Here is a 72,089-nt window from a genome sequence, read left to right as displayed (position 1 = left end):
GGACCGGGCCGGGTGTCGTGAGGAATCATGGGAGCATCCGCCCCAATAATATGTGGATGACCATAGGGTTAAGGAGTAGAGTCCAACAGAGGTAGCCAGTCCGTGAGGATTCTTACTCCTAGGTTGCGAAGGATACTGAACCGAGTTGGTTGGTGCCATAGGGGATGTATCTGGACTTCATGTAGACATGTAACCATTATGACCTTGCATTGGATTAGAAACCCCGACATGCGCCAGTACTCATTACCAATGGTCGTGGTGAGAGAGTGTGGACTTAACCCCTAACCATGGTTTGTGAGCCAGGTGTGGACTTTCCCTTTTTCCCTGGATCCCTACAGAGGTAACCAGTCCTTGCCGGATCAGAGTGATGAGACTTACCCAGAGGAGGGCTGGTGTTTATCTTAAAGCATGTCAGCTATTAGAGACTTGCATAGTTAGCAATCATAGCATCATTCATATTTTGCATTCATTCATATTACTGTTGTATCATGGCATTTTTGGATGATGGATGAGATATATGATTGTTTCTTACTAAGTTCTAAAGAACTCATTCCTTTATTCTTTGTATGTTTTTAGCCTATATAGAAGAAGGATTTATATCTGAAGATGGGCTAGTTTCCTATGAAGGAACCATCCCATTTGAAGAAGATGTGGCACCGCCAGTGGGAGATGGAAATAGCATGTGCGGGAGTTCCTGCGGGTGCATGGAGTGCGCTTATCGCACCGGTTGATGGTTAGAGGCGAAAGGTGGTCAGGCAGTTCGCACAGAGACTAGAGAAGAATTGGAGGATCCCTCACCTTATTAAACTGGAGTCTAAGTTCATTGACTTAGAATGGCAAACTCGAAAGAAACTGATATAAATACTTTTGAATTATTCCGCTGCCCTCATTTTTGTTTTATCCTTTATTCTTTATTTCTTTCCTTTGATATTGGAGCATTTTGGGCTCCTGTAATTCATTTAATTCAGTTATTGAATATTCTTTGCTCTTGATTATCTATATTGTCTTAAATATTGTTGATAGACTAAAACCTTGGATCTTGTGACGGATCGCACCCACGGGTTGTCGGGCGGGTAACCGAGACCGACGGGTGGGGTGTGACAGAGTGGTATCAGAGCCCAGGTTTTACGAAGTCAATAATAATTAATACAAGTGTTAGATGAGCAATCTAAGTCATAGATCCAGAAGTGACTCAAAAGAATTAGAATGAGTAATAGAACATCTTTCGTTAGAAACAAACTGATAAAGTAAGTGGATCTTATTTTGAATAACTTACAATAAGTCAAGTGAAATACATTCTCACATTGTAATTATCAAGAAAATGCATAAGAGACAATAATACAAGTGCAATAAACATAACTCTATTTCATTAATAAGATAAAGCTTTACATAACTTGGAGCGTACTCTATGCTTTACAAAATGTTAGGGAATGAACATGTGCTGAATAAAAACTACAATAAACATATCTAAACCCTAAGGTCAGTACTAAATCAAAGTGAATCAAAACCTAGACCTATCTACTGCTGTGATGGTGGTGGTGGAGCTAGTCTCATCTGGCGGAGTATGTCAAGGCACTCTGCTATCTGGCCCCTCATCTCTACCTGCCCCTGCTCGAACTGGTCCATCCGAGTGAACAGACCCCTAGCCCAAGATGGTGCAACCTCCAAAGTATCCTGAGTCCCGGATGTGCCTCCTGTCTCGAACTGGGAAGGTGGTGGTGAGTCCGCATGATCCTCATCATCAGCCTCTACATCCATGTCCTCCTGCTCGGCTGGCATCTCTGGTGAGTTTGGTCCACCCGTTAAGTGCATCTGAGTGACCAATCTGTGCCCTATCATACTGCCATGCCCAACTGGGACAGCCTCCTCTCCCTCGAAGTCGACCCCGAAGTGCTCAAAGATCCGTGTCAGAAGTCGCCCGTATCCAAGGTTTGCTCCCCCCGGATGTGTCATTCGATAGATCATGGCATTTTGGATTATGTAAGCCAAGTCTATTTGGTAGCGGGTGTACACTGAAAAGGTCATCATAGCCTGCATGAGTGAAATCTCACTCTGATGACCTGCCTTAGGCAGCAAGTTCCGTGCTATGATCCTGGAGATGATCCTGCATGAGGGATACAGCTCGGTCACTGACTCTACCCCGCTGCACTCCTGTGGGCAAATGCTCGAGAAGACGAGAGCTCTCTCCTCCCAGTGTATGACATCGTCTGACTCAGCCCCCGGCTCGAACCATCTCCTGTCACTGTGGATGTATGGCACGTCTAGGATGTGAGCCAACTCCTCTGTGGTGAAGCGTATGTCTGTGGTCTTCACCCGGCTCTCAATCACTAGCCTAGTGTCGTGCTCTCCATCCATCTCTCTGTGGAAGGTCAGGTTGCTGTAGAATAACCTGACTAGCTTGGGATAGGCATCCTCGTTCAAAAACAAGGTACTTCTCCAACCCACAGCCGCAAATCTACTCTCGATCTGAAACTGTGCTACCTCTGAAGTCACTACTGGTCGACCATACTCGATCGTACGATGACTGAAGTGGCCAAAGTATAGCTCTTGTGCCTCCAGTGATCTAAAGTAGTCTGGATGGACTGGGTCATGCGCGTCACCCTCTACCTCGACCACGACCTTGGCCGCGAATGGGTACTCTCCTACCTCCGCGGGCAGCCATCTAGTGAGAAAATCTGTTTTTAGGCGAAAAAAATGCAAAATGAGAAGCCATGAGATGTCTAATAATTACCTATTTGTGTAAAAATGCATAGTGAACAGTAGATCTATGCCTAGACATGTTATGAGATGTAAAAGAAACATTTTTGCACAAAAGAGAACCTAAAAACAGTTACACATTGTAGTTCTATCATGCAAACCATAAAAATGAAGGGTTTCATGAGAGGATTACCAATGTAGCGTGTATGCGTCGCGTGGGAAGTAGATCCGAAGCCAACGGAGTCTCCAAAATACCTTCCTAACCCTTTGCACGAAATCCCCAAAGCCCAAAATGCGTTTTGAGAAGTGTAGAAATGAAATGAGACCCAAAAACCGTATTTGAAACGTTGTTGTCGCGCGTATTTTGGGGCGGTCGCTACTGGCAGTCGATTGATTTAAGCGACCGACTCAAGCGACCGGTCCAGTTACTGTTGCACAGAATTTTGGATTTTGGCTTTGTTTTGTTGATGTTTGGAATTTGTGCTTGTTGCTTCTTCTGTTTGTAAATGTTGGCCATGTTGTGGAGTTATTTTGACTTGTGAAATCTTTTCCGGACTTAATCATTGAGTGTTGCTAATCTCTGGAATTCTTTCGCAGAATGGTTCAATTAAGGAATCGTGTTGTTAATGGTCAAGATGAAGATGAAGGTAGTGGGAATCAGAACCGTGTTGAGATACCTACAGTAAACACTGGAACTAAGCCTCCCCGAGTTGAAATTCCTTTCACTGGTGGAAATCCTCCACTGGCACCGCAAGTAGTCTCTATTCAGGATGTGATGAACATTCTGGGAAATATGATGCATCAGCAGCAGAATCAGTTTACTACTATGATGCAAGGTTTTGCGGCTACTCAGCAGAATGCCCAGGCAGCTCTTAATCCTAATGGAGCTGGTACTTCTGCAGCTAGTACTTTTGTGGACGGTTTTGCCCCTGGTCCGCATGCAAGGTTGATGGAGCATTTCTTGAAGCTTCAGATCCCTGCTTTTACTGGTATTTCATCGGATGCATTGTTCCCTAACAAGTGGATCCGAGAGATGGAGAAAGCTTTTCGCAACCTCCGTTGCAATGAAGCTCAGAAGATTCTTTGTGCAGAGCAGAGACTGCAGCATGAAGCTGATGCGTGGTGGAATGCTACCAGACCTATTTTGGAAGCTTTGCACCCGGTTCTTACTTGGGAAATTTTCAAGGATGCATTTTGCAAGAATTACTTTCCTAAGTCTGTGAGAGATGCTAAGGAAGCGGAGTTCATGGCACTCACGCAAGGACCTAGTACTGTTCTGGAATACCAGAAGAAGTTTGAAGAATTGTTCTACTTTGCCCCTGATGCTTTCAAAGGTGACCATGAGAAGGCAAAGAAGTTCTTCAAAGGTTTGAGGCCGTCACTGAAGACTTACCTGGCAATTCATCCTATTGTGGATTATGCTGAGATGGTACAGAATGTGAAGAAGGTAGAAGATAATGAGAGAGAGAATTATCTGCTCCAGCGTTCTGTTTCGAACAGGAATCATTTGGGTGACCGTAACTGGAGATTCTCTAGGCCAACTCCTTATACTGCCCCTTCGTTTCAGCCTAGAGGAGCTAGTTCCAGTTTCAGCTCTGCTTCGAGCTATGGTTCTAGTGGTGCACCGGTGCGTCCTGTTGCAGGTAGTCAGGGTACTGGACCGATCTATGCTAACCCTCGTCGAGTGGCTAATAACCAGAGGCTTGCATATCCTTCTTTAGCAGCTCTTGTGAGTGGTAGGGATTTGATCTGCTTTAACTGTGGGAAGTAGGGTCATTATTCTCGCAACTGCACTCAGAAGCCGAATTCTCAGGTGTCAGCTTTGAAGCCTGTTTCGAGTGTTCCCTCTGGTAAAGTGTTCAGTGTTGTTGGTTCTAAATCTGAGACAGATCACGATGTTGTGACAGGTATTATTTCAGTATCATCTACCTCTGCTTTCGTATTATTTGATACTGGTGCGTCGCATTCATTCATAGCATCTTCATTTGTGAGTCGTATTCCTGTTACACTTGCGAAGTTGGAAAGAGGACTAGTAATTAGTACTCCAACTAGATCTGTTGTTAGATTAGATGAAGTGGTTGAATCTTGTCCCGTGGTTATTGCTGGTAGAACCCTTGAAGCCCGTTTGATCAAGTTAGACATGTCTGATTTTGATGTGATATTTGGAATGGATTGGTTATCTAAGTATGGTGCAGTTATCCTTTATTCGAAAAGGAAGGTACTGTTTCATCCTATGAATGATAGTCCGTTTGAGTATCAAAGTAGTCAAGAGAAGTTGAGCAAGAAGATAGTGGCTGCGACTATGAAAGTCAAGCAGTGGACTAAGAACGTTGGACTTCTTTCCTCTTCTGTGGATGTTTCGGAAGGTGTGAAACGATTGTCTGATATCGAAGTTGTCAGGGACTTTCCTGATGTTTTCCCCAATGATTTGTCTGGTTGGCCTCCAGAGAGGGAGTTAGAATTTTCAATTGATCTAATTCCTGGAGCAGCTCATGTGTCGAAAGCTCCGTATCGGATGGCTCCGACTGAGTTGAAGGAACTTCAGACTCAGTTAAATGATTTGTCAAGCAAAGGGTTTATCCAACCCAGTGTTTCACCGTGGGGAGCCCCGGTGTTGTTTGTGAAGAAGAAGGACGGTGGTATGCGAATGTGCATAGACTATCGAGAATTGAACAAGTTGACGATTAAAAATAAATATCCTCTCCCTAGGATCGACGACTTGTTTGATCAGTTGAAAGGTGCCTCTGTGTTCTCGAAGATCGATCTAAGATCTAGGTATCATCAGTTAAAAGTAAAGTCCAGTGATGTGTGCAGGACTGCATTTAGGACTAGATATGGGCATTATGAATTCTGAGTTATGCCTTTTGGTCTTACTAATGCACCGGCAGCGTTCATGGATCTGATGAACCGAGTATTTCAGGATGTCTTAGATAAATTTATCATTGTATTTATTGATGACATTCTGATCTATTCAAAGGGCGAAGAAGAACATGTTGGGCATCTGAGTTTTGCCTTGCAGCGTTTGAGAGAGAAGAAGTTGTTTGCCAAGTTCAGCAAATGTGACTTTTGGTTACCTAAAGTTATGTTCCTAGGTCACATCGTTTCTGCTAACGGAATTAAAGTTGATCCTACAAAAGTTCAAGCTGTGACTAATTGTGACCAACCTAAGTCATTCACGGAGATTCGAAGTTTTCTTGGTATGGCGGGTTATTATAGGCGCTTCATTGAGAATTTCTCCAAAATCTCAGCACCTATGACAAAGCTTACCAGAAAAGGAGTCAAGTTTGAGTGGAAGGAAGCCTGTGAAGAGAGTTCTCAAGAACTCAAGAAAAGGTTAACTAACACTCCTGTGTTGACAATACCAGATGACTCTAGAGGTTTGACAGTGTATACCGATGCCTCTAAGGTTGGTTTGGGTTGCGTTTTGATGCAGCATGGGAAGGTAGTAGCTTATGCTTCTAGGCAGTTGAAGAACTACGAGCATAATTATCCTACTCATGACTTGGAGCTGGCAGCTGTGGTTTTTGCTCTGAAGATTTGGTGTCACTATCTTTATGGTGAAAAGATATCTATTTTCACTGACCACAAGAGTCTCAAGTATTTCTTTACTCAAAAGGAGTTGAATATGAGACAGAGAAGATGGCTAGAACTGGTGAAGGACTATGATTGTGATATTCAGTATCATCCAAGAAAAGCTAATGTGGTTGCTGATGCCTTAAGTAGAAAGAGTAATCGAGGAAGTGTGGTTCTGACGTGTCTCAGTAAGCCCTTATTGTTCTCCATTGTAAGATTTGGACTTGAGATTTTGTCAGAAAGTTCTGGTGCTATTTTGGCAGCTTTATCAATTCGACCAAGTTTGAGGGACCAAATTGTTGCTTTACAGTTCGATGATCCAGAATTGAAGAAGAAGATTGACTTGATCACTTCAAAGACTAAGGACGTGGAAGATTTCTCCCTAGCCTTTGATGGTGCTCTTGTTTTTAGAGGAAGAGTTTGTGTTCCTGCAGTGGAAGACCTCAGAAGCGAAATCTTGACTGATGCTCATCAGTCCATCTTTACTATTCATCCTGGAAGCGTGAAGATGTACCATGATATGAAAGGGTATTTTTGGTGGTCTGGCATGAAGAATGATGTGGAAGATTTCATTGCTAAATGTGGGACTTGTCAACGTGTGAAAGCTGTCCGGCAGCCTTCGTCTAGCCTTCTGCAACCTCTTCCAGTACCTAGTTGGAAGTGGGAAGACATTGCTATGGATTTTGTCACTGGTCTGCCCCGATCTGGAAAAGGGAATGACTCGATGTGGGTGGTAGTGGACTGATTAACCAAATCGGCACACTTCATTTCGATGAAGATCACCTATTCTATGGATAAGTTGGCCCAACTCTATGTTGATAATGTGGTGAGACTGCATGGTGTTTCGGTTAGCATTGTGTCAGATAGAGACCCGAGGTTTATGTCGCGTTTCTGGACTTGTCTGGAGAAAGCTCTGGGTACTCAGCTGAATTTGAGTACTGCTCATCATCCTCAGACCGATGGCCAGTCGAAAAGGACCATACAGATTTTGGAAGATATGCTTAGAGCGTGTGTCATAGATATGAGTGGCAACTGGGATGACCACCTAGCCTTGGTGGAGTTTGCTTATAACAACAGTTATCAGTCTACTATTGGAATGGCCCCGTTTAAAGCTCTGTATGGAAGACTTGTAGAACTCCTCTATATTGGGATGAAGTTGGGGAAAGGCGTGTTCTTGGCCCTGATCTAATCGAAACCACCGGCACTATGGTGGATATGATTAGAGAAAGGATCAAAACTGCTCAGTTTCGACAGAAGTCCTATGCGGATAAAAGAAGGTTTGACCTTGAGTTTCAAGTTGGTGAGCGTGGGTTTTTGAAAGTTTCGCCGATGAAAGGAATCATGCATTTCAATGTTAAAGGAAAGCTCAGCCCTAGGTATATTGGTCCCTTTGACATTATTGAGAAGGTTGGACCAGTAGCTTATCGATTGGCTCTGCCCCCTTCTCTTGCTGGTGTGCATGATGTATTCCATGTATCTATGCTAAGGCAATGCTTGACAAGTGCAGAGCAGTTGCTTCAGCATGAACCGGAAGGGTTGAGTGCGGATTTGACGTATGATGAAGAACCGGCTGAGATTTTGGATCGGAAGGACAAGCAGTTGAGGAATCGGACTATACCTTTGGTGAAGATCAGATGGAAGAATCACTCTTTTGAGGAAGCATCTTGGGAGAAAGAAGATGAGATGCGGTCCAAGTATCCTCACCTTTTTGGACCTTCAGGTACGTTGTAATTTCGGGGACGAAATTTCTTTTAAGGAGGAAGGAATGTCATACCCCCCGTATTTCTAACCCGAGATCCGTATTCCAGGTCCGAGAACTCGAAGGTCTAGTCGGGTGAACTTGTGGAGTATCCGGATTGAAGCCCATGATCCATACCCAGGACCCATGGATCTGGATCCTTTATCTGAAGAGTCTGCCTTGGCTGGAGCTGGGAATTCCGAAAGTCAGGTGTTGTTCAGAGATGTCTGGAATGAAGGTAAGATCTCCCCCATCTCTTATTTAGGGCTAGGTTGGCCTTGGGTATCAAGCCCCTAGTAAAAGCACCCTTGTATGGCAAATTACATGGGGGCGGTTACTAGTGGCGGTCGCTCAACCTAAGCGACCGGCCCAAGCGACCGCCTGGTCTGTTTTCGGGGATTTTGCCCTATTTTGCCCCCTGACTTCTATATAAGGTAACCTCCGTCTAATTAACGAATACTTTATCCGTGGTTGCTTATTTGGGTGGTTAGACGGCTGCGGGGAAGATCTGAAAGAGTCTCTAGAGTACTGACAGTGACTTGGAAGATCAATTCTTTTCTTCTCTGGCTTTCTGGTGTGAGGTATTGAACTAACCCTTCGTTCTTTACTCTCTTTTCTCCGTTAGATTGGTTTTACCCTTTTTCCCTCGTCTTTGTGATTACCCCTTGGATATTTTAACTCTCTTTTTAATTTACTTGAGAGTGAATAACCATAAACGGAACCCTGCTTCCGTGAGATGGTTAATCCAATCAAGGAGAGGGTTATGGGTAATCTATTGATGGTAATGGTTAATTTTCTCTCACCCTTTTGGCTTAGGGAGTGTTTAATTCAAGACTTAGGTCAAGATTATTCGAAATCCGGATTGAAATTGAGTAATCAGAAGCCTGAGTTTCGGATTGAAACTCACTGTTTTTGGGGCGGTCACTAGTGGCGGTTGCTTAACCTAAGCGACCGGCACAAGCGACCTGCTGGTAAACAGTGACCAATTGGATTTCGGTTCTGATTCAAATTGATTCATGTGACTTATATATTCTAATAACCCTGTGTTTAGGTGATTAGTGTTTAAAAGAAAAGTCTACTAATAGTTACTGGATTCCATTTTACGGACGTTTCAGTTATATGCAAGTAAGGACAGTCTATCTTATCTATCTACATATACTTGAACATGTTAATCTGATAGTTGTTAGTCTTAATTTCTATTGTTATATGCTGCTGTAGTTGTATTTATTTCTAATATACTACTACTGTTTGTTTTGATTTCATAATTATCTGGTGAATTGTGAATGTTATATGATTATGGTAATTGGTATATGGTGATGATAGTTGGGGTGTTCCTTTTGGGATATCTTGGCTGATGATATCAGAAGGATGTGGAATGGGACACATGCCTGTTGATACCTTCAGCACTATCATGATTAATTGATGACATTGTTAGGATGAGTCTAGATTGCATGGCTAGGTACCCCACATGCTACTACCCTTTCGGTAGGGGGATTGAAACCGAGTGACCCGTGATGACAGTGATGTGACTTGGTGGTCCACTGTTAGTCATGAAATGGTAGGGTTGCATATGTTAGGGTTGGGCTCATGGATGTCCAAGGACCGGACCGGGTGTCGTGAGGAATCATGAGAGCATCCGCCCCAATAATATGTGGATGACCATAGGGTTAAGGAGTAGAGTCCAACGAGAGGTAGCCAGTCCGTGAGGATTCTTACTCCTAGGTTGCGAAGGATACTGAACCGAGTTGGTTGGTGCCATAGGGGATGTATCTGGACTTCATGTAGACATGTAACCATTATGACCTTGCATTGGATTAGAAACCCCGACATGCGCCGGTACTCATTACCAATGGTCGTGGTGAGAGAGTGTGGACTTAACCCCTAACCATGGTTTGTGAGCCAGTGTGGACTTTCCCTTTTTCCCCGGATCCCTACAGAGGTAACCGATCCTTGCCGGATCGGAGTGATGAGACTTACCCGAGAGGAGGGCTGGTGTTTATCTTAAAGCATGTCAGCTATTAGAGACTTGCATAGTTAGCAATCATAGCATCATTCATATTTTGCATTCATTCATATTACTTGTTGTATCATGGCATTTTTGGATGATGGATGAGATATATGATTGTTTCTTCTTGAGTTCTAAAGAACTCATTCCTTTATTCTTTGTATGTTTTTAGCCTATACAGAAGAAGGATTTATATCTGAAGATGGGCTGGTTTCCTATGAAGGAACCATCCCGTTTGAAGAAGATGTGGCACCGCCAGTGGGAGATGGAAATAGCATGTGCGGGAGTTCCTGCGGGTGCATGGAGTGCGCTTATCGCACCGGTTGATGGTCAGAGGCGAAAGGTGGTCAGACAATTCGCACAGAGATTGGAGAAGAATTGGAGGATCCCTCACCTTATTAAACTGGAGTCTAAGTTCATTGACTTAGAAAGGCACTGGAAAGAAACTGATATAAATACTTTTGAATTATTCCGCTGCCCTCATTTTTGTTTTATCCTTTATTCTTTATTTCTTTCCTTTGATATTGGAGTATTTTGGGCTCCTGTAATTCATTTAATTCAGTTATTGAATATTCTTTGCTCTTGATTATCTATATTGTCTTAAATATTGTTGATAGACTAAAACCTTGGATCTTGTGACGGATCGCACCCACGGGTTGTTGGGCGGGTAACCGAGACCGACGGGTGGGGTGTGACAATACACCTCTAAATACCAAAAGTTCAGAAATCCTAATGCAAATTCGAGTCAAGGACCTCTTAAGGTGGCCGAGCAAACTTCGTTCCCCTCCGAAAGAGAGGAATATGACTAAGTATTGTCATTTTCACAAGGAGTACGACCACCACATGAATGAGTGTAGAAATCTCAAGATTGAGATCGAGAAACTCATCCAAGCAGATCATCTTGAGAAGTACATTCAAAGAGCGAAACAAGATCGAGAAAAGTCTCCAGCAAGAGCACACAAAAGACAAAGTTCGAAGAGCCCAGAGCGTCTGGAGAAGCTTCCCGAGAAGAAGCAAGATCATCGTGAAGGGTGTAATATCCAGCCCTATTCTAACCTTGACCCTGACTCGGATCCACTGTTGTATTCAGGTCCGAAGACCCGAAGCGGTGGAAGAAGAGATTTATGGACCATTCTGATTGATGATCATGATTCGGAGACCGAGCCCATGGACATTGACAATGATACCCCTTGCTTAAATGCATTGTCAGTGTTTAAGGAAAGTCTGCGCATCGGAGAAGATTAATATGATTGATGTACCAAATGACCTCCTGTGCACAATCCGAAGGTATTCCCTGAAATTAGACTTCTTGATTGAATTGTGGAAGAAAACCTCACTCAATTTGACCTTGTATAGCCTTTCAAATCCCTACTTGAAGTTGTTGTTCTAAACCTGAGTTTTCTACTGAAAATATATTGGTCGATCCTTTTGGTCGATACCATCGACCAAGGACCATCGACCAAAATATCCCAGTCTACCAAGTTAATGATTCCATGGAATATTCCTTTTCTATTTAATGTGACCTCGAGCCTTGAGCCTTTTGCAATCATTTTTCTCACCTGGGAACGTGGGGAGAGCTTCCCAAAGCAGCTCCTTGGTTAGTGTGAAGGGTATCCCATCAAAGACACTTAGTTTATCATTGATTCTTGTCTTCATCTTCCACACTAAGGTATGACTCCTCATTCCACTCTCTACCCTACCATTTTCTACTCTTTTCTATTGTCATCTTGCTGATGAGACATTTGGAATGGTGCTGCAACCTTGCAACCACCACTCCAAGTGCTTACTCATGCTCAATCCATGATTTCCTTAGCCATTCATTGATGCTATGCTTATATCTCATGCCTAGCATGTGTATTCCATGATTTACCTATTAACATCATACCGTTTGATATCAAACTGAGCTATAGAGTGTATTATGTTCATGTTTAACATTGCCATATGATTCCAATCGAATTTCTATTAGTTCCTCTAGCTATTGCATGCTATTCCTCATCAATGCAATCAATTCCAACTCATGCCATGATGTTTATCACTTGAACTTGATAGCTCAAATTGGGGCTTTTTAATTAGACCATTGGATTGGGTTAATTCCTTGATTTATAGTGTCCTACTACTGTTGTTAAGTATGCCTCCAAGTTTCGATTGATCCGAACACCGGAAGACTCATTTCGGACCAAAATCCCCAAAATCCACTATTCTCGCTTCGAGGACAATTTTGGTCGATCCTTTTGGTCGATACCATCGACCAAGACCATCGACCAAAGTTGTTGTTGACACAACAACCTTGGTCAATTTTGACCCAAATGACATCCGATCTTCCCGACTTCTTTTCTAACTTATTATTGATGTTTGTTTAGGGCCTTAACAATCCTATTGGACTATTCTTGGTATTCTCAATTCATCATCAACTCATCCAAGGTAAGGATGGTTATATCCATAAACATATAAGTCATCAAATATTGAACTGTGCTTTATTTAAAGAATGAAATCCCTAAATTTCCTTTCAATCATTATGAGACTGTTACATATGTGTTAGAACAAGTAGCATTTAAATCTTCATACTTTTGTTGTGTTACTTTATCATTTTGATTTGCTTATGATTATAATGATTCGTTTCAATATCATGATTTGATTACTATTGTGAATATGCATTGGATGCATGAGAAATGATGAGATTTGATGTGTGATTGCTTACGTATGACTTGGGATTTGGGGGTGTCCCTACTGACACTTCGTCTTTTGGGCATCGGAGGGAATAGTATGGGATGTTCTCCGATGGTGCCTATCGACACTTTCCCGAGTTATTGGATGACATACATTGGATTGTCTAGTTGTGTGGCTAGGTTCATCCTTGTCGTGTCAGACCCGAATTGGAAGGGCATTGAGACCGAACAACCCGTGGTAGTGTATGGTTGGATGGGCGCTCTAGGCCGGTAGCCAATCCGGTAGGGGACATAAACCATGCTACGGATACCTGAAAGGGGCCATTTATTGGTAGAGTTGCATATGGATAGACTTGGGCTCACGGGCGCTCAAGACCGGTAACCAATCCGTGAGAGGACGTGAGAGCTTCTCGTTTACTATATGTGGATGACCAATAGGGTTGATGAGTCCGAAATCCGGGATTTCGCTGACTCTAGTGTGAAGGATACCGGAAAGGATCACCGGGGCGAGGAATGGACGTATCTGAATCGACTTGACCGATCGAGTAGATGACTTGCATTGGGCTAGGCTTTACCTGTGACATGCGCCGATGCTTGACCAAATGGCGATGTGAGAGAGTGGTGACCGATCCCCATACCACGGCTTTTTGATGACTTTACCGATCTTCCCCGGCATTCCCAAGATATGGAAATGGGAGAGTGACTGACGACCCGAGAAGTACGGTGCTATGACTTAAAGCATGTCTACCCTAGAGACCAGCATTCATAGAGTTAGGCTCATATCTGCATCATATGTTCCATATCACATTGCATTACTATATGTTCTGAATGTGTATGATTTCTAATTATGGAATAACTTCCTTGCTGAGTTCTTCGAACTCATTCCTTTTTGTGCAAATGTTTTAGATTACATTCCAGGTACCGAAGATTACGATGGCACCTCCTATAAGGCGGACTATGATTCCACATACTACCCTCCGGGTAGTGGCGTCGGTGAGGATCCGTATATTGGAGCCGAGGAGGATTACTATCCGCACCAGGGTTAGCCCCACAGTTGTGCGAGAGCGGCAGCGTTGGGTTTACTTCATCCGTACGATTGAGGAGACTACCATTAGTATAGAAGAAACCCTAGCATAGTGCCCCATTCCCCTGGTGTATTTGTGGAACCTTGGATATTGTAATTAACTTGTCTTTGAATTATTCTGGTGACATTTGGATATGTAACTAACTTGATTTACTTCTTTTCCGCTGCTCTGAGAGGGTGGCTACCACACCTTCTCACCCTTTATGATTTTGATCACACTTTATTATTATCTATATTCCGCACTCTGATCTAGTTAATCTTATCTTATTCATGATACTTAGTATTAACTGTTTTTACCATTGATTATTACTGTTCATGATTGTGTTACCGTGTATGTGGGAGGCATGGACCTTAGATCATTGATCCTTGGACTGTGGATCACATCCCGGGTATTCCAAATGGGGTACCGGCTGGGTGGATGTGACAAAGGGTGTCACATCCTACCCTAAATCCACCCAGGGGTACCCTATCTTGGGTTGCTCGGGAGTGATCCACAGCCCAACAGATCCAGTTTAGGAACGATCATATCCACTTAGCACAATAATATAATCAAAAGCAAGAACAAATTATGGTATTCAAGTAATCTAATAATAAAAGTTAAGAAATGATCATAGAAGGATCACAAAGAACATCAAAGTGCGGAATAACAAGTACCAAATCAAAAGACAACCATAGAGTATAGGGGAAATATACTCTACAAACGTGTGCGGAAGGTAGATCAAAATAAGGTAAAGATTACAACTAGATCTCCAAAGAAGGGAAATAAAAAGGTAACCAACTAAGTTACAGTTTCTTCTAACTTACAATGTCTCCTCAATAACATAATCATAAGAAACTAAGCCAGGCCGGATCTACTCCTAACAAATATGAGTCTTGAACTGATAGCCTTCACAAATGTAGTCACCGTAGCCAAAGTGGTATGAGTCACCAACTTAGTCCTCAAAGTGTTGACCGTCACAGTCAACAGTAGTAGTACCTGTAGAAAAGTCTAACAAAATATATTGCAAAAAGGAGTGAGTTCAAAAGAACTTAGCAAGGAAAGTTATTCCATAATAACATAAATCATATGATGCACCGCATAGCATGATGCAATATGATATGAGACATATGATGCAAACATGAATCTAACTCTAAGTATGCTAGTCTCTAGGGTAGACATGCTTTAAGTCATAGCACCATACTTCTTTAGGTAGTCTCAGTCACTCATCACGGGGAATTGGGTCCTCCATCCCTCTCAGACAAATCCATGGTTGGGGGTTTCGGTCACCACTCTCTCACATCACCATTTGGTCTAAGTATTGGCGCATGTCAAGGTAAAGCCTAGCCCAATGCAAGTCATCTACTTAGTCATATCATGTCAGTTCCAGATACTTCCATTCCTCCCCTCTCGGGATCCTTTCCGGTATCCTTCACACTAGAGTCACGGATATTACCCACCGGACTCATCAACCCTATTGGTCATCCACAAATAGTAGACGGGAAGCTCTCACGTCCCCTCACAGATCATTTCACCGGTCTTGAGTGCCCGTGAGCCCAAGTCTAGCCATTTGCAACCCAACCAATAAATGACCTCTTTCGGGTATCCGCAATGCAATTTATGTCCTCTCACAGAATGGTTACTGGTCTTGAGCGCCCACAAATCCACACTACTACCACGGGTCGTTCGGTCTCAATGCCCTTCCGATTTGGGTCTAATATGATAGGGACATCCTAGCCAAACACCACTAGACAAGTCCTATGTATGTCATCCAATGATCCAGGAAAGTGTCGATGGGCATCTTCGGAGAATATCCCATACTATTCCCTCCGATGTCCAAGGACAGAAGTACCAATAGGGCACTCCCCAATCCCAAATCATACCTAAACAATCACATGCTTATTTCCATCCATTACATATCAACAATACATTATCATATTGAAAACATGTCATAACATCTCATGATACAGTGTATAAATAAATGACAATAATAAGTAAACATGATAAACCAAGAAATTAAGCATGGTGCTACTGCCATAAGGTAACTACAGTAGTCATATGATGTCTAAAATCAACAAATGAGTTAAGTCTACTAAGTTACCAACAACAGCGTAAAAGTCATACAGTCTTTGTTATATGGCAATAACCGTCCTTACCTCAAATTGAGAAGAAGATGATCCGAAGTCACAAGAGAATGGTCCAATTATAGTCTTAAAACCCTAAACAAACATATATGAAGGATTAGAGAAGAAATCAGAACAATCGGAGATCGAACGAATCAAAACTAGGCAAAAGTTGCTGACAGCAATACTGTTGGTTGATACCTTGGGTCGATGCGACCCTCTGTATCAACCCAAAGGGTCTCGGACAGCAAGTTGGGTTTTTGGCTCAAAGTTGGTCTTCTAGGTCTCGGATCGATATGAAACTTGGGGAGCAGCTTAAACACAATATAGAGACACTAATTATCAAAGAATTAACATCATCCAATGGTCAAATTAGAAATCCCCAAATTGGCATATCAATTTCAAGAGTTGTTAATCATGGCATTGGCTATTTCTTAATGCAAATTGGGGGAAAACATAGTGGATTAGGTAGGGAATAACTTAGAAGCAATATTGAAATCATATGCAAGGTATAGATTAGGTTAATCATAGGCTTCATCTTAGTTTTGATAAATAAAGTAAGTTGGTAAGCAACAAATCATGGAAATGTATATTAATTGATCAAGAGGTAAGTGGAACATAGCAAGATGGTTGAAAACATTAATGTATGAGGTAAAGAATACTCATGGCAAGGTGTTTGCAAGGTTGCAGCACCTTGGCCATGGTCCCAACATTAGAAATGAGAGTAAAGATGAGTGAGAAAGAGACTAGGAGAGAGAGTCATACCTTGAGAGTAGAGCAAGAGAGTGGAAGTGAGTAGTTGGCAATGATTAATGGGGAAGATGCTTCACCATTACCAAGGAGGAGGCTTAGAGGAGCTTTCCCACGTTCTCAGATGTTTAAATGAGTGAAATAATGTTTTAGGTTCAAGGTTTCACTTAAAAGGAGGAAGGAATATCCAAAAAACACCTTTTTATTCGAATCTGGGCTTGTTGGGTCGATGCTCTTGGTTGATGGTATCGACCCAAAGTAGTTTCAACAGAATTTTCAGGAATAGTTTAGCAACTTCGGATGCGGATTCGGAGGGCTATACAAGGTCAAATTGAGTGTGGTTTTCTCCTACAAGTCAATAAAGAAGTCTAGTTTCCATAAATACATTTGGATCAAGCATGGGAGTTCATTAGGTCTACCAACTAAGCTCACCTTCTTCGATATGCAAGCAGGATTTCCCAGACATAGTTCAGCAACTTCGGATAGGAATTTGGAAGGCTATATGGGGTCAAATTGAGTGGGGTTTTCTACTACAAGTCCATCAAGAAGTATAGTTTCGGGAAATACTTTTGGATTGAGCACAAGAGTTCATTAGGTATTTCAACTAATTCACCTCTCTTTAGTGCGCAGATTCAAAACTAACACTGACAATGCTCTCAAGTGAGGGGCATCATCGTCAATGTCCAAGGGCTTGGGCTCTGACACCAAATCAACAACCAAAAGGGTCCGCAAGTATTTTTTCCCCCACTTCCTTCGGACCTACAAACATAACAGATTTCGGGCCGGGTCAAGGTTAGGATAAGGCCAGATATTACATATTTACCCTTAGGGAAGGGTCTAGCATGACTTACTAAGGCTTTCAAAGATAATAACACTGAAATCAAGGTCCAACTTTAAGGTCTAACATCAAACGAGTCTTTCTTTATCCCAAAACAAATAAGGTGTCCTGGTTAGGTTTGAGCTGGATTTTACAAAGGGACTCCCATTTATGTTGTGTTGGGAAATCCAACAGAAGAGTCCATCAAGAAGGCTAAACAAAAAGCACGGTTCGTGGGATCAATGCAATTGCCTAGAAAAAGAAGAAGTGATCTATGTCCAAATCCAATAACTTTCACGGATGAAGATCTCAAGGGAATAACTACCCCTCGTGATGATGCTATAGTCATCAAGGTGAAGTTGGAAAATCTAGAAGTTTACCAAGTCCTAGTAGACACGGGATCTTCAGCTGACCTCCTATCATACGAGGCATTTAAGAAGCTCAAGCTTGAAGATGAGATGATGACTCCGTGTGGGACTCAGTTATATGGGTTTGCCGAGTCCTCAACCATATCCGAAGGCACTATTCAATTGGATTTGAGGATCAGGATATCACCACGGGATGTTGTTATCCAATCGACCTTCATTGTAGTTCGAGATTTCTCACCGTACAACGTTATACTTGGGAGACCAACTCTTAGTGCCTTGGGGGCAGTGGTCTCTTCAAGGCATATGAAATTGAAGTTCCCAACAATAGCAGGAGTTGGGGAATGCTCATCTGATCAAAGAGTCTCAAGGCAATGTTATGTTAATTATCTCAAGCAAAAGAAGAGGTTCAAGAGGTCAGGCAATACGATGATCATAGAAGTTCGAGATGATCGAGATGAAGAAGCTATGCAAAGATATCAGAGTCGAGTAGCCGGGTACTTCAATACTCGGGTGAAGAACAAGAGGTATCGTCCAGGTGACTTAGTGCTTCGCAAAGTGGCAGCCTCTGCTCCAAGAAACCAAGGAAAGCTCTCACCCACTTGGGAAGGGCCATATGTCATCGAGAAGGAGGCAAAACAAGGGACTTACAAGCTCAAGAGTTCAGTCACATACGAACGAATAGACGGATCTTGGAATTCCACGAATCTTCGAAAATTCTATTAGTATAATTAATCAAGACATGTAGTTCTTGCTTTGCAAATCATGCAACCATTTGATATTCAATAAAGTCTGCGTTTTCACCTCCAAATCTCCAATATTCACTTTCCCATGAAGAGATTTATAGTGAAGTATTCACATAAAGAATGGATAAGCGCTTCTTCAAGTGAAGAAGGACCCAAGAGAATTCTTGAACTTAAGATAAGTTCTTGAACTCGAGAGCGTTCTTCAAGTAAAGAAGAACCCAAGAGAGTTCTTGAACTTCAGATAAGTTCTTGAACCCGAGAGCGTTCTTTCAAGTGGAGAAGACCCAAGAGAGTTCTCCAAGTGAAGAAGAACCCAAGAGAGTTCTTGAACATAAGTTCTCGAACCCCAAGAGCGTTCTTCAAGCGGAGAAGACCCAAGAGAGTTCTCTAAGTGAAGAAGAACCCAAGAGAGTTCTTGAACTTAAGATAAGTTCTTGAACCTGAGAGCATTCTTCCAAGTGGAGAAGACCCAAGAGAGTTCTCCAAGTGAAGAAGGACCCTAGAGAGTTCTCCAAGTGAAGAAGAACCCAAGAGAGTTCTTGAACTTAAGATAAGTTCTTGAACCCGAGAGTGTTTTTTCAAGTGGAGAAGACCCAAGAGAGTTCTTCAAGGGAAGAAGACCCAAGAGAGTTCTTCAAGAGATCGAAGAACCCAAGAGCGTACTTCCTAACTACCTCATCAAAAGGATGAAGAACATAAGTGTAGAGCCTTCAATCAGGTGAAGCATTTTAACATGAAAAACTAAGGCATTACGGTCGAAGAGTAACTCGGGGAAGGTGTCGATAATTGAAGAATCATAATGCCTCAGTGTTATCCATTTATCACACAACATTGAAAGGTAGTGTCATCTTGAAATTTTCATTTACTTCAAAGCATTTGGGTGTGATGACTGAAGTTACAAAAAAAAAAAAAAAACAAACAAACAAAACAAAACAAAACAAGAAGAAGAAGAAGAAGAAGAAGAAGAAGAAGAAGAGATCAACAAAAGAGATCGATCTTGTTTCTCGGGAAGATGAAGGATCGCCTCAACCATGTTTGCTTCTTGCTCAATTTTTGGAGTCTCCTGAACTATTGAAGTCTTCTTCTCAAAGCTATCTCTAGTTTCTTCTTCTTCAAGAGGCTTGGTACAGTCAAGGGTCAAGTGGGTGGAACGGCTTGAAGAGCATGACACCCTTAATAGAGGCAATAGCATCTCTCGGAGATCTCGGCTGGGGGCTTCTCGACTCAACGAGACAATCTAGAGACAATTGGAATTCAAACAAATCTAAGTGAAACAAGGAAGGAAAGAGGATTTATTGATTGGTGAGCTAGTTGAAGAGAATGAAGTCAATCAAACAATTGAAGAGACTCTGAGTAAAAAATGTTTCAAATGAAAATGGCAGACACTAACACCTCTATAGTGGATGCAAGAAGAAGAGAGGTCGTGATCTAACAACTAAGTGTCAAGGGATGCAACGGTTGAGATCAAGCAACCTTTGGGCTACCGCAAGTCGTAACGAAGAAACGTTACAACGAATGGACGTAACGGTTACGGATTAAGAACCGTAAGGTTTGAAGATAGCTTTTGGAGAAAGCTCTTGGGTAACATTTAACCGAGGGTCTTTGGATAAAAGCTTGAATAAAAAATGATGTAAGAGAAGCATTCCCTACGTTCGAGAAGCCGATCGCATGGAATGGGAGGCTCTATTGTGGAGGATATGCAACCCGAGAACCCCCTCATGAGGAAACACACACCCACTCGGGTAGGTGGATATCACCTTGGAGGAATCCTTGAAGAACCCCCTTCGGGAGGAAACACACACCCACTTGGGCAGGTGGATATCACCCCCTCGGGAGGAGTTGAAGAACCCCCCTTGGGAGGAGGAAACACTCACCCACTTGGATAGTTGGATAAGACATTCCCTAAGGGATTTATCCATACTTGAGATAGGCTCGTGAAGTGAGAAGACGCTCAATGCTAAGTCCAAGAATAACGTTGGAGACGACCAAGCCAAAAGGGTCAGTTAGAGATAACTACCCATCGTATCCACTCCGAAACGTGGGGAGGTGGATAATGGAATAACGGCTCTATTAAGCCCACTAAGGAAGGGAATGTGCTCCCTAAGGCAACTTGCCCACTCTTCAACTAAATGGGTGAAATTAAAGGAGACACCACCTCCAGGTAACCTCTGTATAACCTCCATCCTAAGATGAGAAAGGTAGGAGATTCAACTTACTATTAGTCTCTACGCTTTGAGAACCCTCTCAAGGCCTTCTATTGTTGCCTAGACTAACTTGGGCATCGAAGGCGGTCCCCCAACCAACACAAGGTCGGCCAGCTCTAATTTCCTTTGTGAGTGCAAGTATCACACCTACTCGTATTCGGTTGGAGAAGCCTTCAAGAGGTCGTCCAACTATCCGGGTAACGCAAAGAAGGTCTAGATGCAGCAGTATGCTTCTTGACAAATGAAGGAATACAAGAAAAACTATCCTACAGATTGTCACACCCCACCTGGATCCGGTAATACCCGAATACCGATGGTGGTGATACACTATAGGACCAAGGTTCAGTGGCAATTCCATACAGATATATAATATAGCATAAATTCGAGGACAAGAGTAAATCAAGTTTAAATATCAAATCATAAAATCTGAAATATTAAGTTTACAATCATCCATTAACTAAAGTTAAAAGTTAACTAATGTTGGTCAAGTAAACATCAGAGTTTGAAAGGAAAGAGTAGTTTGTTTGCAATGGAAATAAATCTAAGGAAATCTCTAATGGAAGGCGACTCCATAAGAAACAATCCTAAAACGAGCATGAAGCATCATGCGTGTCCACTTCTTCTCTAATTATACCCTCATGGTAATCTACCGGCAACCGATCCTCCATGGGAGTGGGGTCCTCATATCCTATAGAAAAGTCTAAAAAAAACATACACATAGAAAGGAATGAGTTCCACAGAACTCAGTGAGGTCAACTAGATATTCAGGTCATGCATTCGATCACAATTTCCACGTCATATTCACAAGGTGATAATGTAAGTAATGACACTAATATAATAAATGCATGATTATGATGTTATGCTCCTAACTCTATCATGAAGTCTTTATGGTAGACACGCATTAAGTGAAACACCAATCTCCTTTGGGTGGTCTCAGTCACTCTCCCTCAACAAGAGAGATTTATTGGATTCTCCGCGGTTGTTAGGTAAAGTCCGTCAAGCCGTGGTTGGGGGTATAAGTCACCACTCACTCACATCACCGTTTGGTATGAGACTTGGCACATGCCAAGGATAACTCTAGGCCCAATGCAAGGTTGTACGGTCTCATACTACATATGGACCGGATATCTCCCCTTGTGCCTAGTGCCCTTTGGTTCGATAACCTTCCCACCTATGAATGGTATCCTCAACGGAGGCATCTATTGGCAAGGGTGTCAATACCATACGATATTGGTAATTCGGTACGGTACGGTTCCGTACTGGATTTCAAACCGTCATACTGAAACCGTACCATATTGAATTTATACGGTATGGTATGAAAATGGTATTTTAAAAATGATTCGATACAGTTTCAGTATGAAATCGGTACGACAAGAATGGAACGGTTCGGTATATGGTACGGTGTGAATTCGGTATAAAATCATATAATATAGTCTAGAAGATATACTCCTATCCTTCATACCTCTGGGATCTTAATCTACTTCAAGTCTTGCATTTGAGAGTTCCTATAATACTTGTATGCATTGCGGTATTGATCATTCTAATATGCATATAAGTACATACCGTTCTTTCCAGAGTTGAAAACAATTTCCAGTAGGCTATCAGTAACCACCACCTTCACGGTTCATTGTTAACTTTAGGAATAGGTTCTGACTTCACATATGGCTTTAAGCTTCCCTCCTGCAAAGATGTACAAATATCAGCAATGTATAAATCGAATATAAGAATTAACTTATCCAAGCTATGACTTATTGTAGCCATTAATGAAATGAAAAAAAAAAAAAAACACTTAATTTCAACACAATGTTTGCAATGGGGGACTTGAATCCTGACGTTGAGGAGGCACTTCCACTAATTTAGAGGGCATACATTGGTTCAATGGTAAGGTTGTCCCATTCTGACTTAGTGGTTACATTCAAGTCAGGAAACAACATCTCGACCCCACAGGGGAGGGATGCCTCATTTACTCGTTCCACTTTATTTTTTAGCATTGAAGGTAATATCCATGAAAGGTCAGAATCGACTCGACAATCAATAATCTTTCAATATTTCATTAGAACTAGAAGACCTATTGGTTGTGGAAATTAGATCAATGACACAACAAAAGGAAACAATTTGATACTCAATTTAGGACCACCAAATACAAGATAAGATGTTTTTCACATCAATGAATTATTGGGAACCTGATTCATCCCAACATTTAGAAAATCAAAACCACTACAAATACAGAATTATGTAAATAAACAGAAGCAAAAGCATCACCATGTACTCTTTCAATGAGGGTGCAATATGCTCGGCGTCTAGATTTGTTTTGAGATATTTTGTGCCATCAGATTTCTATATAATGAGGAGAGGCACCTGATCCTCATTACAAAACTAACCTTAAATATGGTATGAAAATGGTATTCGGTAATTCGGTATGGTATACGGTATGTATCGATGGTAAACCGTCTGAAACCGAAACCATACCGTACCGTACCGAATTCCAGAAAACGGTTTCGGTACATACCGCACCGAATTTGAATCAATACTGTACGATGCGGTTTTAAAAGCACGGTACAGTATGGTTAAACGGTTTTGGTACCGTATTGACACCCTTATTCTTGGGGTTGAAGGAAGAAGATGGGTGAAGGAGGGATCCCTCCTTCACCCATCAATGATTTTTACAAACAGGGTTAGGGTAAATTTGTAATTTTGCTTCCTCTAATTAAAAATAAGAATATTGTAAAAAAAAATTTGTCCTTGTTATAAATAATATTTATTTATAGATGTTTATTACCCTCAAAGAGATCATACGGAAATATATAACTTTGAAATGAAGATCTCAGCCATTTCAGCGTGCGATCTTGACAATCCGCATTTTCATATTAACCGAAGATCTTAGCAATCCATCATTCCATATCAAGATCATCTTATAATGTGTGAGAATTATATATTGTATTTCTTTGTAGACTTTGATATTTCCATATAAGAGAAGATGTTAATTCCATTATAAAATATATAATTAATAGTTCAATAGAAGTGTTGAACTCATCTTGTCTTCCTTCTTTGTATTCAATATATCTTATTTATTTTATAACAGTCTTTTGATTTTTTTTTAATCTTTTAAAGGCAAAACAATCTAACAATTATGGTTGTTTAGCACCATTAGAAGTGAGAGATGCATTAGTAACTTCATAAAAAACATGGTATTTTTAGTAATTGAATTATAATGGGCAATGGTAATTATCCCCTTTAATTAACGAAGGGGGTAGCGGCACACTAATCCAAGATTTGATTTATGTATTACGTTTTTAATTAACTAAGGTTGTAGCTTACCGCGTCCATGTAATGCTAACTTGAGCAGTCCAACTTTGGAAACACACTAAAATGGATGATTGAGCCCCGTTCGCACCTTTTCCTCATTTCCTGTTCATGAACGACGAAGGCAGTTTCCTGGTTAGTCTACTCTAAGGCCCTCTAATCTCACTAATCAGGGACGACAAATTCCCAAACCCCCTACCTGCCAATCAGATTCAGCTCTGCGTCTCTGGCTTTCAATTCAAGCTTTCTTCTTTTGCACATAGAAACCCCGTTGAGATCCCATTTTCTCCTCCAAAGTGGAGGAGAACAACAAGCATAGTAAGCGAGCAGACGTTCTTTTAACCAGGCTTTAAATATGTAATTCAATTTTCATGAAAAATAATGTAATTGAACCTCAAATCTTTCTTATGTCTCGCTCTTTGTTGATCTTTTCATTTCTGGATTTTGCAGGGGGAATAGGGCTCGGCAGATCTGATAACCTCAGCCGTTGATCTGATTGCATTCATTTGCTGAGCTCTCTTTCCCCGTGAGGAAGAAACAATGGGTATTTTGTTTACTCGAATGTTCTCCTCTCTGTTCGGCAATAAAGAAGCTCGAATCCTTGTTCTTGGTCTGGACAATGCAGGAAAAACTACGATTCTGTGTATGTTCTTAGCTTCTCCTACTTCTGGGTTGTCTTGTTTCGTTATTGAATTTTCACTGATCTGTATATTTGCTGCCTGTTCATGAATTTCGTTCAGATCGCCTTCAGATGGGGGAGGTAGTCTCCACAATTCCAAGTAAGTATCTTTAGCCATTTTTCTTGTCCTTTTTCTGTTACTTTCTTTTTGCTCTCCATTTCTGATCTCGGCTTTCGTTTTTGTGACGATGCAGCAATTGGGTTTAATGTGGAAACTGTGCAGTACAACAACATCAAATTTCAAGTTTGGGATCTAGGTATTTCTTTTTGTTCCTTGATCTGTCACTATGTTTTCTGCAATGTTTTAAGTGCGGCATTTTATGTGCTAAGAAATCATGAACACAAAAACAATTTCTGAACTCCAGCTTTCCAATTGACTTTTTTTTTTTTTTAATTTTTTTTTTTTTTATTGAGATGGGGTTCCGATACCCACGTATGGGTTTATGGATTCAGTAAGCTAAACTGCATCAAACTCCTCAATCAATATCAACAACCAGTTGGGGGTTGCCATTCTCTCTGGAAGCACTACGGATCATGACTCAATGAATTAAATCATACAGTGAAGATCCAATTTTTTTGTAAGCAGTACTGTAGGAAGGCCTTTGTGCTGGAATTCATTGTGATGGATATAGATTAAGTGGCCTTAGGAACTCCAAAAAAATTAATCCTTTAATATGTATGTTCTGAGATAGGGAGATCTTGAAATGCAGAATGTAGCTATTGTCAAATTCAATAAAATATTTTGGCATCTCTGCATTTGTTTGCTAGATTAATCACATAATTGATTGCGGAAAAGGGTGTTTGTAGAGAGTAATTAATTTCTTTTTAGTGTTACACAGTGATGAGGCTGGACTAATTGCAGTATTCAATTTTTGTCAAGGGCTGATTGTGAACATAGAAACCTCAGAAGTATATAGATTGATCATTTAGCATAATGTTGTATGGCTGATGATTGCCAGTTTAGTTCAAGCAATGCCAAATGATAACAATATTGTAGGTATTACTACGTGTTCAAGCTCAATGACATCAGTTTCATGCAAGCGCATTTAGTAGACATGCTTATTCTCCCATCTACCCCAAGCTCTAGAAGCTAAAGAAAATAAAAGACAAGAAATTGTGTGTAACTGTTTCTGATGTAGCCTTAGATTGAAAAGGTTCAAGCAAGGGTTAATGCTGCAGGATCTCTAAAAGGATCCATTTTGAAATTTGGGAAATTACGGTTAGGTTTTAGTGCAATCTGAAATATGGAATTTCAGGGTTTTAGAAGGATTTGGGCTTGCAGTTTCGATCAAACTCATGTGTATTATTTTTTTCCTACTTGTTTGTTTGTTTTTTTTCCCACTTGTTTGTTTTTTCTTTTTTTTTTTTTTTTTGGGGGGGGGGGGAATAAGGGGTGGAGTGGCTACAATGATGTAAATCCAATTTTAAGATTAGGGTTTCTTGGAAGAATTCCATAAAATTTAGGGTTAACCCAGAATCTTTCAACCTAATGGGCAGATAAGTCTCAAAAAGCTAATAGGTGATTTTAAGATAATTTGGAAACCTAAGGGAGTGTTATGGGAAGATTGGAAAGATGTTAGGGTTTTACTAAATTCAAATGAAATGAATGGGGAAACTAGTATTTATCCTAAAATTAATGGGATTGATATGGGAAGATTTAGGGGAATTGTGGGGATAATTCTTGGATGAAACAATTGATAAAGGAAGTTTTAGGTTATTGGGAAAGGATATGGGATAGCGTTTTGAAGATCTTGGAGGAGGGATCATGGACAATCTTTTCCTAATCTTTCTTTCTATTCTCTCCTTTTTTTTTTTTTTTTTTTTTTTTTTTTTTTTTTTCTGTTTTCAGATTGCCGCAAGTCAGAAAAGAGGGAGAGAAGGAGCCAAGAGAGAGGGGTGGGGGTGGGTGGGCGGGGGGTTGTGGAATGTTGTAGAAGGATTGTAGGGGGGGGGAGGGAATCCAAGGGGCTGGGCAGGCAGTGAAGGGGGATTAGCGTGCTGCAATGGGGTGGGGTGGGCTTCTAGGGTTTGTGCAAGAGAGGGAACGAGAGGGGGAGGCTGCGATGGGCTTGGGATGAAGGGGAAGGGGTCTGGGCATGTGTACTTACTTGGTGAAGCTGCTGGAGATGGAAGAGGCTGCTGGTTCTTGTACAATGTTGCTGCAATTGAAGGGAAGAAACTATGAAATTTGTCATGGCCCTCCCAAGAAGGCCACAATCTGTTTTCCCAATTCCCACAAGAGTTCTTCAATTCTTTATTCAATGTAGACTGCCCTTACGATGAAGCTTAGCCTTGCATCATGAAAGAAAGAACTTAACTCTAACTGGGTATTGACTTAGACTCGACTAGGAAGTAGGAAATAACTCAACAAGGTTTCCTACATAAGTTAGGATACCCTTTATAATTAAATAACAGATACATAAAATAAAAGAACTTGACTTGAAATAGAAGACCTAATTATCCATGAAGAGTCCTACTCAAGAGGAAGTCTCCGTATGTCACTAGAACTCAAAAACTAATAGGACTTGAAAATAGAATGGGGCTCAGAAAAATAAAACAAACATTCTGAAAATAAAATAACCAACTAATTAGCGCTGAAAAATGACCAAATTGCCCCTATGGGCAGTCCTAAGTGTGTCATCTTGGTTAGGCCTTAGGGTCCAAACCAAGGTTTCGGCCACAAGGAGGGCCTTGTTCACGTCAATTCTCCCCCTCTTGAAAGCATTCATTTTTTGATGAATATGCCAATCATGTGCGCTTGGGTTAATCCTCTTTTTTAAGTTACATTGATTGAGAAATGTTGAAGCTGCATAAATTATTTGCATTGTGCCTACTATCATCACCCAAGGAGAAAATATAGAATGAGCATGGGGTAATAATTCCACATTGATCCGAATCAACCCATACGCCCCCATTTTTAATAAGATTCTGGCTAGAAGCATACATGTACTGTAATGTGCTTCTCAATGGGTATCCAATAACAAATATGTAGGGGTATAATCCGCGATTTGACAGCATAAACAATAAAAAATCCGAAATAGAATAAAATTTCCAATGTCACAGGATATGATTGGTTAGCTAGTGTTTCAAAATTTAATGTTGGTTCATTGGAACAATATAACCCCATGCCTATACCTGGAACTCGTATTAAGTATTAACAGAAAAATGGAACCCTCGGCATTGTATAAAGTAAACTTTGTAGCCGAATACAGACGTTTCTTTCCTCCCACATGATGATCAATTCTCCCCCTCTTGAAAGCATTCATTTCTTGATGAATATGCCAATCATGTGCTCTTGGGTTAATCCTCTGAAAATCTCTAGTGTGAACTTGTCGTCGCATCTTGCAGTGGGGAGGAAGTGGTAGGTGTGTTGCTGCCAGTACTGCTCCGAGATAGAACCTTGGGAAAGTGATAGGACAAGGGATGTAATTTCGAGTCTAGGAGCCTTCTTTTCAAAGAGCCAAGGGGGGGTATGATGAAGACATCATGTTCAAGCCTAAAGTCATTAGTTATGCCCCTATACTTTACTTGTTCCACCTCGCTTTTGTTGCGTACTACTCTGGTGGTGGTTTTCCAGGAAACCCCTTTGAGACAAGGGTGGGGTTACTGTAGCATGGAATAGGGGCTGTTGCTACTTTGAGATCTGTGGCAGCAACTCTTTAGCTTCAATATCAAGGGGATGGTGAACTTCAGTTATTTATTAAAAAAAAAAAAAAAAAAAAGGCATGTCTCCAACTGGTGTTGTTTTGATCATGTCCCTCTACTTCTGCTATGCATTTTCTGCATTTGTTATGAGTTCGTCTTTGGGGCTAGGGTCTCCATGAATATGGCCTTGTGGTTTCTTTGGAGCTTTTCTATCATCATTCTAATAGGCATGGGCTGTATCTTTTTACCTTTCTCCATTTCATCAATGAGGTCTTTTGGGGCTGCTTCTGGAGGTGGGAACTCTACTACTTCTGGAGGAATTTGTTGATGGATCTGGAAATCTATAGCTCCCCTTCTTGGAGGGCACTCTCTAGCAAAGTGACCCTTCCCATAATAGCTTGAGTTGTTGTTGTTGGAATGGCTTGTTCCTTGGTAATTTGTCCTAGGAGAGTCTGGGAAGATTGTGGAAGTATTGGTGGATGGTGGATCCCTCCTATGCATAGTACTTTGATTGTCGTGTAACTCTTGATCATAATCACGAAAGTAATAAGACTGGATAAGTTCTTAAGAGGGTGGGTGAGGAGTGATGATGAGACCTTTCATTATCTTCAAACAATAGATTCTCATACCTGAGTTTGCTGATGTGATTATCTTTGTTTCCTTCTCCTCTGTACCAGTTCTCCTCATTTCTTTTATCAGATTTTGCAAACTTCTGGTGGTACTGTTGTTGGAGAGACTGGGGTTGTTGGTGTCGCCTAGCTAGATGTTCTTGTGGGAAAAATAGATGGCTCAAAGCTTTTGACATCTCCTCTTAAGTGTTGTGTCCAATGCCTTTGTACCTCATTTGTCTCTTTTTGTGATCCCACTGTTCATGGGCATATTCCCCTAGTTGATTATGTGCTGACCCCATCTTGTGATACTTTGATAGGTGGTGCCCATCAAATTACTTATGTAGATCATATAATCCTTCATAAAAAATTTGGAGGTCATCGACACCATCATAGGTTCCCATCTAGTGAATCTCTAGAGGCCTTTGTGGTTGCCTTATTCCTCTGTGCATACGATGGAGGTAGTCCCTTGTTGGTTCCTTTATGGCTTTGGCTAGTAATGATTGATTGGCTATGAGTGTTGTCTGGTTAATCTAGCTTTGATACCAATTGATGTAAACCAATTCTATGATTAGGATTTCTTGGAAGAACTCCCTAAAATTTAGGGTTAGCCCAGAATCTTTCAACTGAACCAATAGATAAGTCTCAAAAAGCTAATAGGCGATTTTAAGATAACTTGGAAATGTGAGAGAAGTGTTATGGGAAGATTCGAAAGATGTTAGGGCTTTACTAAGTTCACATGGGATGAATAGGGAAACCAAAATTTATCCTTAAATTAATGGGATTGATATGGGAAGGTTTAGGGGAAACAAGGAACAAATTCCGTTGAAACCTGGATTTCGACACTAGAAAAGGCTGAAATTTTCAGGTTTCAACCAAAATTTCGGTCGAAATGTGACTTTCTTTCTAAAGTTTTGAACTTCAGTTTGGAGCCTTATATGGACTCAAAATGATATGGATTCTTGCATCCTATCTATTTCAAGCATAATAAACACAATGGAGCTACTAGTTTACCAAAAAAACCATTAAAAAATCAACATTCAAGTATATAGTGTATGAGAAGAACCGAGAATGTTACCAAGCACAAGTCTTCCTAATACATGTCTTCCTCTTCCCTTTGCACCCTATACCAACCACAATACATGTCCCAGGATGTATCCTCCATATAGTTGTCGACCTAGTCGACTACTACAGCTCTGTATGTGGCCTCATCCATATGCCTAAGATGTCCTAATGGTGGAAAGTTGGGAATCTTTGAATAAAGAACTAAGTCAACTGCTGATGGAAGGGCTGGTGGTGGTTATGGCTTATGGTATAGAGTTGAAGATCTACTCAATAAATGAAGAACCACCATGGTTGTTGATAGGGGCAGGGACACCGTAAGCTCCATATTGATAATAAGGTTCTAGGTTGACTCTGATAGGTGGGCGTGGGAGGGACACCATAAGCTCCATAAACTCCATGACCATAAGGTTCCACTGGTGGCTGACTTTGAGTATGATAGCCAAGAGGGACACCATAAGGTCCATAAGTTGACCCAGTAGAACCAACATTCTCCATAGTAGTATCATATGAGGACTTTGTGGGCCTATGCCATCCGGATCCTCTAGAGGTGGAGTATCGGGAATCATCTATGCTCATCAATCTCATAGAGCCCACCAAGCTCTCCGCATCAGCCGGACGGTAAGACCTATATGATGGCATGTCCTCCGTGCCATATCTGTACTGTCTCCCTTCCCCTTCCTTGAATATGTCGACAAAACATTTTTGCCTTGTAATGCAGCTCCACCATGGTTTGAATTCTGTGTCGCATGGTTGAATTGACTCTTATCTGTGAATCTTGGGGGTCGTCCTCCCCCTCCCTGACTCTCATGTATTGGTGGTGGTTTTTGTCCCTAGGATCAGCTGAATCCTAATCATGATGTCTAGCATCCTCGTCATCCCCTCCACCACCATCATCATTGTCGTCGTCGTTGTCATCGACTTTGAGTGGATGAGGCTGAAGGTGCTCCAATTTCACTTATAACTAGTGGCAAAACATGGCTGGGAGAGCACTTTGCATGCGATCGTACATAAGTGGGGTGAGTCACAACCAAATTACAACCACCATTCAGCTGCAACAAATATAGGCTCCAAGTCATTTCAATACTTACGTAACTAATTGAAAGATATAATATAAGTAATTAAATATATAATGAATTAACTTACCCTAAGGGTGGATTCCCGTCCTGATATGGCCATAGAATGACCGAAACTCCCATTGGCATCCCTAAATGCCTTCATCTAATATATAAAGTAAAAAATAATAACTAGGTTAATACTTAATAATTTTGTATGAAGTATGAATTGTGAATATCAAATCACAATCTCACCTCCATAAGGATGATTGCTTGTTTAGATGGATCCGGTTCCAACTTCTCCACTACAGTTTGGATGCCATCTATCAAATCTTGTATCTTCCTATGCATGTCTTTGTAATGGTACTTGGGATTTAGATTGATTAGTATGCTGTATAAGAAAAAGCAAAAATAAGAGGGAATAGTCAATTGTGTGATAATATAATGAAAGTTAAATTGATTACTAGACTCAACAACTCACTAGCCTTATATAATGGATGCTGCAGCTGCTTCTCCCATATATGTTGGATGATGTTGACAATTTTCTTATTATCCTGTGGGTAGACCTGAGCAACTTGTTGCTTCATCCAATCTATTGCAGCTCATATGTGTGGGAGAGTAGGTCTTTTCTGCTAATCTACCATCCTTAACACATGCACCACAGGCTCAAGCATTTTCACCACTATCTTCACATTATTCCAGAATGTGTCATCGAGTATAGTCAACTAACCCTCTAAGTTAAGCCACTACTCTGATGCAAGCATGCTTTTAAGGCTAGTCTTCCTATTCTCAAAGCTTTGCAGTGTTATCCGATTGGTAGCAAATTTGGCTATGCTTAGCTTCACTAAGTCACCCTAACACCTATCCCTTATCATCTTTAGTGCATAGGTGTGGTTATAGATGAAGGCGCTAACTTGTTGGGCTTGCTCCATGGTCTTTTTCACAAGCTTGACCTTCTCCATGTCTTTTAGCATTAGGTCAATGTAGTGAGCAACATATGGAGTCCAAAAGAGCCTATGTCTGTCCATATAAGAATGTCCAAATTAGAAGATTCCAAGGCACGAAATAACAGAAGTGTATATATAATACAATATCTTTTTAAAAATTAAAATTAGTACTAGAAGTAAGCATGTTTTGATACTTGGGGTTCTCCATCATCTTCAACCCAACTTTCTTGTAGTTGGAGCCATTATCACTCATAATTTGGATCACATTCTCCACTCCAACCTCCTACACCACTTGCTTCAATAATTTGTAGATGTATTTTGCATTCTTCTTCTCACTAGATACATCTACTGACTTGAGGAACACTATCCTCCCATCACAATTCAATATGAAATTGATGATTGACTGTCTAGTGGGACCAATCCAACTATCAACACCATCACTGTCACTCCATAATGAGTCCACATGGGCTTCAATCCATTAATGTATTCATTCAAGTCCTCTTTATGCTTAGGCAAATACACATTATACATCTCATGTGGGGTGGGCCCCTATACACCAGTCCCAGTGCTGCTTATCTCCTCCATCATGTCAATGTAGTAGGGCCTTTGGCTTGTATGTGCTGGAATACTATGGTACATAGCCCATTTGGAGAAAGCCATCCCCACTTTCTCCTTCATACTCCCCCACAAGTGCTTCAACTTGCTTTGCTTTTACTCTAGCCTCCTAAATAGGGCCGAATCATTACGAAGAATCTCAAGATTTGGATCTGTAGCATGTGCTGATGAAGCTCAACCCAGATTGGGGCGCTTGGGATAGGAATATCCTCCCTCACACTCTAACTCCTCTTATAAGGACTTGGGAGCTGCGTGTGCTGCCTATACCTTCTAGACCTATACATGTCATCAATCCTTGCTTGCTCTTTACTTATCATCATCGCCCTCCTCATCTGTGTAGAATTAGGCTCACATCCATACTCTCTTGGTTCCTCTGGATCAAAATCCTGTTCTCCTAGGTCTGGAAGGTCGTCTAGGCATGCATCCTTGAACTCCTCCCTTTGTGCTCTCTTCTCTTTCCTTGTTTGCTTTCCTCCTGCCAAGTATGAGGCCATTGCCTTTTTGATCTCTAAGTGCATCTTTTCGCATCCTGTTACATCCTTAGTTCCCCTAGCTAGATGCACCTTCAATCTAGTGGCCTCACCTTCTCCTATTTGTTTCTTGCAATAGAGGCCTTTAAATGCCCCTGTGCAAAAAAGAGATCTCATCCAGAATGAAGGAAATAGAAGAACTAGGGGCTGACCAAAGATAACCTTGAGAGAAGTGGTGAGAAAGGATATGCATCGGCCTTGTATCTAGTATGGCCTCAAATAAAACTGATTGTGGAAGGCAAGGATCCCTGTAACTAATCCCATTTAGTTGGGAAAAGGCTTGTTGTAACTGTAGATTACTCAGTTTTGAAGTTTTGGTTATTTAAGTTCACTGCTGAAGCTTGCATGAGTAAGTTTGATTGAAGTTTTCGCTTCCCCATTCCTCTAGTTCTCTCTCTATGAAAGCTCAGCACCAACTTGGTATCAAAGCCGAAGTGTGCATTCCTTCCTTCTCCCCTGAAACCCTTTCCTGTACAGCCATCTGTGCTAATCTTTCCCAAAATATTCATATTCATTACTCAAATAATCTCCAGTTATTGGGCATCTTTTTTTTGGGGCGGGGCAGGGGGTTTGGGTGAACTGCATTGTACAAAGACCACCTATAATTTCTAAATTGGTGTATGAAAGTTCTACTTATTGCTCTCTCATCAGTCATCACTGTCCATCCTTCCCAGTGACTGCCATATCAACTGTGGTTTGTCTTCCTTAGTTATCGTTGGTGATGGTAATATCAGCTGTTCTTCCTTGTGTAGAATCTGCTTTTCCACCCCGATCTCCCAACAGCAGATGTTTATGATGTTTACCTGTGAGGCTGTGAAGAATTCTTGAGCACTGCTTTATACCTTTGATGCATCAGCGGATTTCTGCATTTGTGTCGGCTTCTTTTCCTTCTTTTTTTTTTTTCTTTTTTTTCAACTTTGCTGCTTTTCCTTCCCACTCTTAATTGTTACTAATGGAAAATGAAGATAATCCTCTATTTTCCCAATGAATCATTCATTTGTTTGGGGATTGATTAGGATGGGCTTTCTCAGTCTTTGTTGATTCTCCTCACTTTTTTCTTTGCTAGACCAACACAGAGGGGCTGCTGGAGGCTGGGGATGGGACAAAGGATAATTTAAGGATTTTACCAGGGGAGAAAAAGAGATGGAAATTTGCTTTTTGAAGGAGTTTTTTGCGTAGGGGAGTTTTGTGTAAATATAGGATGAGTATATGGGTGATTATATTATTATAATTTTTGGTAATGCAAATCCCATGAACAGATCCAAAATTAGAATGATGATGCAGGAACGGTGTACAATGCATCCAGAACTCATTATTGCAACCAGAATAGGTAAAATAACCTAATGAAAGATTATCCATTCTTTTGGATAATGTTTCAATGGAAACTGTAAATGACTATAGCAGCAAGAAACAGCATAAGATGGCAATATAGCTTGATCTGGGACAAGAGAAGATTTCCAGTGGTACTTTTTATGTAGTCACAGAACTTTCAATGGCAGCTTATTAGGATTTTGAGGGGAAAAATATTGACATGGTTTTATGGTGTTTTATATTATTTTATTTTATCTTTTGCCCCCTTGTGGGTGGGTAGGGAGGGAGGGAGAGGGGGGGTTGCAATAGGGAAAAAGAGTCTGGTTGTGTAGGCCAATGGGTTGCATAGAGAAGAGTAGAGGTATATTGGTACCTAGGAATCTATATGGAATTGTAAGAAATCACATTACATGTACAATGGAGAGTTTGTCTATTTGACAAAGTCTCTAGACTATGATTTTCTTTTGGGGTGAGGCTGTGTATGTTGGCTGTTAATAATGCCTTAACATGGGACGGAAATGAACCTTCCTGGTGCAACATGTTTAAAATAGGTCACATTTCTTTTATTTTTACTTCTCCTTTTGTTTTCGGATTTCCATCATTTTGTCTTTGTATGTGGCCATAAGAAAGAATCTTTGATTAGGTGGACAGGTTCTCCTGAAAAGGAGTGCCAAATTCTATGAATGAAACATGCATGCAATTTTCTTCCAGTGGGCGAATATAAGGAACTCTTTCTGGTTTTTATAGAAAACAAAAACCCTCTTTTTTTTTTTTTTTGGGGGGGGGGGGGGGGGGGGGGGGGGAGGTAAGCAAAAAACCCTCCCGTTACTTGATGTATTTTGTTCCAATATTTGAACCCATCCCCTGATCATGTTAATGATTGTTTTTTCTCCCTTCTATCATTTTTTTAAGCCATAGCATTTTCTGGTGTTGATCAGTTCTTTGGTTTGTTGAACAGGTGGCCAGACAAGTATTCGGTAATTTTATTTTCCTTTTGCCCACTATTCCTTTTATTACTTACGAATTATTAGCCATTTTCTTTTGAGAATCAAATGCCTAAAGTATGCATGTTTTATAGGGACTATTTTCTTTTTTTGGTGTTACCATTATCCCTTGGTGGGTTCTTATTTTCTACCATAAAAGATACCAAGTTATTTGAGTCCATTACTCCATTAACCTGAAATCTGGGAGTTAGTTATTGTAATTGATAGGTTCCTATTCAAATTGGAATTTACTGACTTTGCTCAATTCCTAGCGTGAAGCATATATGTTACATATGAGGAAACAGAAAATAATGTTTCTAGATGTTTATAATGCCTCCTTTTTTATAATGCTAGGCCTGTTGGATTATAAAGACTCTTTGGTTGATGGCTTCTTGAGCAGGGGAAGGGGAGCCTTAGGCAATGTCTTAGACTAGTATTAGTTTAGCGTGCATGCATTATACAAGCATTGGCAATGACATGTTCAATAAATTGCATAGAGATATTAATCAAATTGTTGATAATTGTGGAAAACTAACTTATGTCACTTTGACGTTTGCTACCTTTATTTGTATTTATTTATAGGTATAATTACTATTATCCCCTTGTACTATTACTTAATTACTAAAAGGACCCTATTCTTTATGAAATTACTGTTGCCCCCCTCAATTCTAACGGTGTTAAGAGACAATTATAGTTGATTGTTTAATATCTATTTTTCCCTTCTAGAATTAATAAACCAAAAAACAATATTATTCTCTTTAGAGGGAAAAAAAATATATGAAATACCAATTTTACACTCGCCATGGGAAAAAATGGGCGGAAGGTGGGCCCCAGGCGCGGGGCGCTCGCCCCGGGGCCCCCCGGGCGCCTCCAATTTTACACTCGCACTCTTATCATTTTGGATTCAAACAAAAAACAAAAAATTTCTATGAATGATAAGAACTTCCTAAATTTGATAATGTCAAATTAGAAAGTAAATAAACAAAAACCGATTGGAAGTAAGAACTTTCTAAGATTTGATAATGTCAAATTAAAAAGTAAATAAATAAAAAGTAAAATAGAAGGAATTACCATTATTTGATTTCCTTATATTTTGAAAACGAGATATTTTTTTTCTTTCTTCCTTTGCTCTCTTTATTTTGATTAGAGAATAAGATTGTTTAATTATGGCAATTTTTTTCTAATTACTAAGAGAGGTAATATAATTTAATATAAAGTGTAAGTAAGTAAAATCTTGGGTTTATTTTTGAATTTTTACATAAATCAAAGATGCCACATCATCACTTAACTAAGGCTGCGTTTGTTTGCTGGAATAAAGGTGGGGTGGGAATGTTAGAGACAAGTTTCCTTAAATTAAGGAAACTTGTCTGGTGAGGTGGCAGCCCAACTTTCCCACCCCAAGCCTTTTCAAAACTCCACAAAAAGTGTGGGACTTTGTGGAAAAGTATGGAAAAGTAAAATGTGGGACCCACAATTAATACTTTTCCATACTTTCCTTTCCTTTCCTTCTCTTCTCCCTCACTTCACTACACATGGGACCCTCATGTTTTTTTTTCCCAACCCTTTTTTTCCACACGACCTTTACAAACAAACGCAGCCTAACAGAACTTAACAACAAGGGGGGCATCAGTAATTACAATAAAAGTCTACGGTTGAATCAGTAATTTCAAAAAGTGTAGGGGATAAAGTAGTAATTAAGCAATAGTACAGGGGGCAATAATAATTATCCCTTATTTATAATTATGCGATAAGAGTACAAGTACAGTAGGGCAAGAGTAAAGAAACTCTTAGGGAAAATCTATCCTTCTAGCCCATATTTGAAACTCTCCCTCAAGTCGGTGCATGGATGTCTCATGTGCTAAACGAGTTAACGTGCACAAATTTGGATGAAAAACTTCACTATTTTAACCTTTTGTAGAGGCATCGACTAACTGGTCACAATTTGAGATTTAAATAACCAATAAGACCTTGGTCCAACTTCACCTTTATGAAGTGTGGATCAATCTCCACATGTGATGTGCACCCGATTCAAGGCCCAGGGTTTAATTATTTGAGTTGCCCTAGAACTAAGCTCACTCCAGGATCCTTTTCCTGAGAATCAGCAGTCTCCTAAGGCTGAAAATACCTTTTTTGCCCCCCGTAAGAATGGGTAGGAGCTAGGATTAGGTTAGGGCTAGAATAGGTTTCAGCCAGGCTTATAGGTCTAGGGTTTTAGGTTTCCAAGCTTTACATCTTTCTGCAATTGCAGTTTCAGATCTGAAATTGTAGTTAGGGTTTAGGTAAATTGGGGTTTAGAAGGATTCTGGGGTTCGGCTAGGCTGGAATAAAATTTTCTTTTAGTATTTTTTAAATTTAGAATTAGTCTTGAAGGTTCAGGGCTCAGAAACAGGTCTTTTAACTGGATTGGAACTCTTGAGGTGTCAGCTAGGTTTTTGGTTTGGATGGGAGGTAGAGAGGATATAGGAGAAGGTAATCTGGAAAGAGTTTAGAGTTGGTTGAGGGGTTTGGGAGTTATATGAAAGCTTTAATAAAACTAAGGTTTATGGTTTCTAAAGGAAGATGAATTGCAGAATATGTCTAAACCAATGAAATGAATGCATTAATGATGAAACTAAAAGTAGGAATAGGGCTTAGGGGAAGGTGTGATCCTATAGGGGAAAGGAGGGGTTGAATGGGGTTGGGGGTCTAGGGTTTTAGAAGGGGGTGGTGATGCTGCTTCTGTAGGGAAGAAGTGGGGAAGGTGAAGGGTTGCATGGGGCTTAGGGAGGAGGGAAGTGGTAGGCGAGGGCTGGAGTTAGAAGTGGTAGGCGAGGGCTGGAGTTGAACTTACTTGAAAGGGGACTTGAAGCTGCTGTAGTACTTGAGGGTTAGTTACTGCCGCAGGCTTGAAGGAGGGGATTGAGGAGGACCATGGTTGTCAAAGCGTCCACCTAGGGGTGTTGGTGAACGATGCCATGCTGAGCAAGGTAAGGTTGAAAAGCACAATTCACATACCCCTCCCATTATAACTACCTTGATGTTTGCATCATACTGCCGTCTGAACTAAACAATGGAACATGCTAACACATTGGGAAACTTCATTCATATGTCACAGTAGATCCAAGTAAGAGGCTATGCTGATCAATGAATTAAAGAAACCAGTGGTATCCACTCAAAGAATAATGACGCTTATGGCCCCAGACATCAGAATGAATTGATGAAAAAGGGATTGAATTTCTATTATCTGGTTGGATAAACTTTTCTAGTTTACTTGGCAAAGTCAACAGGCATTACGAGAGTGTTTGTTCTTATTTCATTGTTTAAAAAGCATGGAAAATTCTAGCTAGTGCTCAGTCGATAATGCTGGTAAACTGGATAATGCAGAAGAGGACTAGAGAAATCAATATGGTGAGCTTGAGTAACACAGCTGAAGTTGAATCACCGTTGAATCAAGCAGACACCATATGCAGCTTACCACTATCAATTATTTCCACCCACCTGAATGATACAATGCACTTTGCGATTCAAGGAAAATGAGCTTAGAAGAAAAACTAGGAAAATGTAATAGTAACAACAAGGGTAACAAGGAAGAGCACTGAATGATACCCTTTTCTGAAACAGGGCTAACCATCACCTATGCTGACTTCATCTTTACCTGAGGACAGATGATGCTGGGGGAAAAAGAACTTCAAAAGCTAGTCATGTGGTCAGTACACCTGAGTTGATTCCAAATCATGGAAATGACCAAGGCATAGTGAGTCATTGACCACTAATAAAGATACCTGAAGTGGTGGTAGAATGAGACTAATGTAATCGGCATGGGGGCAACAGCAGCAGTAGCAGAGAATGAGGGCTCTAACTTGGTCATCAAATGATGCACAAGTGATAATTCATTTTATATTAGGACAAAACATGAAATAAAGAGAGTTCCCAACAGTGTTGTGAACAGTCAGCCCCATTTGCCTTGATGACAGTGTTACTAATAAGTTTTGTGGGCCCAAGAGTCCAAAACCAGAAAACGTGAATATTTGTTTAGGAAGATCAATTTTTTTAAAGATGCATGGAAATATAGAAGTTCAATAGTTTCTATATTTGATATAGACCTGCTTTCTATTTTTCAGTTTTTGTCTTCGTGTTAAGATAATCCGTTTTATTTCTCAGCAAATTTAGTTTATATTTCTGTGAATTAGAGTTTTTATTTGGTAAAGAGTTCCATGTTCACAAAACCAGTACAATGGGAATGCTCTAGACTTTAGTGGTAGAAGGCATGATGACAAGCACAAAGTCAAGCTTGAACTTAAGGAATATAATGGGAATACTGGATGCATTATTTTCTGTGAGTGGATGTGTGCTTTAATATTTAATTCCATTGGATCACCTTATCTGAAGAGTGAAAGATGAAGCTGGCGTATGCAAGGTTGATTGTGGCAGCAAGAGAGTGGTGGTGTATACAGTAGGTGAAGTTGTGCTGTTGCCATGAAAAGCCTTCCACATAGGACTATAGGAGGCGGTGAAAGAAATAGATGGACACATTTTTCCTCTATCTTCTGCAAATTTACATTATCAACTCAACACTCTACACTGGATTTTAATTTGTGGCAGGCCGACGGTCAAAATTTGGCCACATAAGCAAAGTTGAATCCAACGGTCTTGGGAGAACGTGAGGGATATATATATATATATACATGCAAAGATTTAATTTTTATTAATGGTTTAAACAACAACAACAACAACAACAATAAGCCTTTTCCCAACTAAATGGGGTCATCGGATTCTTGCCCCCAATCGGTTTTCGCAGCTGATACAAGGCCTAAGCAAAACGAAACCAGGGGCGAAACCGATATTTACCAGATATCGCCGAGAAATCGGCGATATCTGGCGATATATCGCCGAGAAATCGGCGATATCTGGCGAAATATCGCAAGATATCGCGATATTTCGGAAAAAAATTATTTTTAAAATTTTTTTGTGTGTGAATTTTATACTATTTCTTGCACTTTTTAGGCGATTTCTCTTGCGATTCTATCACAATCTTACCAATTTTATCACAATGATTCAAAACTCAAAAGTTAATGTGCTAAATGTAATTAGGAGGAGAATCTACATAGAATAACTTATAAATAGAAAAACTTTTTATAGCAAAATCTTCAAGATTAATGAGCAATTTTACCAACTATATTCTAGTGATCTAATCCTCAAAAGTCAACATGCCAAATATGGTTAGGGAAGAGTATATACATGAAATAATTTATGGAAACAATTTAAATTATGAATAGATTTTGTAATAGAATCGTCAAGTTATCTAGTCATTCCAACTATGTCCTAATGATTTAGGCCTTAGAAGGTAACACGTTAAATGTGACTAGGCAGGAGGTTTAAATGGAAATATTTATTAAGAAATAATTTAAATTATCAAAGTCAACATGCCAAATGTGATTAGGGAAGATCTATACATGAAATAATTTATGGTAAACAATTTAATCCTAACGCCCCCCCCCCCCCCATTATTCATGAATCTTATAAAAGAATCTTCCCACGTGATTTGATAATCGTTCCAATTATGTCCTAAGATGTAGGCCTCATAAGGTAACATATTAAATGTGACTAGGTAAGAGAATTTAAATGGAATAATTTTTAGGAAATAATTCAAATTTACCACATATTTGTATAAGATTAGGATAGGTATCAAATTTATCAAAATTATTGAGTAAAAAACACACAAAAATTAAGGGGAAAATTTTCTATATGGGGGCGAAATTTCCGGTTCACCGCATCCGGGCGATGCGTCATTGCTGGTAGCAAGTTATGGGTTGAAACAACCTCAACCCCAAGCTTCTCTTTACCACTCATCTTCCCCTCCTCACCATATCAGTTAATGAAAATCTGGAGGACACTTTTGAGGTAAGAATCAGAGAAGCAGAGACGAGAGGAAGAGAAAGATAGGGAGAGAGATTTTAATTTGCGGCAAATCAGATAGACTCAGGGACTTTTAGTTGTAAATTTAAATACTTTTAAACCATTGAATGTAAAGTAAAATTATATACATATATATATATATATATATATATATATATATATATATATATATATATATATATATATATATATATATATATATATATATATATATATATATATATATATATATATATATATCCCTCACGTTCTCCCAGGACCGTTGGATTCAACGCTTATGTGGCCAAATGACCGGCGGCGGCAGCAGCCGGCAGCTGCTGCTGCAAATTAAAATCCCTCTACACCAAGGTTCCATAGCCTGTTGAAGTTCTAAATATGGAAGAGCAATAAACAATGAACCAAAACTAAAATTGCTGTTAATGTTGAAGAATTTCCAGTGATTTATATCGTCATCTGAAGTTTTGAATGTTAGGTCTTGCATTGAAGAAGTCAATGCAAGCAAAATTGAGGTAGTAGACCATGAGGATATGATACTACGGTTAAAGAAACTGCTAAAAAGACTGTTAATGACAAGGAATAATTTAAATAGGTTGTGTTTGAAGCAAAGAATGTAGAAGACAGAGTCATGGATGAATCCCCGTGTACACAACTGATCATGTGGAAGTTGAACACATGGAATTTGTTATTCCACTGAAGCACTTCGAAGAATGAACTCCACACATCTTGGATTACATTCCTAGTCTCAAGGAGCTACACAAATATTTGCTCAGACAGAAATTCAACATCCAATGCACTTAGATCAGTTGTATACTCAACAAAATTTGAGGTTCATTTTTGTAAAAGAAGGGGAGAGCTGATGCAGGACAAGACATGAAGAAAAAGCTGTGAAGTTGTTCACACTTCACATAAACAGTGTCACAGAACCTAACGTTGCCTTGGTGAAATGTTATCAGAAGATCTCATGGGGCCCAAGACGAGATCATATGAAAACTTTTTAGAAAGGTTAAGCTTTTCTATGTGATGCTGAACAACAAAGTTTGATTTTGGAAAAACACCATCATTATGGGAATGTACATGTTTGAAAATTTACGTCGATCCATTGAGAGATAGTATGCTACAAGTGAATATTTGCGACAACTGTCATGATATCTGAGGGATAAGATAAGACAGTGGCAGTCAAGTCATGAAAAAGAAAAACATTTTCTTACATGTTACAACCAGAAATCTTTTTTAAAATAAGGCAAATTTTGGAGTTTAGATTAGCTATTAATTTTAGATTTGGAAAATAGGCTTGGTTTCTAGTCTCATGCAATCATGGTCCAAGAACTTGAATTCAATGAAATTTGCCTTATCAAAAAGAGAGTTGTTCTGAGACCGTGAGATGTAGGATTTGTATTTTTTAGGAGCCAAAACCTCCAAGTTGAGGGGTATTGGGTGTCATTTGGGGCTGAAACTTGCTCTACACCCTATTTTAGGCCTCTTAAACACATTAGTCACCTCACATTTATGAAAAAGCTAGTGTAAAAGTTTCATTTTGGACCCCAAGTTGAAAACCAGTTCACTGAAATAAATCAATAAAATGATCTATTGTACACTTCATATACTCAGAAGTACAACCCAGAAGTGGTCTATTGTACACACTATATGCTCATACAAAGCCCTTTATTCATGCATTAATTTTCAAACAAATCAAGTATATAGGCTATACACATAAGACGTGTCCACAGTTCAAATTGCAAAGTTCAAATTATAATCGAGCAGATCAGATTTGAACGTCAAGTTGGTTAGGTTGCTCGTTGGTTAACTTGAAAATGGATGGGATCCTTGTTAGTGTGGAGTAGAAGTCATAGCGACCACCTTCTGCAGCTACCACAGAAAAAAAATTGAGGGAAACTCAAGTTTTGACCGGGTGAAAATGGAAAACCTAGGAGGGAAATTGGGAAATTTGTGCATATGCACCTCAAGTAGGATTAGATGAAAGTCTAAAGCTAGAATTTTGGGAAAATATGGATGGATTAATGCAAGGAATTCGTCAAGGAGAAAAGATTATCATAGGAGGTGATTTAAATGGACATATTGGAAAAGATCAAAGAGGATATGAGAGTGTTCATGGAGGATATGGTTTTGGAGAAAGGAATGAGGAGGGGATTTCAATTTTGGATTTTGCTACTGCTTTTGATCTATTTATTATAAATACTTACTTCAAAAAGAGAGATGAACATTTAATTACTTTCAAAAGTGGACAGACATAGAAGCCAAATAGATTTCTTCCTAACTAGAAGGACTGATAGATTGTTGTGCAAGGATTGTAAGGTGATACCGGGGGAAAGCTTAACTGCACAACATAGACTTGTGGTCTTGGATATGTGCTTAGTCCCAAGAACACATAAAAGGTCCAAGGTAAAATATCCCAGAATAAGATGGTGGAATTTGAAAGGAGAGTACTCTAAATCCTTCGTTAATGAAGTAGTCAAACAAGGAAAATGGGATTTTAAAGGGGATACCAATGCAATGTGGAATGAGATGGCTATGTGTATTAAGAAGGTGGCTAAAGATGTTCTAGGTGAATCAAAAGGAAAGATCCATTCTTATTGAGAGACGTGGTGGTGGGATAGTGAGGTTCAAGCTGCCATTAGAAATAAAAAAGCTAGTTTTAAGAAATGCAAAGAACTAAGGATGTTGAGGATCTTCAAAGGTATAGGTTGGATAGAAATGAAGCTAAGAAAATTGCGGGAAAAGCAAGGGAAAGGAAGTATGAAGAGTTATACAATAAGTTGGGCACAAAGGAAGGGGAAAAATCTATTTATAAGATAGCTAAGATGAGGGATAGGAAGAGTAGAGATCTTGAACATGTTAGATGTATTAAAAATGAAGATGGTAAAGTATTAGTTTGTGAGGAGGATATTAAGAAAAGATGGGAAACCTATTTCTCTAGTTTACTAAATGAGCATTCGTCAAGCACTTATGTTTCGGACGGTTACACTTTTCACCAAGGCACCAATGTCCGAACTTATATATGTAGAATTTCAATGTCCGAAGTAAAAGAAGCTTTAAGGAGGATGAAACTTAGCAAGACACAAGGTCCTGATGAAATCCCAATTGAAGTATGGAAGAGCTTAGGAACCCATGGACTAGTTTGGTTGACTAAGTTGTTTAATAAGATTATGAACACAGGGAAAATGCCAGATGATTGGAGGAGAAGTGTTGTGGTTCCAATTTACAAAAACAAAGGAGATATTTTCAAAGTTAGGGGCATTAAATTGATGAGCCATACGATGAAATTATAGGAGAGAATAATTGAAACCCATTTGAGACACTTAATTACAGTTATGGAGAACCAATTTGGGTTTATGCCAGGAAGATCTACAACGGAGGCTATTTACTTAATTAGGAGACTTATGGAAAGGTATAGAGAATGTAGGAAAGATCTTCATATGGTATTTATTGACCTAGAAAAAACTTATGATAGAGTCACTAGAGCGTTAATTTGGCAAGTACTAGAGAAAAGAAGTGTTGCAAGTAAATATATAGATATAGTTAAGGATATGTATGATGGTTCGGTGATTAGTGTTAGAACAGTGGGGGGACAAAGTAATGAATTCCCAATAATAGTTGGGCTACATCAAAGGTCAACTTTAAGCCCATATCTATTTGCATTGGTAATGGATGAATTAACCAAAGACATTCAAGATGCGATCCCCTGGTGTATGCTTTTTGCGAATGATATTGTGTTGATTGATGAGACCCAAGTGGGGATTAATACCAAATTAGAATCATGGAGATTAGCTTTGGAATCAAAAGGCTTTAAACTTAGTAGATCGAAGACAGAATATTTAGTTTGTAACTTTAGTCATGATCGGGTAGATGATGAGGTGGTGATACTTGACGATAAAGAGATTCCTCAGAGTGATTGTTTTAGGTACCTAGGTTCAATCATTAAGTAAAAGAAGTGATTTAAAAGATGAGGTTTCCCAAAGAATTAAAATAGGGTGGATGAAGTGGAGAGGTGCGTCCGGGGTCTTATGTGATCGGCATACTCCATTAAAGCTTAAAGGAAAATTTTATAGGACAGTTGTTCGACCAGCTATGATGTACGGTGCAGAGTGTTGGGCTGTTAAAAAGAATCATATAGATAAACTCAGTGTAGCAGAAATGAGGATGCTAAGATGGATGAGTGGCAAAACTAGGATGGATAAGATAAGAAACAATCATATTAGAGTTGGTCTGGGAGTTGCTCCCATAAGTGATAAGCTTAGAGAAAGTCGTTTGAGGTGGCACGGTCACGTTCAACGGAGACCTGTAAATGCTCCCGTACGGAGAAGGGATATAATCCATATTGAAGGAACTAGAAGAGCTAGGGGTAGACCTAAGATAACCTTAGGAGAAGTGGTGAGAAAGGATATGTATAGCTTAGGCCTTGTATCTAGCATGGCCTCGAACAGAACTGATTGGAGGGCAAGAATCCATGTAGCCGACCTCATTTAGTTGGGACTAGGCTTATTGTTGTTGTTGTTGTTGTTGTTAGGGAGTATTTTAGGGTGAGACTTTGCATTTAAGCTAATTAGAGTATAAAGAAAGCATTGGCACATGCATTTTGCTAAAAAAGTCAATGTAGATATGCCATTCAATGTACATAACATCAATGTAGAGTTGTCCGAAAAAGTACCCTATAAACTTAACTACTTAAGTACATAACATTCAATATATAATTTCTAACTTCAAAACATCAAATACGAAGCAATTGACAATACAAAGAAAGTACAACTCAATGCCAAGAGGAGTGCCTCGGTGGATCCATCCTGTGAGCTGAGTAGTACTATACCTATAACATCCTCTCCTTTAATCAACGACCATAGACATCCCATGACATTTTATGCCTATGGTTGTCAAGGTAATCGACAATTGCAACTTTATAAGTTTGGTCATCAACATGCCTAAGATAACCAGTCTGAGGGAATACGCAATTTGGATAAGGAAGTTCTGATGGAGGGGGTATTTGGGGAAACATGAAAGAAATAAAAAAATTGAAAATTTGTGAAAGGTATGAAACTTGCAGGAAAAAGTCTCAGGTTTCCACGAAATTTCCTAGGTTTCCACGAAATTTCCCATGTTTCTCACAAAATTTGGGAATTTTTATTTTCAAACCAGCTGGGTTGAACTAGGCTTCGACGAAATTTCAACGATTTTGATCAAACTTGGGATTTTTTTTCGGTCCCCTAGTTTTTTGTTTCGGGGTTCCCAAAATGGGAAATTTCGGTTGAAATGTTTCCCAGTTGAAATTTTGCAAGTTTCGACCGAATTTTGTTCTATGGCAGCTACTCTGACCAAGAATCTAGCAAAAAATCCAACCAAAAATGAAATATTGGAGCTGCAGCAAGCTTTGACAACCTTGCTGAATTTTTCTGTGTTTTGGTGGGATCAAGTTGAGATGTCTCCACTCATTCGAGCTTGTGACTTTGATAGTAGGGGTTGCTTTGAGTGGAGTCTTGATGAAGACTTTTTTTTTTTTTTTTTTTTTTTTGTTTTTTGTGTGTATTGCCTGGATTGAGACCTTTGTTTTAATTTTTTTTTTGGGTATATTGCTCGGCTTCTGGTCCCAGCATGATGTCTCATAAATCTCATACTATGCATGTAACATTTAGTTTCTAAATATTAGTTCTTGTCAGTCCTCAATTACTGTTCCCCTAGTTTTCAATTTCTCTGAGTCATAGTAAGCTGCATGCCTTAATTTCAAGTTCCAGAGGTTATTTGATTCTGTTCCTTGGCAACTTCAGGTGCAAGCATGGCAAGGCTCTAAAGGCCCCCACCACAGCTTTAGTACTAATGAACAAAGCTTTTTGCTGATGGTTTTATTCTCTTATTCATGGTAAAAGCTAAAACCCCCAGGGCTGAAAGAGCCTGGCTGAGACTGTCGGATTTTTTTCTTTCTTTCTTTTCTCCTTTTCCTGTTGTCCTATCCCATTCTTCTCTCTTTCTTTGACATCCAATTGGACCACTCTTGTGCTGAGATTTGAGGTTGCTGCAATTTCCGGAAGGAGCCAAGGAGCCGTCAAAGGTTGCTCCTGGTTGTTTCATTTAATCCTAGTCTCTGTGTTGTTGCTGCTGCTACTTCCCTTATTCACTGATGCTCTGTGATTGGCTGCTTGCTGCAGCATCAGATCCATCCTTCTACATCTTCTATCCCCAAGCCTTGCGGGTTTTGAAACACACCATACCACCATCCATTAGTTGATTTCTTCAATAAGAATAAATGTTCTATTTTCATTCCATCTGCATACCTTCAATTCTACCCAACTAGAATTCACCAGAGTTTCAGCATAACCTCAGGACTGCCCATCTTCTATCCAATTTTGGTTGCCTTCCATTGGCTAGTTTGGCCCGCTGCACCTTAATTACTAATTTTTGAGTTGTTGACATGTCTCCTGATTGAGGCATCTGAAGCTGATGAGACTTCCAGAAAAGTTTTTTTTTAATCAATACAGCTTCATTCAATTAGACTCTGTTAACATTCTATTGGTTTGATTTTTTAAGCCTTCTAATTCTGATTTGGTTGCTATTACTGATGCTCTGCTGCAACTATTACCATTCTGGAAGAGTGGTTCTTGATTGAACTTCTCTACATTATCATCCTGGGAAAAAGAGGCACCAATGTGGTAATAGCATCAGAGGCCTATGTGTCGTGTGTATGGGTCTAATTTGATTGACAACTACCATGTCCATGAGTACTGTTAGGTCACCATGAAGTTTCAACAATTCTTTGGTATGACCCTCATTTCTGCATTACTCACTCTTCATAGGTTCCTTCTTTGAAGTAGAATGATCACCTGACCATGTAGATTTTGATTACCATGAGACTGAGTATCAATTTCATCATATAAGGCTGATTGTTCTTGCATTAAAGGCTGCACAGCAGTTTGTTGACTATCTTCAAATTGAACTATAGGATAGTCTTGTTGTAGTGCTAGGAAACGATGTTTGAAAACTTGTCTCAGCTTGCCATATTAACTAGGTTGAGATTCTTGAAGTCTTGAGATCTCCCAAATATTTCAAAGAGATACTGGTCCCTTTTTTTAGTGGGGTTAGGGTTGGTGTTTGGGGGGGGGGGGGAAGGAGGGGGAGAGGGTTAGGATTGATGTTTCAATAGTCAAACGGACATGGTTGGTTCTGAAACTTTATGGAAGCTTGTTTTAAGATTAATAATCATACTTAAGCCTTCAATAATAAAAAAAAATACATAATTTAGTGATTCGATTTGTTCCCTTGTTTGCAATACAAGCTGAACTCTTGCTGTAACGTGTAACACAACATAATTGGCAATTAAACACAAATTAAAGACTTGAAAGATTTTACTACAAAATACTAACTCCTCTTGAACAACTACGGAGTACCAAGTACCAATTAACTGCCTGCTACTGAGTATCAACTACCAAGTATGTTGAACAATAATATATAAACCTAAGTCATTGAAAGTTATAAACCCTAGTCTTCCATGTCCCAGAATCCCAATGGTTGAACAAACATAAATTTGAGGAATAGGCAGAATCAACTTTTGTTGCGTAATTTGTAAGAATCAGGGAGAACATGGCCAAAATGTGAAGCACAAAAAGTTTCCCCATTTTCAAGATCTGCAAGTTTGGAGCTCTTTTTGTTGAAATTTTGAACAACATGGTCTGAGTTATAACTTCTTAATTAAGGTTTGTGACTTGAAATATCAAAATGCCTTGAAATCAAGATCTTGTTCGACAATAACAATTCGGCCTTATCCCAACTAAAGGGTTGGCTACATGGATCCTTGCCTTCCAAGTAGCTGTATTCAAGGTCATACTAGATGCAAGTCCTAAGTGATGCATGCCTTTTCTCACCACTTCTTCTAAGGTTATTTTTGGTCCGTCCCGAGCTCTTTTAGTTTCTTTGATCTGGATTAAATCTTAACCTCGTATTAGAGCATTTAAAGGTCTTTGCTGAACGTGGGTATGACACCTGACTTTCTCATATCTTGTCATGTATTGACCGCTCCCAATCCAGCTTGAATATGATTATATTCCTAACGTTGTCTTTTTTATGTGGAGATTTCAACTGAAATATCATATTTTCATATCATGGATGCTACCTTGTCTTGACCAAGTCAAGATTCTTGAGACTTTCAACGTCTCAACAAGTTTTTGAACTATGCTAGGAAAGTGTCTTGATTAAGATTATGTGTCTGCTTTTGATCAAATTCCATTTGGACCGGGGAAAAAAATCTTGGCTTCTCGCTTATTGAAAGCTGTAGCATCAGGCATCAGTAGAACAAACAGCCTGAAAATAACCATAAATATCCAGCTATTGCCACATTCCTTTTAACTGGGAATAGTACTTAGAAAGTTTCTTCTCCTTCTACTTCATTTCATGATTCTTTCTCAGTTCCTAATACTTGTGCACCATTCCCTACCTGGAAATAGGTGTCCTTTGCTGCCTTTCAAATGTTTGGCAACAATTCACTTCAGAAGATCGTGACACTTGTAATGTTAGGGCTTAAGATTCGTCAAATTCAGTAAGAAGTATCTTATAAGGGAGTTATCGGAACTCCATTCTTTAGAGGGGAACCAACAATCTTAGGCTTCTCAGATTCTTCTACTGATCCCAGATAAACCATGGGTATAGAAAGCAGCATCTGAAACACATAAAATAATTGCTCCTGTCCAATCTAATGGAGCTAACAGGAAATGAAGGGGGAGTCACCATGAGTTACAGGATTTCTTTGGTCCAAAGCTGTTGATCTTGTAGAAAAGTTGCATCTTGCTTTTGTTACTAATTGAAAGAAAACCTGATTGTTTTGACAAAACCTGCATTGGTTGCTCTAAGTGTTGCATGTTTTGACATGGGGGAGGAGAAGTTTGCCAGAAGTTTTGCATGATGAAGAGTAGTGTTTGAGTACCTCAGATGGCAGTCTCGTGCTTTCTCCAATTATAATTAGGTTGACATTGGAACATACGTAGGATCTTCAATTAGAAGATTAAGCGTCACTCGACTGTCTTCAAGACAAAGATAAACAAAAAAGTCAATTAACAAGAGTTAGCCACAGTCAAAACAACCATTAAATAAAATTTATTAGCTTTTTAGTGTGTTTGTTTATGGAAAAGAAATCACGTCTGGAGGGAGTGGATTCAATCCAAAGGAACTCTATTCTAGTTAAAGATGAATTTCATTCCATTGAAGCTTCAGCCTCAAGCATATCCATTTTAAGTAGAAACATTGACTTTATGTTTTTATTCTTATATAATGTTGAATGAGATGTTGTAGTTTATTTGAGACTTCAGAACATGAATTTTTGTTTTTCATAGGAGACATGGAATTCTTTTGTATCTTTCATTTTCACATTGAAACAAGAAAAATGTGAAGAGATTTCCCAAAAACCATATAAAAAGCTTTGAATTAAAACTTAGGAACACAACCCCATCACCATTGAAAAAGCACCAATGTATGACCCTTGTGGGTCTTAATGATAATGATGATGTCTCCAAGAAGGCCAAAATGGGGAATATTGTTTCAAACAGTGAAAGACATTTTCTATTTTCATTTTGATGGAAGGTAGGACTATAAGATTTATCAACAAATAGGACACTAGATATATGATGTGAGTTAATTAAGGGGTTTTCTTGATCGATGGAGAAGAATAATTGCATTGAACCAATCAACAATCCACTGCTAAAATTTGGTCCGTATAGAAACATGTCAAATTGGTTTTGAATCTGAGTCCAACATCTCATGCCTGTCCATTTGAAACTTCTACATAAAGGACTTGAAAAATGCAGTCAATGGTTGTCCCTCTCAAAAATGGAAAATTTGAGGCTTAAAGCTGAAGCTACTAGAAATGCAACAAACATATGATTTTGATGGAAAAGTGGCCAATTTGTCTCCTTTGAACCCCGCATTTGGTCCATCAAACAAAGACAGCTTAGTACTATATGTTTTTACTTGCTTTTATTGAAAGAGTTAATGAGAAAAAGAAAAATTAATATAGCTTGTAAGCAAAAGACTAGGTGGAAGGTCAAAATACTGAGGAATCAGATAAATATGTACTTCTGTATATTGGGGATAAAAATAAATTTTTCGAGGATATAGTAGTTGATAAAGTCATGAAAAATGTTATCTATCCACCCGGAAAGATGATATAATAATATTGTAGGTGTCAAAAGAATAGGTGATAGGTTAATATTCATCAAAACTGAGTCAGGAAAAGAGTTAAATCAATATAATTAGTGCTCACACATTAGAGCATTAGATGAAATTACTAAGAAACATTTTTAGGAACACATGGTAGATTTGTTGAAGAAACTAGTCAAAGGAATTATTAAAAGAAATCTGTATGGACATGTTGAAATAAATATTAGGGTATATGTAAAAGCTCATATAGATTTGGCGATGGCAAAGAGAAGGGACTCAAATTTTAGATTTTGTTTTGGGTTATGATTTATAATTGGCAAAAATACGTTTTGAGTTAGAGCCGAAGATTTGTAATCTTTAAAGTGGGCAAAATAGTATCCAATAGACTTCCTTTGACTGGTTGGCTAAAATGTTCAGATTATATAGTTATACCAGGGGGAAGTTCAACCACATAGATTACTGCTCGTGTTTACGTGTGATGAAATGCTGAAGTGTAGGACTTGTGAATCACTTTCCTAGGATAAAGTGGTGGTGGTGGTTAAAAGAGAAAACTTGAACAGATTAACCATTAGTGACATGGGGAAGGTGGTACCTAGGTCAAGACACTAATATAATGCTTGTTGATGACTACTTACATTTTAAAATGTAGCTAAAGAAGTTGGAAAGTCTAAAGAAAAAGGACATTCATCTAGGGAACATTGCGGTGGATGATGAAGTTATAGTAACCACTTTGGCTAAGAAATCTATTTTTGGAAATTGATATGGACTAGAGACCTCATGTGAGCTATAATGAGCTGTGGGAAAGTCAGAAAGCCCCCCTCCCATTCTCTCTTTCCCCTAGCCTGAGAGAAACAACCTGAAAAAGCTTGAAAGAACCAATCTTTTGGGCTGTTTTGAAGTTCTGTCTGGGATGAGAGCATAACAGATTCAAGCGACAACTCCAGATGATGTTATAGTAAAGCTCTGGAGGAGCCTAGGAATTAATGGAGTAGCCTGGCTAATGAAGTTTTTAGTAAGATAATGAGAACAAGAAATATGTCTGATTGAACGGAAGAGAGTATTGTTGTATTGATTTATAAAAAGGTTATCAGATCTATTACAACTATAGAGGAATACAACTTATGAGATATACTATGAAATTATTGGAGGGAGTTATTAGAATCTGCCTAATACAAAAACTAATACTTTGGAATCCAAATTGGTTTTAGGCCACAATTATCAATCACAGAAAATTTGATCAGGAGACTACTGAAAAGATTATGAGAATGTAAAAAAGATCTCCATATGTTTGTAATCTTTGTTTACTTGGAAAATCTTATCAGTGTCCCAGAATGTATTTTGGTGGTTCATGGGGAAGGAAAATGTTTTGAATTAAAATGTGTACATAATTAAAGGAAGAAATGATAGTGTAGTAATTGGTTTCAGAACTGTGGATGGTAACTTCCTAACAACAGCTCAATTACATCAAGGGTTAGCAATGACTCACATTTACCTTTTGGTGCTCATTATGGATGAGCTGACTAGAGAATTCAAGATCGTGTTCCTTGGTGTATGCATTTCTTTCGATGATATATGGTTGCTGCATAAATAAAAGCAAGCATAAACGCCATGTTGGTTATAAAGATCCACCTTGGATTAAAAGGATTTAAGATAAGTATAACAGGAGCAGAGTATGTGTCGAGTAACTTAGTACAATTATACAGAATGTGGCTACTACAAATTCATGGTGGGAATGCCACAAAAAAATTATGATTTTAGGTACTCGAGTTCGATCATAGATAAGGAAGGTGAAGTAGAGAATTATGTTACACAGAATTAGATCCAGGTGGATGAAGTCGATCAGTGTATGAAGAGTATTATGTGATCGACTAATTATTTTTAAAATCAAAAGAAAATTTTCAGGTTAATTTTGAACAATGGGTTATGGAGCTGAATGTTAGGCAGTGGTGGAACAAATAAATAAATGTTAGCATAACTGAAATGAGGATGTTGAGTTGGATTAGTAGTTAGAAAAGATAAAATAAGGAACGAATAAATCAAAGAACAATAAATTTGTTCTAGTCTAGGAGTTCACTGACAAATGATAAGTTGAGTTGCACAAATAGGTATGTTGGAGGATGTTGAGTGCTCCAACAAGGGGCACTGATATGATTTTAGAATGGAGGAACTAAAAGAGCCAGGAGCTTGTCTAAAATGACTGTAGATGTGGTGAGTAAAGGCACGTACAGTTGAGGCCTGGTAAGAAGTATGTATCTGAATAGATCTAGTTGGAAGAGGATTAATGTAGCCAAACCCCCCAGGTTAGGATAGCACTAACTTGAATTGTATTTCACTGGTCTAGAAACAGTTCTTGGGTTGATCTGCTATTTTATGTGCACTTTATCTCGTTGGGCCGTATGGTATACCCTGTAATCTTTGATAAAGAATAAACAGGATGTTAGATATTTATTTGAACTCTGCCGGGATAGGATAAAGGTACAAAGGGGCTTGTTCCTGTTAGCCTAATTGATTGATCTATCGAGAATGTATTCGCTTGTATTGTAAGGTCTAGTATCTGTCCATAAATTTTCAGGATACTTGGGACATTATGTGGTATTTATGAGCGAAGATTATTGCTTGGTGTGATTTATGAAAATGTGCTTTAATCTACTTAGTTGTGGAATCACTTCGAATTGTTGGCAGGTCTTTGGCATACTATGGGCTAACCATGGGCAGGTTAGGGTTTTGTGATTTTACCTACCCATGGTCTTACATCAGGCCTAGGTCTGGCCTAGTTAACTAGGCACCCTGAGGTGTCTAGATGCTCCCAGCCTAGACAAAGTATAATTAAATATTTGCTTACTCTTCCAGGAATATGCCTCAATGATTAGGCAACACTCTAGACATGGTTTCATGTGCAAAGCTTGATAATTTGGCTTCAAATAATGTATAATACATACTGACCTACAACCAAATTTCCAATTTAGTTGAGACAACTTATATTGGAGATGTCTGGCAAGTCATTCCTTTCTCTTGTGCTGTTACTTCCTAAATTTTATGCCATTTGTAGTTGCAGACATTATGGTCTACATTTTTAGTGCGAACTGGTTAACTGAAATTATTTGTGTTTTCATTCTAATGCCTCCCATAATGCCAGCTACTAATGTTGTTGCTTTGGAAATGAACTCGAAGAAATCCATCTACTGATTGATTTAAAGTTTTAATTTTTTTTTTTTTTTCTTTTGTATGTGCAGGCCGTATTGGAGATGCTATTTCCCAAATACCCAAGCCATTGTTTATGTTGTTGACTCCAGCGACACTGATAGGCTTGTAGTTGCCAAAGAGGAATTTCATGCGATTTTGGAGGTATTGGAATCGTCATTTTGTGGTTTTTGAACTAAAATATTTAGCCTGACCTATTTGTGGTGCAGTGATGCAGGATGGGATCTAAAATGCTCTGTTGGAGAAAATTTGGATTCTAATGTAATCATAGACCAAAATATAAGCAGAAAACAGATATCAAGTTAATGCAGAATGTCAGATCTGTATCCCTAACTTCCTAAGTTATGCTAACATATTATATTTCTTAAAATAACCTGTTAATCAGCAGCAGGAACTCCTAGAGTGTCATTTCAGAGAACTCTTGGTAGCAGATTAGCACTTAAAGTAGACGCCCAGTTGTTTCATACTTATTAATTATATGTATGTCGGGAGGTTTGTTACCATAATATAATGTTTGAATGAATTAATTCGATTTCAATTTAATTTATGATTGAGCATGGTGAAATGTCTTTGGGCTTATGGAATCAAGAACACTTATATGCTTAGTAGATTGAATTGGAAAAAAGTAGTGTCGGTGAAGATGCTGCTGGGGTGGATTTTGTCTCATGATATTGCTTGTTGGAAGGCAGTTTACCTGGTTTTGAAGCTCTCTTTGTTTCTTTCAATAGTAATGGTCTTTGAACTGTACAGATCTGCAAGATATTCTGTTTTTCTTTTCAACAAGTATCAATGTCCTGGTTGTCACATTTTGGTGTTATGTTCTTGATTTTCCAGTTAGTGGAAGTTGACTAATATTTTTAGCTCTACTTTGTTTTCCTGTTTATAGAAGTTTATTGATATTTTTTAGCTCTAATTTCTGCTCCAATTTTTATTTTGCATTGGTGAATATTTTGACAGGAAGAAGAGTTAAAAGGTGCTGTTGTCGTCATTTTTGCCAACAAGCAGGTTAGTTAAGTGCTTTTTTAGTCAATTATCCATGTGTCCGGAACGTATATGACATCCCAGCCATAATACAATTACTGCAAAGAATAAGAAATATACTGGAATTTCACTAATGTGCTTGGCCATGACTGATGGTGTTTAGCTTCTTGCATCTTGTTATCTTCTGAAGAAATTTGTTGGCCCATAAATTTTGATTTCTCTGGTCTTCCTAACTTCTAGTTTTGCTTTTACATAGGATCTCCCTGGTGCACTAGATGATGCTGCAGTGACAGAGGCCTTGGAGTTGCACAAGATTAAAAATCGTCAGTGGGCTATTTTTAAAACTTCTGCCATTAAGGGTGAAGGCCTCTTTGAGGGCATGGACTGGTAAGTTCTGTTATCTCTTACTCCTTGCATGCAGTGGTGCTGACTAATAAATTTCAACAAATTAAATTTCTTGTAGATGTGTTTTGTTTCGGTATTTCGACTTGGTGAAGATACCCGAAACTTGGTATTGGATCATACGAAATTTTGATGCCATATTTTGGTGGGTTTTAGTGTGTATATATATATATATATATATATATATATATATATATATATATATATATATATATATATATATATTGGGCTTGGTTTTCAGTGTAGAGCCTAATTTCAGGCTAATAAACAAATGTGAGTGCTATTTTTTCCTAAAATCTAACCTAAAGTGGTGTTCTTAATCAACACATGCTTGTCAGTATGTGGGCGAAATTAGAAGTATGGGACATGCATTTTCACAAATGTATATGGATATTATGTAAGAGAACACTAAATTTACAATTGTGGGAAAATATGGATGGATTAGTGCATGAAATTCGTCGAGAAGAAAAGATTATTATAGGGGGTGATCTAAATGGACATATTGGGAAAGATCAAAGAGGATATGAAAGTGTATATGGTGGATACAATTTTGGAGAGAGAAATGAGTAGGGGATCTCAATTTAGATTTTGCTATTGTTTTTGATTTATCTATCATAAATACTTCAAAAAGAGAGGTACATTTAGTTACCTTCAAAAGTGGATACCATAAAAGCCAAATAGATTTCTTCCTAACTAGAAGGTTTGATAGATTGTTGTGCAAGGATTGCAAATTGGTACAAAGGGAAAGCTTGACCGTACAACATAGACTAGTGGTCTAGGATATGTGCTCAACTCCACAAACTCATGAAAGGTGCGAGGTTAGCTCCTAGTATAAGATGGTGGAACTTAAAAGGTGATTGCTTGAACTCTTTCACTAATGAAGTAATAAAACAAGGAAAGTGGGAATTTGAGGGGGACACTAATATAATGTGGAATGAGATGGCTACGTGCATTAGGAAGGTGGCTAAAGAAGTTTTAGGTGAATCAAAAGAAAAACTCCATTCTTATAGGGAGACTTGGTGGTAGGATGGTGTGGTTTAAGTAGCCATTAAGAATAAGAAAGCTAGTTTTAAGACATGACAAAGGACTAAGGATGTAGAGGATCTATAAAGGTATAGGTTAGCTAGAAATCAAGCCAAGAGAACTGTGGGAAAAGAAGTTTGAAGATTTATATAATAAGCTATGTACAAGAAAGGGGAAAAATCTATTTATAAGATAGCTAAAAATAAGGGGCAAGAAGAGTAGAGATCCAAACCATGTGAGATTGTTAAAAGTAAAGATGTCAAACTATTGGTACGTGGTGAGGACAACAAAAAAAAAAAAAAAAAAAAAAAAAAAAAAAAAAAAAGAAAAGAAAGAAAGAAAGAAAGAAAGAAAAAAAAAGAAGAGATGGAAAACCTATTTCTTTAGTCTAATAAACAACATAATTCAGGTATCTATGATTCGGATGAGTACAACATTTGCCATATCCCCAATTTTTGAACATGTATACAGAGAATTTTAATGTCTGAAGTAAAAGAAGCTCTAAGGAGGATGCAAGTAGGCAAGACACAAGGTCGTGATGAAGTCCGAATAGAAGTATGGAAGAGCTTAGGAGCCTAAGGTCTAGCTTGGCTAACTATGTTGTTTAATAAGATTTTGAGCACAAGGAAAATTCCATATGAATGGAGGAAAAGTATCGTGGTTCCAATTAATAAAAATAATGGAGATATTTAAAGTTGTAATAACTATAGAGGCATCAAATTTGATGAGTCATACTATAAAGTTATGGGAGAGAGTAATTGAAGATCATCTAAGACAATTAATCACAATTACGAATAACTAATTTGACTTTATGCCGGGAAGATCTACAATGGGGGTTATTTACCTTATCAAGAGCCTTATGAAAAGGTATAGAGATTAGAGAGTATATGAAAGATCTTCATATGGTCTTTATTGACCTAGAAAAAGCTTATGATAGAGTCCCTAGAGTGTTATTTAGGTAATTACTAGAGAAAAGAAATGTTGCAAGTAATTATGTAGACATAGTCAAGGATATACATGATGGTTCAATGAATAGTGTAAAAACATTGGGGGGAGTCCGGGGACAAGGTGGTGAATTCCCAATTACAATCAGACTACATTAAGGATCAACTATAAGCATATTTGTTTGCTCTTGTAATGGATGAATTAACTTAAGACATTCAAAATGAGGTTCCTCGGTGTATGCTTCTTGCTGATGATATTGTGTTGATAGATGAAACACAAGTAGAGATTAATATCAAGTTAGAATCATGGAGAGAAAATTTGGAATCAAAAGGCTTTAAACTAAGTAGAATGAAAACGAAATATCTAGTTTGTAACTTTGGTCATGATTTGGTGGATGATGAGTTGATTTAACTTGATGAGGAGATTTCTTAAAGCAATTGTTTTAGGTACCTTGGCTCAATCATAAATAAAAAAAGGAGATATATAGGATTATGTTCCCCAAAGAGTTAAAATAGGGTGGATGAAGTGGAGAGGTGCGTCCGGTGTGATCGATGTATTCTTTTAAAGCTCAAAAGGAAAATTTATATGATCGTTGTATGACCAACTGTTATGTATGGTGCAGAGTGTTGGGCTATTAAGAAGCATCATAGATAAATTCAATGTAGTGGAAATAATGATGCTAAGATGGATGAGTGGCAAAACTAAGAAGGATAAGACAAGGAATCATTGTATTAGAGCTGATATAGGAGTAGCTTTGATAAGTGATAAGCTACACGAAAGTCGTTTGAGGTGACAGTGTCATGTTTAATAGAGGGTTGTAACTGCTCTTGTGCAGAGAAGTGATTTATCCAGATTGAAGGAATTAGAAGAGCTAGGGGCAGTCCTAAGATGACCTTAAGAGAGTGGTGAAAAAGGGTATGCATAGCTTAGGTCTTATATCTAATATGACTTCAAACTGAGCTGATTAGAAGGCAAGAGAATCCATGTAGCCAGCCCTATTTAGTTGGGACAAGGCTTCTTGTTGTCATTGTTGTTGTATGCAAGAGAACACTAAAGATTTCATTAAAATGCATCAACAATTACACCATAGTATACAACTAATATTATACAACTTATGTGATACAACCACCATATTACACGACTTATTATACGACTCCTTAAAAATTTCGAGATTTTAGCGAAATTTCCGAAGTTTTGGAATGTAGCCTGGCATTTTGTTTCTGCTGGGTCAAAATCTGCGAAGTAAAGTGAAATTTCGTTGAAGTTTACCATGCTTACGGTACAGAAAATGCATTCAATTTCCTTCTCTGTCTTGCTTGTCAGTTATACTAAATGGATAATGGCAATTCCATTAATATCTTTTGCCTTTCTATTTTAGAGAACGAAAAATTTTATTTGGGAAAAAACCAGAGTTAAAAGCATTAAATTCTCTTTAATAATTTAATTGGATTTGCTAGAAATCTAGATGGCGATATTATTTGCACGATTGCTTTGCTTGTACTCTATGGAAATGTTGGTTCTGTAAAAGTTTCGGAAACTAGATGTTGTTCTCATAGATTGTACGCATTTCCAAATGGGCGTACAAGGTGTATAATCATATGCTTAGTGTCTCTCTCTGATACTATGTAGGTCATTGCTATACTTTTTTGTTTTATTTCAATTGGCTAATCTGGTACAATGACACTTTGCTACTATTTGTTTATGTGTGTGTCTGATGTTGTTTACCTGCATGGAAATGCAAATTCAAGCTCCAACATTGAAAAAGATAAGTGGGACAAACTGGTAGACAAGTTATTGGGAGAATTCTTGATCTCTCAACACAAATAGTACCGATAAAGTATATTGACTTATGTTAACATAAATGAAAATAGGGAGGAGATAGAAAGGTTATTCAGAAGTTATGTGGTTCGAATTTCAAGTAACCTACATTGACAATAATGACTTGGGTTTCCTCATTCTAGTATCTACGGTACATCTTTATTTAAAGAAGACAGTCCCACTCTGGGCCTATCCTTTCCCCGAAGAGTTACACTGATCCTTGTGAGGGTGTACTTAATGCTGAGAGATTTCCTCTCATGGCTTAGAAATTTTTCTGGAAGCTTCTCTAAATATTTGTGATATCTTAACCAACAGAATGCGCACCTGAAAGAAAGATGCTTCGCTAATTGTATATTGCGATTGCTTTCTACAGTGGAATCTCCAATTTAATGGATACTTCATCTGTGACATAGCTATAGTCCCCTTCTTTTTTACAGTTGCCCACATTACCTCTTTGAAGGTTTAGCTTCTCTTGCCCACTTTAGAATCTACCAGCGTGCCTTTTAGCTTTCTTCACCAACAAAGTGAACAAGCCTTTTAGCTTTGATGATAGCAAAAATTGAATTATGAAATCATGTTACTACTGGTGTTTCTGTCTGGTCGGGAAACTTTGTCTGAAGCTATTGATCTTGCTTGCAGGCTGAGCAATACCCTCAAGTCTGGAGGTGGCTAACTTGATAGGAGAAGAATCAGCATAAATGTTTACTTTCCAGTTGAACACAATATAGAGAAGATAAAAAGTATCATCAGTTTGGTATGAATGTGACAGGAAGTTTTGAGGATTTGGATATATTTCATTTAGATTTTGCTTTTGGGTTGAGAATGGTTTCGACAAGCTCTTGTAAAATGGTACAGAAGGATGTATGCCAGGTCTCTCAGGTCTCTTGTTGAGATGGGTTTTGTCACATTTTCTCGTTCTCGTTATTCTCTTTCATTTTCAGCAGATAGAAAGGTCACTCAGGTCTCTGTCGAACAAGGATTTGTTGCTATGAAATTTCCTTTGTTTTTACATACTTGTGTGACCAACAGGTCGAGAAAAGATCTAATGTTTAGGATCATGTGATTTATTTGGTATTAGACTATTTATAATTGCCAGTCCGAATCGTTGGAATTGATATATCAACCACCTTTCAATTTGGTCTGCAATCGCTCCTGAAGTTTTCTGTGTTAGAACAAATCCTAAAGTATGATTCTTAACAGCATACAAACGAGGTAACCGATGAAGAAACCTGAGCTATTTCTTCTTGAGTTTGTACTAGTGCAAATGTTCTCTGAAAACCTAGATCATGAAAAGGAAATCAATGAAAGGTCTTTCATCACTTTTGATTTACAGGCTTTCAGAAGGGAACTTCACAAAGATCATGTCATTGACAAATACATTCCTCGTCTGAAAGAGGCTGGCGAGGATTTACTTATTGGTTGATGAATAATCATCTAAGGAATCAATGCAAGTTCTTTCACACTTCTGATTATGTATATTTTTGTTTATACAAGTAGTTAAACATTCCACCCGGTTGGACTCTTGGATTCGGTTCCTATATCATAATAGCAACGTTAGATTCGGTTGGGTTATTACAAAGAGAGTGGTACAACCACGAAGTAATGAACAATTAAGAAATGATAAATCCTACTCCTAAGGTTACCAAAAAAAAAAAAAAAAAAAAAAGGATAAATCCTACTCCTAAGATATAATAAATCTTACCTAAAATAAAAGGTTCGTAAGTTCGAAGGTAATCCTCTTATCTTCACCTGTTTATACGTGCTACGTCCATTTCCCTTCCACTAATGTGGATAAAAAAAAAAACCTAAGTTCTTAATTTACACATGATTAATGTCTCTAATCCGGCTTCAACTCATTTAAACCAGATTAATCCCGTCTGTCCCACCAACCTAAGCGGTATTGATAGAGTTAAAAATTTTTGATATTTTATATAAAATTTTCTTTCTTAGAAGATAAGAATGAAAAGAGTTTCCCTTTAGTAAAAGTTAAAGAAAAAACTTTGAAATAAATCGCATGAATTATTGTATGGTCCGCACGTTTTTATCTTCTTTTACATTATTGATGAATAAAAGCTGAATACCTTGTTATAGTGGAGCTTCCATTGGAGTTATACTGAAAATAAAGACAAAACTGCAACACTCAAATCTTACTATAAACGTGAATGAAAACTACAGTTAAGGTAAAGAGAAAATCACGTGAGAAATGTTTATGTTCAACGTGGAAAAGGCTAACGTTGATGATTCTAACGTATGAGGTCCAGCTATAAGAACCCTCCAAGCCCTCCAAAGTGTCACCAGTTGTCTTTTATTTTCTTGATCTTTTTTTTGGTGAAGTTATTTTCTTGATCTGAGACAACTTTTCAGCAAAAACTTCAAAATCAGCTGACATGGCTTCCTGTGGTGGTCTGCTCTCTATGCAGTTCTCTGTGGCCACTAATTCTCGTCGGCAGCACAAGCACAAGCACAAGGTTTTTCAGTCTTTTCCCTCTTCTTGTTGAGTCTAGTCTAATTTCCTGCAAATTTTAATCACTTCTTTGTTCAAAAAGTGTTGTCTCTAGTAAGCTGACTGTCTATTTCTATATGCATGGGTCCAGTTTTGCAGTGTGATGGGTAGTGGAGTGAACAGTAATTCACAAAGCATCAGTGAGAAGGAGAGGCAGCAAAAACACTCCCAGCAGGTTGGGAAGGCACTGAATTACTCGGGACACAAGCCTTCCACTCCTATCCTGGACACAACCAACTACCCAATTCACATGAAAAATCTTTCTGTCAAGGAACTTGAGTTGTTAGCAGATGAGCTCCGGGAAGAGATTGTGTACACTGTTTCGAAAACCGGTGGACACTTAAGCTCAAATCTTGGAGTGGTGGAACTCACTGTTTCGCTCCATCATGTATTCGATACCCCAGATGATAAGATCATATGGGATGTCGGGCATCAGGTATGTATAGTATTCTGTGTGCTTGAAGGAAATTAAGTAGATTTTACTTTGAAGAAAAAATTGTTAATGGGTGGAAGGAACTGGTTTCATGCAGGCATATCCGCATAAGATCCTGACTGGTCGGAGATCTAAAATGCATACAATCCGGCAGACTTGTGGACTTGCAGGGTTCCCTAAGAGGGATGAGAGTGTGTATGATGCTTTTGGGACTGGCCATAGCTCTACCAGTATCTCAGCTGCCTTAGGAATGGCTGTTGCTAGAGACTTACAAGGCAAGAATAATCATGTGATTTCTGTAATAGGAGATGGAGCCATGACTGCAGGACAGGCATTTGAAGCAATGAATAATGCTGGTTATCTTGATTCCAATCTCATCATCATCTTGAATGACAACAAACAAGTTTCTCTTCCAACTGCCACCGTCGATGGCCCTGCTAATCCCGTCGGAGCTCTGAGCAAAGCTTTAGCAAAGCTCCACTCAAGTAGAAAGTTCCGGCATCTTCGTGAAGCCGGAAAAGTAAGTCGCTAGCACTCATACTTTTTAGGGTAAACTTTTCTTTTTCAACAAAATTGGAGAGAGCTTTAATCTAATTAGTGTCTGGCTTTGTTTCAATCCATCCATGACAGAATCTTGCGAAACAAGTTGGAGAACAGGCATATGAAATTGCTGCAAAGATAGATTCATTTTCTAGGGATATATCCGGAGGCTCTTGGGCTTCCTTGTTTGAAGATCTGGGGCTCTATTATATTGGTCCTGTGGATGGCCACAGTGTGGAAGACCTTGTGGACATCTTAAAGAAAGTGAAAGCAACTCCAGCACCAGGTCCTGTGTTGATTCATGTCATGACCGAGAAAGGGAAAGGCTATGCTCCAGCAGAGGTTGCAACAGATAAGATGCATGGTATGTGCATGATATTTCAAGGCTAGCTTGCTTGCTGGATTTGTCTCTTGGTTTAGTTTTAATTTTTTGTTTGCTTTAGCTAAAACCCCTTTGGGATTCACAGGTGTGGTGAAATTTGATCCGAAATCCGGCAAACAATTGAAGCCCAAAGAGAAATCTCTTTCGTATACGCAGTACTTTGCACAGTCTCTAATTGCCGAAGCAGAAAAAGATGACAAGATTGTAGCAATCCATGCTGCAATGGGAGGGGGAACAGGTCTAAATCTTTTCCAGAAGCGCTTCCCTCATCGTTGTTTTGATGTTGGAATAGCTGAGCAACACGCAGTAACATATGCTGCCGGTTTGGCTGCTGAGGGTCTCAAACCCTTTTGTGCAATTTACTCTTCTTTTCTCCAGAGAGGTTATGACCAGGTGGTTCATGATGTCGATCTTCAGAAGCTTCCAGTTCGATTTGCAATAGACAGGGCTGGCCTTGTGGGTGCAGACGGTCCTACCCACTGCGGGGCCTTCGATACTACTTTCATGGCATGCTTACCCAACATGGTTGTAATGGCTCCTTCTGATGAAACAGAACTCATGAACATGGTTGCCACAGCTGCAGCCATTGACGACAGGCCTAGTTGCTTCAGATACCCCAGAGGAAATGGCATCGGTGCCATCCTTCCACCAAACAACAAGGGCACCCCAATGGAGGTACTTCCAGATTCAATTAACTTTCTTTCATCATTAATTAATCTCTCAATTAAGCCTGGGCTGACTTGTGAATGAAACCAGGTTGGCAAGGGAAGGGTCCTGAAGGAAGGGAATAAGGTGGCCATTTTGGGTTATGGAACAATAGTTCAGAATTGTATGGCAGCAGCAGAACTTCTTCAAGTGTTTGGCATCTCAGTGACCGTGGCAGATGCAAGGTTCTGTAAACCTCTTGATGGAGATCTGATCAAGAGGCTTGCTCAGGAGCATGAAGTTCTAATTCTCGCCGAAGAAGGATCCATAGGGGGTTTCTGCTCCCATGTTTCTCATTACATGATCATGAACGGACTCCTGGATGGAAATCTGAAGGTATTGCACATTCAGAAGCTACATTTAATTTCTCACTGTAGCACTGGACTAGTATATTTGTTAACCTAAACACATTACTATTTCTATATATGGATATAACACACTTAATTTTTTGTTTTGTAGATGAGAGTAATGACCCTTCCGGATAGATACATCGAGCATGGATCCCAGGCAGACCAGATGGAAGAGGCAGGTCTTACGTCGAAGCATATTGCAGCCACTGTCTTGTCATCTATAGGGGAAACGAATGGCACTCTACAACTGCTCAGCCTGTAACTTGTTCAAATATCTTTTTTGGTACAGATGATTAATTTATTCAATTCAGTAAAAACAAGGGCAGGGGAAAAGATAAACAAGGGTTTGTATCAGGGCTGCAAAATTTGCTAATTGTATATATTGATGTTATCTGATTAATATTAATGGAAATTAATTCATATAGTGAGTGTTCTTATTTGCACTGCTCCCAGTTCTCCTGATAATGGATACTTCCCTGCTGTAACTAGAATCCGGATCATCACTCCATCAGGTGATTATGTGAATAGAATGGAAATGGGTATGTTATGTTTATGTGTAGGTAATGATATGGTATGACTAAAGAACGAAAAGGACAGTGTCATAACCTAGTTATATTCAAGGGGTTAGATGTCAAAGAAATGTTTAGGTCATGTAGTCTCACCTCAAAATAGGACCCTATGAGGGAAGGAAGGAAAATCCAAACTCCTGTATGGACAATGAATCTCAACACCCCGTTGTGTGATGGTGATATGTTCCAATACATCGAGAGGACATATTCTTGTGATGGGATATGTTTGGTCTCTAGTTGAGATAGTGAAACCCCCATAAGGGTTGCAAAACTTTAACTATGAATACGTGAAGATCTTTGGGATTTCGAATCCCCAATGTTTTTCACTAACCGATATAGCTCTACACTTCAAAGCAAATTAAGGATGGTCTTCCTAGGTATGCCACTTCTTCACAAGACTATCGTCCTTTGCCGAAGCTTGGCATGCTTAGTTTGCTGAGCTATATGACATCTTTGGGCAGAATCAAACACAATCAACTAGAAGATATAGAACAATAAAATTAATGAAATAAGCATGGTTCATCTACATCCCAAAGAAAAGGAACTAGTTACTTATTATCACATAGTTCATAAGACAAATAAAGATGAAACAAAGAGAGAGAGAGAGAGAGAGAGAGAGAGAGAGAGATGTGGTCTTATTCTTGAGCAATGAGAGAGATGAGAGTTCTTTGAGGCTGGCTTCTCTTTTATGTATCCCGCACACAATGAATTCAGTCTCTTTACCCGTCAATTCGACTTTTATTCGTTCGGATTTTGGGAAAACTCAAAACTAGAAAGTTGTATATATTTTCAATATCGTTCTAAAGAATCTTGAATCACTGCAATCCGAGCTCCTAAGAGAGAGATATGCCCAAAATACTGAAGGTGGGTCTGTTTACACGATTTTCAGATTTATTACCAATTTTGTTCCTTAGACCTCCACCTATTTCCAATTTGGTTAAGAGATGCTCTCTTGGGCAGAAAGATTGAATCCCATAATTTAAAATCCACTAATATCTAATATATTTTCAAACTTTACTCTCCATTATCTCTAATAACCAAAATCACTTTATTCTTGAAAAATGCACAAAAATAGTCAATTAGCTCTCTTTTAATTAAGTATGGGAAATTAAATCAAATAAATAATGATAAATGCATGCTTATAAAATACCCCCACACTTAAGTGTTTGCTAGTCCTCGAGCAAAACAAAACAATAAAAGCAATACGGAAAATAAAAAAGAAAAACCTAACTCAATTTCGTAGGAATTACGGTTGCTTTCCTACGGTTGCACTAAGCATGTGCAACAAGTCTTTAAACCCTAGGTTACCCTAGTGGACGAGTTGTGTCTCGTGAGTGTTTGCAAATAATATACACACAAAATTCCTAAGTGCTTTTCTAATTATTTTGGCAGTAATAAAAGTAAAAAGATGGATTCTAAGGCAAAGACACTCCATTAAAGATTGAAGGGAATATAGGCACCCCCACACTTAAGCTCTTTACACCCTCTCTTGAGTCTAGCTCTAGGCAAACAAGTCAATTGAGAAGTCTCCTCTTATCTTCAGCCCACCAATTCACCCTCAAATAAAACTAATCTAGGTACCAAATAATACAAAGAACTCAGGATCTAAGCAACATTGACCTTCTTAGACATTTCACCTCTATAAGCACATTAATTCACTTATTTCTTTAATGCTCACAGTTCTTGTCTGTGCAATGTCTTGCCTCTTAAGCTTTCTAGATGGCCTATGTAACGAGTGTTGGGTAAAGAAAAAAAAAAGAAAAAGAAAAAGAAAAAATTATGCAGCAAAAGAGAGAGTTTAGGACGTACTTGAAGCGCAATCCACGAGATCTTTAACAAAAATTACACATGTGGGATCGGAGGGATGGGGATTTTTAAAAATTAACCTAAACAACCCAATCTAATGCAAATATTACAATTGAAATGTCTTAAATACAATTATATCTAAGAAATAAAAGATAACAACCTGAAGCATCCAAAATCTGCTCAGCCCTTAGATCACTGATGAATGACAATGTTATATGTATCCCGACCGTGGGGGTAGGAAGGCCACCTCCGAAGGCTAAGTCAATTAAGGAATTGATCACAAAGTTCTGCCTAATTGCAGAGCAGAAATTTGAATATGATAGTAAGGGAAAACGATTCAGTTACCTCAGCCTTGTGCAGGCTACTTGATTTTATAGTTTCTTCTTTGGATTTCCGATCATTGAATTTATTCGTGCCTTATCTCAGTGACCGTCATATTTTTACTATTAGACTTCTTTTGCAGAGTGGGTGGTGACTTCCCTTAATCACACGATCCTTTGCTCTGAGTGCATGGCAGTTACCATATCCCGCATGATCGCCAACTTCCATAAGCGATAACAACCGTTTCTTGATTGGTGATCCACTTTGAATTTCATGGGATCGTGCCTGCCTTTTGGACTTGCAAGGTTCCTTCTTTATCATGCTAATGATTAGTCCAGTTTGTTTGAACCCAACCATCGTCGGACCGTTCTCGACCGGAGTCAAGGATTGAACCGAGGATGGACCCGATTCGGTAATGATTTTTCCGTATCACAACCTAAACTAATTATCAAATCGCTACTCTTGCAGTTACCTACAAAACAAAATAAAAAGAGTTAGTTAAATAATCAAAGAAAATTTTAGAAATTAAAAACTCCAAAATTACTCTAAAAATTATGTTTAATTGACAAAAATCAATTCTAGCAACCGTGCTTTGGTTCCCCGGCAATGACGACAAAATTTGATCATGTCGCTAACCAATCAAAAATAAAATCCTATACTAATATTGTCACACCCCACCCAGCCGGATCCGGTCATACCCGAATACCCGTGGGGGTGATACACCGCAAGATCTAGGTTCAGGGACAATTCCATACAATACATGATAAAGTAAATTTAAATGGACCAGAGATAAATCAGTTCAAGTATTTAATAATCAAGAATGAAAAGAAAGGATTACAATATTCAAAATCCTTTCAAAACTGAACATCAGAGTTATACGAAAAGAAAGAATATATAATGTTGCAGCGGAAATAATCTAAAGAATTCTAAGGAAAAGACTCTCCATAAGAGCAGTCTTGGCAGGAACAGGAAGAGTCATGTGTCTCCACTTCGTCTCCAATTTCACCGTCTGGGTAACCACCTGATAAGGGATCCTTAACGAAAAAGGGGTCCTCATGACCGTAGAACGGTCTAAAGAAACAACAAAATAAAGGAATGAGTTCATAGAACTCGGTGAGGTAACACAATCACATCATATCTTCATACAATTCCAATTTCAACATTCATAAGACAAACATGTATTTAATAATATAAATAAACAAATGCAAAGTGATGATATGAGATTCCTAACTCTATAATGTAGTCTCTAAGTAGACACGCATTAAGTCAAACACCGTCTTCTTTGGGCGTCTCATCACTCTTCCCTCACGGCACTTAAGCACGTCTGTTGGGTTCTCCGCGGTTGTTGGGTAAAGTCTCATCGAGCCATGGTTGGGGATTAAGTCACCACTCTCTCACATTACCATTGGTATAAGATCGGCGCGTGTCGTGGACAAACCTAAACCCGGTGCGGGGTCATACAATCTCGTACTACAATGGTCCGGATATCTCCCCTCACGCCTAGTGCTCTGTTGGTTCAATACCTTCCCACCTATGAATGTAATCCTCAACGGGAGGCATCTGTTGGATTACATCCCTTAACCCGTGATCATCCACATATAATAGACGGATGATCTCCATGTCCTCTCACGGGTCGTTTCACCGGTCTTGAGTGCCCATGAGCCCTTATCTCGTTATATGCAACCCTACCTCTCAATGATGATAGTGGGCCTGCTCGATCAGGACCCAGCCACTACCATCACGGGTTAACCGGCTTCAATACCCCTACCGGAAGAGTAGTAGTACTCAAGAGGTCACCTAGCCCAACACTTCTAGACATGCCCAAAATATGCCAACCGTAGTTAGGGAAAGCGCCAAGGGCACCATAGGAATGCGTCCCATACCGCCTCCTCCGGTATCCTATGGCGAAATGCCAAAGGGCATTCCCCATTCTCCAACCACAACTAAGCAATCATATAACTAGGGCGATGGGCGAACCCACAACCCAAACAGATAATACAAGGTAGAAGAAATAATAATATTTCTCTCCTCCCTTCACATACATTCACATTCCATATCATAACAACATTAATATATTTCACAGCAAGAAGCAACATCATAAGTAATAATGATAAACATATACTATGACAATTCATATTTATCAAAAGATATAAAACAACAACAATCAATTCAATATAATGGGTTGGTTATTCCTCACCTTTTACTTTGATATTTCTCCACGGATCAATATCTCTTCCCACAAGGAAATAACCTTTGGGTAATTTATCCTAATCATGCAAAAGGATTAACCAAATAAAAATAAGAGTTAATTTGGGTTTAGTAAAATATGTAAAAATATTCCCGTAACAACCCCAAATAGAACTCTAGGTTTTAACTCACCCTTTTAACCTAAATCGGTTAAAAGTTATAATTTTGTCTTTAATTGAAGTTGAAATGAAATGAAATTGTGGGGAAAAATTAATTGGAAATAAAGAGATCACAAGGGTGTTCTCAATTTGATTTAATTTGACCTAAATCAAAGTGCCCCAAATTGGCTCTCATAAATCACCTGTGGGTAACCTAGAGAGTCAAAATGAATCACCCTTATCATGGGATTGCACCAATAACTCATTTATTAGAGCGACATTAAAATGAAAATTAAGAAATAAGCTATCAACCTAAACATGCTTCCCTTTCAAGATTCCTCAAAAGGGAAGGAGAGAAAATACTCACAAAATTGTGAGTAAGAGAAGGATTAAATAAAACTAACCTTTCTTGAAATTTTCTTGAAGATTCGAATCACGAGAATGCCTCCGGAAGAATGGAAATCGCCCCTCTTTCGTTTCTCCTCTTCCTGCAGCCTCAAAGTCGTTATTGTAAAATAAAATGCGGCTACGGATGAGTTAAAACATAAAATAGGGTTTAAGAATCCAAAATTCCGTTTTGCCCCTAAATAGAAATAGGGTGGGGGATTGGTTCACCCAACCGGCCCAACTTTCCGTCCATGGTTGGACCCCCAAACGGACTCGGAATTCAGTGAATTTTAGCTCGTTGGAAAGGTATTTCGACGATCTTCGATTTGATACCTTATTTGTCTCCATTGGATTATCCATCGCCGATTTACGAATATGCCAAAACCGCCTTTTAACACCATCGTGATGAATCTTCTCTCTTCTTTTAAACTCCATGAGAGTTATCAAATCATCACTAGGTTCATCCACGATCATTTGGTCCTCCTTCGAACCTTCGGGCTCAACTCGAATGGTCCACAGTTGTTGCCGACTCAAGGCCCGGGTTCGCGGTCCTGAAACCATAGGTTAACGGGTTAGAAATCCGGGGGATTTCACAAATATAGCTAGCAGAAAGTACGGGGTCGAACTATGGGGAACTAGAATGCCAAGTTACTAAGATTGAATTCAACAAAAACTAAATTTAAATCGAATCTATTAATTAATGCAAAAACTTTAACTATGAATACGTGAAGATCTTTAGGATTTTGAATCCCCAATGCTTTTCACTAACCAATATAACTCTACACTTCAAAGCAAATTAAGGATGATCTTCCTTGGTATGCCCTATTTTCGCAAGACTATCATCCTTCACCGAAGCTTGGCACGCTTAGTTTGCTGAACTATAGGACATCTTTGGCTAGATTCGTAAAGTTCATAAGACAAATAAAGATGAAACATAGAGAGAGAGAGAGAGAGAGAGAGAGAGAGAGAGAGAGAGAGAGAGATGTGGTATTCTTCTTGAGCAATGAGAGAGATGAGAGCCAAGATTTGTGTTCGTTGTCCTCTCCTTCTTCTTTGAGGCTGGCTTCTCTTTTATGTATCCCGCACACAATGAATTCCCTTTCTTTACCCGTCAATTCGACCTTTATTCGTTCGGATGTTGGAAAAACTCAAAACTATAAAGTTGTAGATAATTTCGATTTCGTTCCATAGCATCTGGAATTACTGTAATCCGAGCTCATAAGAGAGAGATACACCCAAAATACTGAAGTTCTCTCTAGTTGAGATAGTGAAACCCCCATAAGGGTTGTTGAAATAAATATATGTGAGTGGATGGATGAAGTTTCAAACCTTCTTAGTACAATGGTGATATGTTCTTATATAAGAAGAGGACGATTATTCAATGGGATATGTTCTGCCCTGAATTGAGATGAAGGAGAAAATTCAAGGGTGAAGGTGTCACACCCACATTTACTAGGGCCAGTTGGGGCCCATGACACCTAAACCCTACTAGGAATCATGGCTGTTAATTCCTCTTTATATATCTTGGAAATAATGGAGACTATTATCATTATGCAATACCATCGAAGTGGTCTTTGCCACTTACCACCAAAGTGGCAATACCACTGAAGTGGCCTCTTTCATTTACCACTGAAGTGGTTTTATTATTTGGGCACAATGCCATGTACACCTCGTAGATTTCCATCATTAGCACAGACTCAGTCGTTCTACTTTACTCTGGCCACAAGTGTGAAATCCCTCACAAACCCTAATCCAAAAATCTATGTTGTAGGTCCGAAAACCCAAAGTCAAGGTGGAAGACGGTTGTTGGCCATTGATAACTCTATGAAATAGAGTTAAGATTTATAACTTTTA

At 39.0% G+C, this 72,089-nt stretch overlaps 2 protein-coding genes across 4 annotated transcripts; both read left to right on the top strand.

Annotated features, from left to right (window-relative positions):
- The first annotated feature begins 24,069 nt into the window (after positions 1-24,069).
- Positions 24,070-61,117, top strand: ARF3 (ADP-ribosylation factor 3). 3 transcript variants are annotated; one of them, XM_089152779.1, is made up of 9 exons: positions 24,070-24,183; positions 24,499-24,691; positions 24,789-24,827; positions 24,922-24,984; positions 35,459-35,477; positions 54,758-54,869; positions 55,683-55,730; positions 55,963-56,093; positions 60,534-61,117. In XM_089152779.1, exons 2-9 carry the CDS (start codon positions 24,589-24,591, stop codon positions 60,565-60,567), a joined length of 549 nt encoding a protein of 182 aa, XP_089008905.1. In that variant the 5' UTR covers positions 24,070-24,183; positions 24,499-24,588; the 3' UTR covers positions 60,568-61,117. The 3 variants fall into 3 exon arrangements, with proteins under 3 accessions (XP_089008905.1, XP_089008903.1, XP_089008904.1); XM_089152777.1 differs by having other exon boundaries at positions 24,070-24,366; XM_089152778.1 differs by having other exon boundaries at positions 24,070-24,405.
- Positions 61,118-62,207: 1,090 nt separating this feature from the next.
- LOC149018604 (putative 1-deoxy-D-xylulose-5-phosphate synthase 2, chloroplastic) lies at positions 62,208-65,218 on the top strand. Its single transcript, XM_089152776.1, has 7 exons — positions 62,208-62,362; positions 62,489-62,833; positions 62,928-63,350; positions 63,461-63,734; positions 63,838-64,427; positions 64,509-64,793; positions 64,917-65,218. The coding sequence occupies exons 1-7, from the start codon at positions 62,282-62,284 to the stop codon at positions 65,067-65,069; spliced, it is 2,151 nt and encodes a 716-aa protein (XP_089008902.1). The 5' UTR covers positions 62,208-62,281; the 3' UTR covers positions 65,070-65,218.
- The last annotated feature ends 6,871 nt before the right edge of the window (positions 65,219-72,089 follow it).

Source organism: Hakea prostrata, chromosome 4 (assembly GCF_041222555.1).
Source record: "Hakea prostrata isolate BN-2017 chromosome 4, UWA_Hpros_2, whole genome shotgun sequence".
Classification (NCBI taxonomy): domain Eukaryota; kingdom Viridiplantae; phylum Streptophyta; class Magnoliopsida; order Proteales; family Proteaceae; genus Hakea; species Hakea prostrata.
Note: the sequence above shows the minus strand (reverse complement) of the source record. Positions and strands in the feature narration are given on the sequence as shown.

What these genes read in the sequence shown, in the direction of transcription:
- LOC149018604 (XM_089152776.1), top strand. Translation starts at nt 62,282, where the DNA reads ATGGCTTCCTGTGGTGGTCTGCTCTCTATGCAGTTCTCTGTGGCCACT. An exon ending in TGCAACAGATAAGATGCATG is followed by an intron (nt 63,735 to 63,837) that starts GTATGTGCATGA and finishes TGGGATTCACAG; the next exon opens with GTGTGGTGAAATTTGATCCG. An exon ending in TCCTGGATGGAAATCTGAAG is followed by an intron (nt 64,794 to 64,916) that starts GTATTGCACATT and finishes TTTGTTTTGTAG; the next exon opens with ATGAGAGTAATGACCCTTCC.
- ARF3 (XM_089152779.1), top strand. Translation starts at nt 24,589, where the DNA reads ATGGGTATTTTGTTTACTCGAATGTTCTCCTCTCTGTTCGGCAATAAA. An exon ending in TCATTTTTGCCAACAAGCAG is followed by an intron (nt 55,731 to 55,962) that starts GTTAGTTAAGTG and finishes GCTTTTACATAG; the next exon opens with GATCTCCCTGGTGCACTAGA. An exon ending in CTCTTTGAGGGCATGGACTG is followed by an intron (nt 56,094 to 60,533) that starts GTAAGTTCTGTT and finishes TCTTGCTTGCAG; the next exon opens with GCTGAGCAATACCCTCAAGT.